Genomic DNA, 72,089 nt, shown 5'->3' with positions numbered 1-72,089 from the left:
TACAAAGGGAAGGCCATTGGAATAATAGCAGACATCTCAGCAAAAACACCAAAAGCCATAAGAGACTGGGGGCCAATATTCAACATTCTTAAGGAAAAGAATTTTCAACTGAGAATTTCATATCCAGCCAAACTAAGCTTCATAAGCAAAGGAGAAATAAAATCTTTTTTAGACAAGCAAATGCTGAGGGAATTTGTCACCACTAGGCCTGTCTTGCAAGAGCTCCTGAAGGAAGCACTAAATATGGAAAGGAAAAACTATTACTAGCCACTGCAAAAACACACAGAAGTACAAAGACCAATGACACTAAGAAGCAACTATATCAACAAATCTTCAAAGTAACTAGCTGACATCATTTGACAGGATCAAATTGACACATAACAATATTAGCCTTAAGTGTAAATGGGCTGAATGCTCCAATTAAAAGACACACAATGGCAAGCTGGATAGAGTCAATCAAGATCCATCAGTGGGCTGTATTCAAGACACCCATCTCACCTGCAAAGACACATATAGGCTCAAAATAAAGGGATGGAGGAAAATTTACCAAGCAAATGGAAAGCAGAAAAAAGCAGTGGTTACAATCCTAGTTTCTGACAAAACAGACCTCAAACCAACAAAGTATCAAAGAAGACAAAGAAGGACATTATATAATCATAAAGGAATCAATTCAGCAAGAAGAGCTAAGAATCTGAAATATATATGCACCCAATACAGGAGCACCCAGATTTATAAAACAAGCTCTTAGAGACTTACAAAGAGATGTAAACTCCCACACAATAATAGTTGGAGACTTTAGCACCCCACTGTCAATATTAGACAGATCAAGACAGAAAATTGACAAGAATATTCAGGACTTGAACTCAGCTTTGGATCAAGTGGACCTGATAGATACCTACAGAACTTTCCACCCCAAAACAATAGAATATACATTTTTCTCAGTGCCACATGGTACTTACTCTAAAATCAATTACATAATTGGAAGTAAAACAGTCCTCATCAAATGCAAAATAACTGAACTCACAACAAACAGTCTCTCAGACCACAGCACAACCAAATTAGAACTCAAGATTAAGAACCTCACTGAAAATCACACAACTATATGGAAATTGAACAACCTGCTCCTGAATGACTCCTGGGTAAATAATGAAGTTAAGGCAGAAATCAACAAGTTCTTTGAAACTAATGAGAAAAAAGAGGCAAGGTACAAGAATCTTTGGGACACAGCTAAAACAGTGTTAAAAGAAAATTTTATCGCACTAATTGCCCACATCAAAAAGCTAGAAAGATCTCAAATCGACACCTTAACATCACAAAAAAAGATCTAGAGATACAAGGGCAAACAAACCCAAAGCTAGCAGGAGACAAGAAATAACCAAGATCAGAGTGGATCTGAAGGAGATAGACACATGAAAAACTCTAAAAAATCAATGAATCCAGGAGCTGGTTTTTTGAAAAATAAAAATAAAATAGACAAAACACTAACTAGACTAATAAAGAAGAAAAGAGAGAAACGTCAAATAGACACAATAAAAAATGATAAAGTGGATATTACCACTGACCCCACAGAAATACAAACAACTATCAGAGAACGCTGTAAACACTTCTATGCAAATAAACTAGAAAATTTAGAAGAAATAAATAAATTCCTGGACACATATAGCTTCCCAAGACTGAACCTGGTAGAAGTTCAATTCCTGAATAGACCAATAACAAGTTCTGAAATCGAGGCAGTAATAAATAGCCTACCAACCAAAAAATGCCCAAAACCAGTTGGATTTACAGCTGAATTCTATCAGAGGTACAAAAAGGAGCTCATACCATTTCTCCTGAAAATATTCCAAAAACTTGAAAAGGATGGACTTTTATCTATCTCATGAGGCCAGCATCATCTGGATACCAAAACCTGGCAGAGATACAATGAAAAAAAAAAAAGAAAGAAACTTCAGGCCAATATCCCTGATGAATATTGATGCAAAATTCCATAATAAAATATGACAAACCGAATTCAGCCACACATCAAAAAGCTTATTCACCATGATCAAGTCAGCTTCATCCCTAGGATGCAAGGCTGGCTCAACATATGCAAATCAATAAATGTAACTCATCACATAAACAGAACTAAAGATAAAAACCACATGATTATCTCAATGGATGCAGAAAAGGCCTTTGATAACATTCAACATCTTTTCATGTTAAAAACTCTCAGTAAAGTAGGTATTGATGAAGCATACCTCAAAATAATAAGAGCCATTTATGACAAACATACACAGCTAAGATCATACTGAATGAGCAAAAGCTGGAAACATTCCACTTGAAAACCAGCACAAGACAAGGATGCCCTCTCTCACCACTCCTATTCAACATAGTATTGGAAGTTCTGGCCTGGGCAATCAGGCAAGATAAGGAAATAAAGTGTATTTGAATAAAAAGAGAGGAAGTCAAGCCATCTCTGTTTGCTGATGACATGATCCTATATCTAGAAAACCCCATCATCTCAGCCCAAAAGCTTCTTAAGCTGATAAGCAACTTCAGCAAAGTCTCAGGATACAAAATCAATGTGCAAAAATTACAAGCATTCCTATACACCAACAATAGACAAGCAGAGAGCCAAATCATGAATTAACTCCCATTCACAATTGCTACAAAGAGAATAAAATACTTGGGAATACAGCTAACAAGGGAAGTGAATGACCTCTTCAAGGAGAACTACAAAGCACTGCTCAAAGAAATCAGAGAGGACACAAGGAAATGGACAAACATTCTATGCTCATGGATAGAAAGAATCAGTACACATTTTCTTAATCCAATCTATTGTTGTTGGACATTTAGGTTGGTTCCAAGTCTTTGCTATTGTGAATAGTGCTGCTATAAACATATGTGTGCATGTGTCTTTATAGCAGCATGATTTATAATCCTTTGGGTATATACCCAGTAATGGAATGGCTGAGTCAAATGGTATTTCTAGTTCTAGATCCCTGAGGAATCACCACACTGACTTAAGAAAATGTGGCACATATACACCATGGAATACTATGCAGCCATAAAAAATGATGAGTTCATGTCCTTTGTAGGGACATGTATGAAACTGGAAACCATCATTCTCAGCAAACTATTGCAAGGAAAAAAAACCAAACACCACATGTTCTCACTCATAGGTGGGAATTGAACAATGAGAACACATGGACACAGGAAGGGGAACATCACACACCAGGGCCTGTTGTGGGGTGGGGGGACGGGGGGAGGGATAGCATTAGGAGATATACCTAATGCTAAATGACGAGTTAATGGGTGCAGCACACCAACATGGCACTTGTAGACATACGTAACAAACCTGCACGTTGTGCACATGTACCCTAAAACTTAAAGTATAATAATAATAAAATTTAAAAAAAATCAGTACCGTGAAAAAGGCCATTCCACCCAAAGTAATTTATAGATTCAATGCTATTCCCCTTAAACTACCATTGACATTCTTCACAGAATTAGAAAAAAAAAACTGCTTTAAAATTCACAGGGAAACTTGGTTAGGAGGGATGGCTCACGCCTGTAATCCCAGCACTTTGGGAGGTCAAGGCAGGTGGATCACGAGGTCGGGAGTTCAAGACCAGTCTGGCTAGCATAGTGAAGCCTTGTCTCTACTAAAAATACACAAAAATTTAGCTGGGTGTGGTGGTGTGTGCCTGTAATCACAGCTACTCAGGAGGCTGAGGCAGGAGAATCATGTGAACCCAGGAGGTGGAGGTTGTAGTGAGCCAGGATCATGCCACCGCACTCCAGCCTGGATGACAGAATGAGACTCCATCTCAAAAAAATAAAGTTTATATGGAACCAAAAAAGAGCCTATATAGCCAAGATGATCCTAAGCAAAAAGAACAAAGCTAGAGTCATGTTACCAGATTTAAAACTATACAACAAGGTTACAGAAACCAAAACAGCATGATAGTGATACAAAAACAGACATATAGACCAGTGGAATAGAATAGAGACCTTAGAAATTGACCCCACATCTACGACCATCTGATCTTTGACAAACCTGACAAAAACAAACACTGAGAATAGGATTCCCTATTTGTAGGGACCAGCCCCACAGAGTCAGTGGGTCTCTCCCCGTGTGTGGAGACAAGAGAGTGTAGAAATAAAGACACAAGACAGATGAAAGAAAAGACAGCTGGGCCCAGGGGACCACTACCACCAAGTCGCAGAGACCGGTAGTGGCCCCGAATGTCTGGCTGTGCTGTTATTTATTGGATACAAAGCAAAAGGGGCAGGGTAAAGAGTGCGAGTCATCTCCAACGATAGGTAAGGTCACGTGGGTCACGTGTCCACTGGACAGGGGGCCCTTCTCTGCCTGGCAGCTGAGGCAGAGAGGGAGAGGAGACAGGGAGAAAGACAGCTTACACCATTATTTCTGCATATCAGAGACTTTTAGTACTTTCACTAATTTACTACTGCTATCTAGAAGGCAGAGCCAAGTGTACAGGATGGAACATGAAGGCAGACTAGGAGCGTGACCACTGAAGCACAGCATCACAGGGAGATGGTTAGGCCTCCGGATAACTGCGGGTGAGCCTGACTAATGTCAGGCCCTCCACAAGAGGTGGAGGAGTAGAGTCTTCTCTAAACTCCCCCAGGGAAAGGGAAACTCCCTTTCCCAGTCTGTTAAGTAGTGGGTGTTTTCCCTTGACACTGAGGCTACCTCTAGACCATGGTCCGCTCAGCAATGGGCGTTACTGCTAGACCAAGGAGCCCTCTGGTGGCCCTGTCCGGGCATAACAGAAGGCTCACACTCTTGTCTTCTGGTCACTCCTCACTATGTCCCCTCAGCTCCTATCTCTGTATGGCCTGGTTTTTCCTAGATTATGATTATAGAGTGAGGATTATTATAACATTGGAATAGAGAGTAATTGCTACAAACTAATGATTAATGATATTCATATATAATCATATTTAAGATCTGTATCTGGTATAACTATTCTTATTTTATATTTTATTATACTGGAAGAGCTCATGTCCTCAGTCTCTTGCCTTGGCACCTAGGTGGCTTGCCGCCCACACTGTTTAATAAATAGTGCTGGGAAAACTGGCTAGCCACATGCAGAAAATTGAAACTGGACCTCTTCCTTAAACCTTTGTACAAAAATTAACTCAAGATGGATTAAAGACTTAAATATAAACCCAAAAGTATAAAAACCCTAGAAGAAAATCTAGGCAATACCATTCAGGACATAGGCACGGGCAAAGATTTTTTGATGAAAATATCAAAAGCAATTGCAACAAAAGCAAAACTTGACAAATGGGATCTCATTAAACTAAAGAGTTTATGCACAGCAAAAGAAACTATCATCAAAGTGAACAGACAACCTACAGAATGGGAGAAAATTTTTGCAATCTATCCATCTGACAAGGTCTAGTAGCCAGGATATACAAGGAAGTTAAACAAATTTAAAAGAAAAGAGCAATCCCGTTAAGAAGTAGGCAAAAGACATGAACAGATACTTCTCAAAAGATGACTTTTCAGCCAACAAACATTTTAAAAAGCTCAACATCACTGATCATTAGAGAAATGCAAATCAAAACCACAATGAGATACCCATGTCATGCCAGTCAGAATGGCAATTATTAAAAAGTCAAGAAACAACAGATGCTGGCAAGGCTGTCAAAAATAGGAATGCTTTTACACTGTTGGGCATGTAAATTAGTTCAACCATTATGGAAGACAGTGTGGCAATTCCTCAAAGACCTAGAACCAGAAATACCATTTCACCCAGCAATCCCATTACTGGGTATATGCCCAAAGGAATATAAATCATTCTATTATAAAGATACATCCATGTATATGTTCATTGCAGCACTATTCCCAATAGCAAAAACACAGAATCAACCCAAGTGCTCATCAATGATAGACTGGATAAAGAAAATGTGGTACATATACACCATGGAACACTATAAAAAAGAATGAGATTATATCGTTGGTAGGGACGTGGATGGAGCTGGAAGCCATTATGCATGTCTAGCAAACTAAAACAGGAACAGAAAACTAAACACCACTTGTTCTCACTTATAAGCAGGAGCTGAACAGTGGGAACACATGCACACAGGGAGGGGAACAACACACACTGGGGCCTGTTGAGGGGTGGGAGGAGGGAGAGCATTAGGATAAATAGCTAATGTATGTGGGGCTTAATATCTAGGTGATGGGTTGAGAGGTGCAGCAAACCACCATGGCACACATTTACCTGTGCAACAAACCTGCACACCCTGCACGTGTGTCCTGGAACTTAAATTTAATTTTTAAAAAATTATTCATAAATATTTATTTCTTTTTGATCTATTGTAAATGGAATCGTTTCCTTAATTCAATTTTCAGATTGTTGTTTGCTAGTATATAAAATACAATTCAATTTACGTGTTGATCTTGTATCTTGTGACATGGATGAATTTCTTAGTTCTAGTGAGTTTTTAGTAAATTCCTGACAATTTTTTATGTGGAAGATTATGTTGTGTGCAATGAAACACGGTTCTACTTTTTTTATTCATTCTGGACAATTTTATTTTACTTTCCAGTATAATTTCCCTAGCTGGAGTACAATGTTGGATAGAGTGTTAAAAGTGGAAATTATGATCCTGTTCCCAAAGTTATCAGTAAAGTACTCAAGTCTTTCACCATTAAGTATAATGCTAGTTGTAGGTTTTTATAGATGGCTTTTAGCAGAACTCACTTTTTTTCTATTAGTAGCGTTCTGGGTTTTTTTTTTTATCACAATGTATGTTGGATTTTTGTCAAATTTTTTTCTGTCTATCAAAATGTTCTTTTTGTCATGTATTCAAGTAATATTGTATATTATCTTAATTGACTTTTAGATGTTAAGCTAACATTGCATTTATAACAATAAGATCTCACTTGGCTATGATATATAATCATGTTTATTATGTTCCTGGAATAAGTTTCCTAGTATTTAATAAGGATTTCTGTGTCTGTAGTCATTAGGGATTTTTCTCTATAGTCTTCTTGCAATGCTTTTTTCCAGCTTTGGTATCATGGCACTCCTGGCCTCATAGAGTAAATTGGGAAGTGTTGCTTCTATTTTTGGAAGTTACTTTGAAGAATTAGCGTGAATATTTTATTAGATGTTGATAAGATTTATCATTTAAAGCTTTTGATTCAGAGATTTTCAACGTGGAAAGACTTTTAATATTTTGTTTTCTGATATGACTTTATATACAGTCATGTGTTATTTATCAATGGGGATATGTTCATAGATATGTGTTGTTAGGCATTTCATCATTTTGCAAACAGCACAGAGTGTACTTACACAAACCTAGATGGTAAACCCTATTGCACATCTAGGCTATATGGTATAGCTTGTTGCTCCTGTGCTACAAGTCTGTGCATCATGTTACTCTACTGAATGCTATAGGCAGTTGAAACACAATGGTAAATATTTATGTATCTGAAGATACCTAAACATAGAGAAGGTACAGCAAAAAATACAATATAAAGGATTAAAAATGGTACATCTGTAAAGGGCACTTACCATGAATGGAGTTTATGGGGCTGGAAGTTGTACAGTAAATACATAAATTAATAACATAATCATTTATTATCATTATCAAGTATTATATACTGCATAATTGTATGTGATATACATTTATGTGACTGACAGCACAGGGTTGTCTACCCCAACTGATACGGTTTGGCTCTATGTCTCCATCCAATCTCATCTTGTAGCTTCCATAATTCCTACGTGTTGTGGGAGGGACCCAGTGGGAGATAATCGAATCATGGGGGCAGGTCTTTCCTATACTATTTTTGTAATAGTGAATAAATCTCATGAGATCTGTTGATTTTAAAAATGGGAGTTTCCCTGCACATGCTCTCTCTCTTTGCCAGCCACCATCCATGTAAGATGTGACTTGCTCTCCCTTGCTTTCTGCCATGATTGTGAGGCCTCCTCAGCCATGTGGAACTGTAAGTCCATTAAACCTCATTCTCTTGTAAATTGCCAAGTCTCGAGTATGCCTTTATCAGCAGTGTGAAAATGGACTAATACAGTAAATTGGTACCAGGAGTGGGGCACTGCTGAAAAGACACCCAAAAATATAAAAGCGACTTTGGAACTGGGTAACAGGCAGCAGTTGGAACAATTCGGAGGGCTCAGAAGAAGACAGGAAAATGTGGGAAAGTTTGAAACTTCCTAGAGATATATTGAATGGCTTTGCCCAAAATGCTGGTAGTGATATGGATGAAAAAGTCCAGGCTGAGGTGGTCTCACATGGAAATAAGGAACTTTTTGGGAACTGGAGCAAAGGTGACTCTTGTTATGTTTTACCAAAGAGACTGGTGACATTTTGCTCCTGCTGTAGAGATCTCTGGAACTTTAGACTTGAGAGAGATGAGTTAGGGTATCTGGCGGAAGAAATTCCTAAGCAGCAAAGCATTCAAGATGTGACTTGGGTGCTGTTAAAGGCATTCAGTTTTATAAGGAAAGGAGACCATAAAAGCTTGGAAAATTGCAGCCTGACAATGCAACAGAAAAGAAAATCCCATTTTCTGAGGAGAAATTCAAGCCAGCTGCAGAAATTTTCATAAGTAACAAGGAGGTGAATGTTAATACCCAAGACAATGGAGAAAATGTCTCCAGAGCATTTCAGAGGTATTCACGGCAGCTCCTCCCATCACAGGCCTGAAGGCCTACGAGGAAAAAATGGTTTTGTAAGTTGGGCCCAGGGTCCCCCTATTGTGGGGAATCTAGAGACTTGGTGCCCTGAGTCCCAGCCACTTGGCTGACTAAAAGGGGCCAAGGTATAGCTCGGACCATGGCTTCAGAGGTTGCAAGCCCCAATCCATGGCAGCTTCCACTTGCTGTTGAGCTGCAGGTGCACAGAAGTCAAGAATTGAGGTTTGAGAACCTCTGCCTAGATTTCAGAGGATGTATAGAAATGCCTGGATGTCCAGGCAGAAGTTTGCTGCAGGGGTGTGGCCCTCATGGAGAACCTCTGCTATGTCAGTGCAGAAGGAGTCAGAGCCCCCACACCGAGTCCCTACTGGGGCCCACGTAGTGGAGCTGTGAGAAGAGGGCAACTGCCCTCCAGACCCCAGAATGGTAGAACCACTAACAGCTTGCACTCTTCACCTAGAAAAGCTGCAGACACTCAACACCAGCCTGTGAAAGCAGCTGGGAGGAAGGCTGTACCCTGCAAAGCCACAGGGGCAGAGCTGCCCAAGACCATGGAAACTCACCTCTTGCATCGGTATGACCTGAATGTGAGAATGGAGTCAAAAGAGATCATTTTCAAGCTTTAAGATTTGACTGCCCTGCTAGATTTTGAACTTGCCTGGGGCTGGCAGCCCCTTTGTGTTTGTCAATTTCTCCCATTTTGAATGACTGTATTTACCCAATGCCTGTACCCCCATTGTATCTAGGAAATAACTAACTGGCTTTTGATTTTACAGTTTCATGGGCAGAAGGCACTTGCCTTGTCTTGGATGAGACTTTGGGCATTTTAGTTAATGCTGAAATGAGTTAAGACCTTTGGGGACTGTTGGGAAGGCATGATTGGATTTGAAATGTGAAGACATGAGATTTGGGAGGGGCCGGGGTGGAATGATATGGTTTGGCTCTCTGTTCCTACCCAAATCTCATCTTGTAGCTCCCATAATCCCCAGAAGTTGTGGGAGGGACCCAATGGGAGATTATTGAATCATGGGGGCAGGTCTTTCCCCTGCTGTTTTTGTGATAGTGAATGAGTCTCATAAGATCTGATGGTTTGAAAAATGGGAGTTTTCCTGCACAAGTTCTCTCTGTTTGCCTGCTGTCATCCACGTAAGATGTGACTTGCTCCTCCTTGCCTTCTACCATGATTGTGAGGCCTCCCCAGCCATGTGGAACTGTAAGTCCATTAAATTTCTTTCTTTTGTGAATTTCCCAGTCACTGGTATGTCTTTATCTGCAGCATGAAAATGGGCTAATACACCAACATTACCAGAAATGTGTGAGTAATGCATTGTGCTACTATGTTAAAATGGCTATATTACTAGATGATAGGCATTTTTCAGCTCTATTATAATCTTATGGGACCATTGTCATATATGTGGTATATAGTTCACTAAAACATTGTTATGCAGCACATGACTGTATTCTAGTTTTCATTTATGTAACTTTATATCATCTACTTTTTAAGTTTACTTTCAAAATGTGTGCCTATCATAATATTTATTTCTAATTTGTTTTATTCCATGCCAATGGATTTTCTGAGAATAATAATAAAGAATGGAGCTTTATGCCCATCAATGAATGACCCAAAGTTTTCTCTGTTGTAGGATGGAGATTATTACTACAATTATCATACCTAAATAGTCGTATTTACTGTTTGTGACAAATAAGTAACTGAATATATAAGCTGTTTGTGAAATTTGACTTTGGATTTGATGAAGAGGGTTCTCATAGAGACTACCTTATATTTTTTCACCTATATTTAGATAGAACAGAAACATAATTTTTAATAAGAACAAACAAAATATTATTGTAATTGAAGAATAGCATGAAAAAAGATTACTTGATGACTCAAAGTGGTTAGCACTTACCACATACAGTGTTTTAGACACTGTACTAAGCTATGGCGCATTTATAGGCCTAACACCTAGAGTTTAAAAATAAATAATTGGTAGATTCATTGGAAATGACAAATTGGCACATTTTTAGTCATACCAGGTGACAGTAAGACAATCATAAAAATTGACTTTTGATATACAATTAATAAATGAATATAAAGAATGTTACATAATTTTGTTAGAAATTTGACTAAGTTGTCATAGAAATAAACAGGCAGCATTTCAACCAGTAAACAGAGGATGTGCATTTTTAAAAAGAAAATCTGACAAAGGTATGCTTTAGGCCGGAAATTGTTATTGAATTAATGATAGGAATGTAATGTCATATTTTCTGAACACTCTAAGTTACAATAGAAAGTATCTATTAAAATGTATTAGCCAATTCTCACGCTGCTATGAAGAAATACCCAAGACTGGGTAATTTATAAAGGAAAGATGTTTAATTGACTCAGTTCTACAGGACTGGGGAGGCCTCATGATACTTAAAATCATAGTGGAAGAGAAAGCAAACACGTCCTTCTACACATGATGGCAGGATAGAGAAGTACGGAATGAAGGCGGGAAAGCTCCTTACAAAACCATCAGATCTTGTGAGAACTCACTCTCTATCATGAGAAAAGCATGGAGGTAACCGACCCCATGATTCAATTACCTCCCACTGGGTTGCTCCCCTGACACATGGGGATTATGGGAAACTACAAACAAGATGAGATTTGGGTGTGGACACAGTCAAACCATATAATTATGCCCCTGGCCCCTCCCAAATCTCGTGTCCTCACATTTCAAAACACAATCTTGCCTTCCCAACAGTCCCCCAAATTCTTAACTCATTCCAGCATTAACTCAAAAGTTGAAGTCCAAAGTCTCATATGGGACAAGGCAAGTCCCTTTCACCCATGAGCCTGTAAATTCAAAAACAAGTTAGTTATTTCCTAGACACAGTGGGGGTACAGGCATTGGGTAAATACACCCATTTCAAGTGAATGAAATTGGCCAAAATGAAGGGGCTACAGGCCCCATGCATGTCTGAAATCCAGCAGGGCAGTGAAATCTTAAAGCTCCAAAATGATCTCCTTTTACAACATGTCACTCATCCAGGTCACACTAATGCAAGAGGTGAGTTCCCATGGCCTTGGGCAGCTCCACCCCTTTGGGTTTGCGGGGTATAGCCCCCCTCCTGACTGCTTTCACAAGCTGTCATTGAGTGCCTGCGGCTTTTCCAAGGTGCAGGGTGCAAGCTGTCCATGGATCTACCATTTCTGGGGTCTTGAGGATGGTGGCACTATTCTCACAGCTCCACTAGGCAATGCCCCAGTGGGGACTTTGTGTGAAGACTCTGACCCCACATTTTCCTCCCGTATTGCCCTAGCAGAGGTTTAGGGGTTTTTTTGTTTTTTGTTTTTGTTTTTGTTTTTGAGATGGAGTCTCACTCTGTCACCAAGGCTGGAGTGCAGTGGTGTGATCTCGGCTCACTGCAACCTCTGCCTCCTGGGTTCAAGCGATTCTCCTGTCTCAGCCTGGGACTACAGGCACACGTCACCATGCCTGGCTAATTTTTGTATTTTTAGTAGAGATGGGGTTTCATCATATTGGTCAGGCTGGTCTCAAACTCCTGACCTCAGTTGATCCACCCACCATGGCCTCCCAAAGGGCTGGGATTATAGGCATGAGCCACTGGGCCCAGCCACAAGTGCCAGTTTCTTACAGGCATACATTGCATAGTGGTGATGTCTGGGCTTTTAGCATACTCATCATCCGAATAGTGAAATTTTTGCTCAATCGTTTTTCACCCCTCACCCTTCTTCCACCCTCCAACCTTTCGTGGACTCCAGTGACTGTTATTTCACTCTGTAAGTCAATAAGTACCCATTGTTTAGCTCCTACTTATGAGATCAAACAGTATTGAATGTTCTCTTCCTGAGTTATTTCACTAAGGAAAATGGCTTCCAGTTTCATCCATGTTGTTGAAAAATACAAGATCTCTATTTTTTATTGCTGAGTATTTTGTGGTACATGTGTACCACATTTTAATTTTTTTATTTTTAATTTTTTGGGTAACATAGTAGGTGTTATATGTCTGTGAGGTATATGAAATATTTTGATACAGACACACAATGTGTAATAATCACATCAGGATAAATGGGGATTCATCACCTCAAGCATTTCTTCTTTGTGTTATAAACAATTCAATTATACTCTTGTAGTTACTTTTAAATGTACAATTACATTAATTTTGACTACAGTCACCCTCTTGTGCTAGCAAATACTGTATCTTAATTCTTTCTATTTTTTTTACGCATCAATTATTCCCACTCTCCTACCCTCTGGTAACCATCAGTGGATTATGGGCTGGGGGTGCATATCATTCTCAGCCTCTGGTAAACACCATTCTACTCTATCTCCATGAGTTCAATTGCTTTAATTTTTAGCTGCCACAAATAAGTGAGAACCTGCAAAGTTTGTCTTTTGACACGTGGCTTATTTTGCCTAATGTGATGACTTCTGGTTTCATACATGTTGTTGCAAATGGCAGAATCTTATTCTTTTTTACAGCTGAATAGTAGCCCATTGTGTACATGTCCCACATTATTTATACATTCATCTGTTGATGAACACAGGTTGCTTTCATATCTTGACTATTGTGAATAGTGTTGTAAATAAACATAAGAATGCAGATTTTGTTTTAATATAGTGATTTATCTCTCTTTGGGTATATACCTAATAGTGGGATTGCTGCAGATAATGGTAGTTCTATTTTTAGTTCTTTAAGAACTCTCCATACTGTTTTCCATAAAGGTACTAATTTAAATTCCCACCAACAGTGTATAAGCGTTCCCTTCTCCCTGTAGCCTCACCAACAACTGTTGCTTTTAGACATTTTGAAAATAGCCATTCTGACTCACAAAAGTTGGTATCTCATTGTGGTTTTCATTTGTATTTCTCTGATGATTAATGATGTTTAGGATCTTTCCATATGTTTATTGGCCACTGGCATATGTTGTTTTGGAAAATGTCTCTCTTTTATGTTCTTTGCCCACTTTTTAATGGGGTCACTTGTTTTCCTCTTGTTGAGTTGTTTGAGTTCCTTGCAAATTCTGGATGTCAGCCCTTTGTCATATGCATAGTTTGCAAATATTTTCTTCTGTTCTGTAGGTTGTCTGTTTACTCTGTCATTTCTTTTGCTGTACAGAAGCTTTTTAGTTTAATTGAGTCTACTTCTATTTTTCTTGTGTTTGCTTTTGAGGACTTTGTCATAAATTCTTTGCCTAGGCCAATGTCTTGAAGAGTTTTTCCTAAGTTTTCTTTCTTCCAGAATTTTTAAAGTTTCAGGTCTTACGTTTAGATCTTGAATCCATCCTGAGTTAATTTTTCTATATGGTCAGAGGTCTAGGTCCAGTTTTATTCTTCTGCATATGGCTATTCAATTTTCCCAGCACTATTATTGAATAGGGAGGGGGTCATTTCCCCAGTGTACATTTTTGTTGACTTTGTCAAAGATTGGTTGTTTGGATGGTTGATTGGATGTGACTTTGTTTTATGGCTCTTTCTTCCGTTCCATTGATCTCTGTTTATTTTTATACTAGTACTACATTGTTTTGATTACTATAGCCTCACAGCATAATTTGAAGTTGGATAATGTGAAGCCTCTGGCATGGTTCTTTTTGCTTAGAACTTCTTCGGCTATTTTGGTTCCATATCAGGATCTTTTTTTGGTTCCATGTGAATTTTAGGACTTCTTTTCTAATTCTGAAAAAAAGGACATTGGTAACTGGATAGGGATTGCATTAAATCTGTAGATTGTTTTGGCCAGTGTGGCCATTGTGAAAATATTGATTCTTCGAATTCATGAGCATATGCTATTTTTTCTTTGTTTATGGAATCTATGATTTTTTTCACTAGTGTTTTGTAGTTCTCTTTATAGAGACCTCTTACCTCCTCAGTTAAATATACTTCTGCGTATTTTATTTTTTGAAGCAATTGCAAATGGGATTGCCTTCTCGTTTTGTTCCTCAACTAGATCACTGTTGGTGTATAGAATCAGTATTGATTTCTGTACATTAATTTCATATCCTGAAACTTTACTGAATTTATTGATCAAATCTGAGAGTTTTGTGGTGGAGTCTTTAGGGTTTCCTTAATATAAGATCATATCATCAGTGAACAAGAATAATTTTACTTCCTCTTTTTCAATTTACATGCCTTTTATTTCTTTCTCTTGCCTGATTGTGCTGGCAAGGATTTCCAGTACTGTGTTGAATAACAGTGGTGACAGTGGGCATCTTTGTCATGTTCCAGTTCTTACGGGAAATGCTTTCAACTTTTCCCCAGTAAGTATGATGTTGACCTTGTGTTTGTTGTATATGGGCTTTATTATGTTGAGGTATGTTGCTTTTATAGCTGATTTGTTGTGGGTTTTCTAATGAAATGATGCTGAATTTTATCAAAGGCTTTTTCTGCATCTGTTGGGATAATCATATATTTTTGTCCTTAATTCTGTTTATGTGATGTATCACGTTTATTGATTTGTATATATCAAACTATCCTTGTATCTCTGGTATCAGTCCCACCTGATCACAATGCATTATCTTTTTTATGCTCTATTGGATTTAATTTTCCAGTATTTTGTTGAGGGTTTTTGCATCTGTTGAAGTATACTGGTCTGTAGTTCGTATGTCCTTGTCTGATGTTGGTATCAGGGTGACACTGGCCTTGTAGAATGAGTTGGGGAGAATTCCCCTTCTCCTTGATATTTTGGAATAGTTTCAGGAGGATTGGTATTAATTCTTCTTTGTGTGTTTGGTAGAATTCTGCTGTGAATCCATCTAGTCCTGAGCTTTTTGTTGTTGTTATTGGAAGTTTGGTTGGGAGGTTTTGTTTTTTTGGTTTTGGGGTTTTTCGTTTGTTTGTTTTTACTAATTCAGTCTTGCTACTCATTATTGGTTGTTCAGGAGTTGTACTTCTTTCTAGTTCAATCTTGATAGGTTGAGCATTTCCAGGAATTTATCAATTTCCTCTCGGTTTGTGCATGTACAGTTTTTCATGACAGTCTCTGAGGATCTCTTGCATTTCTGTGGTATCAATTGTAATGTCTCCTTTTTTCATTTCTTATTATGTTTATTTGGGTCTTTTCTGGTTAGTCTGGCTAGTGGCTTATCAATTTTCTTTTAAAAGAACCAACTTTTTGTTTCATTGGTCCTTTGCATTTTTTGGTCTCTATTTCCTTTAGTTCTGCCCCGATCTTTGTTATTTCTTTTCTTCTGCTAACTTTAGGTTTGGTTTATTCTTTTTCTATTAATAGTCACTGAGGTTGTAATGTTAGGATGTTAATTCGTGATCTTTCTCCTTTTTTGATGTGGATATTTAATGCTATAATCTTCCCTCTTAGCACTGTTTTTGCTATATCTCACAGGTTTGGGTGTGTTATTTTTTTTCATTCATTTCAGAAAAAAATAATTTCTGACTTAATTTTTATTATCAACCCAGTGATTAGTCAGGAGCATGCTCTTTAATTTTCATATATTTATGTAGCTTCCAAAGTTCCTCTTGACATTAATTTCTAGCTTTATTCCACTATGATCTGAAATAATTTGATTGTTTCAAAATGATATTATTTTGATTGTTTTAAATCTTTTAGGACTTGTTTTGTGGCCTAACATGTTGTCTATCTTGGAAAATGTTCCATGTGCTGATGAAAAGGATGTATATTTTATGGTTGTTGGATAGAATGTTCTGTAAGTCTGTGAATTTCCTTTGGTCTAAAGTCCAGTTTAAGTTCAATGTTTCTGTTAATTTTCTGTCTTGGTGATCTGTCTAGTGCTGTGAGTAAGGTGTTAAAATCCCTACTATTATTGTATTTCTGTCAAATTCTTCCTTTAGGTCTAGTAGTATTTGTTTTGGGTGCTCCAAAGTTGGGTGCATATATATTTAGAATTGTTATATTCTCTTGCTGACCACTGTTAATCTTCTGGCTCTCAAATGGTTCCTTTATCATTATATAATGACCTTCTTTGTCCTTTACTACCTTTTTTGATTTAAAGTCTATTTTATCTGATATAAATATATCTACATCTACTTGCTTTTGGTTTCTGTTTGCATGGAATATCTTTTTCCATCTCTTTGCAATCAATGTATGTGTCTTTACAGGTGAGTTTCTTATAGGCAGCATATAGTTGGATAATGTTTTTAATCAATTCTGCCAATCTGCATTTTTTAAGTGGGAGTTTTAATCCATTTACATTCAAGGTTAATATTGATACATGAATCTTTGTTCCTGTCATATTATTGATTGTTTTCAAGCTGTTTTATAAATTCTTTGTTTATTTGTCTTTTTCTGTCATTGTGGTTTGATGAAATTCTGTTGCATTGACTTTTGATTCCTTTCTCTTCCTGCTTTGTGTGATTGTTTTGTATAAACACACGAAGTGAGTTTTATATTTACCTGTGTTTTTGTTATGGTGAATATTGAGATTTCATTTCCATGTTTAAGACCACTTTGAGCATTTCCTGTTGTGCTGATTTAGTGTTGACAAATTCACTCAGCATTTGCTTGTCTGGGAAGAACTTTCCTCTTCATTTATGAAGCTTATTCTGGCAGGATACAAAATTTTTGGCTGACAAATAACATTTTAAGCATATAGAAAATACATCAGGTAATGTAATAAACCTGTCACCCAGCCTCCACAGGTACTAATCATGTGCCATTTTTATCTCATCTATATTTCAACTCACTCATCACTCCCCCAACTGTATTATTATTTTGGGTTTTTTTGTGAAACAATGTATATACATTAAAAAGTAGAATCTTAACTGTATCCTTTTGAGAAAACAATGTACCCATATAAACTTCCTCCTTCTAAGAATAAAATTCCCAGTCGGGTATGATGGCTTATGCCTGTAACCCCAGCAATTTGAGAGGCCGAGGTGGGCGGATCACCTGAGGTCAGGAATTAGAGACTAGCCTGGCCAACATGATGAAACCCTGTTGCCACTAAAAATACAAACGTTAGCCTGGTGTGGTGGTGCCTGCCTGTAGTCCCACCTACCTGGGAGGCTGAGGCAAGAGAATCGCTGGAACCCAGGAGGTGGAGGCTGCAGTGAGCTGAGATCATGCCACTGCACTCCAGCCTGGGTGACAGAGTGAGACTCTGTCTCAAAAACAGAAAAAAAAAAAAAAGAATAAAATTCCCCACTTCACAACCATTAATGTGCATATGAATCTCATGGGAATATGATGTGTCAGAGGTTGAAGAGGTGGCCACGAAAAGTATTTTGATGGCAGGCTGGAGAACATCATGAGAGTAAACTTCGGGCCTGTCGACTATCATCTTGGCAATAAGTATTGAATCCTAGCCAAAGTGCTTGGATGCAAAATGGAGCCAATCAGTAAATCCATCCCCCCTGCTTTTCCTGGCCATGAGGTAATTGGCAGCCTAGTTCATGTCTTGATGGGAAGCTCTGCCATGTGGAAGGATCACATCTCAGGTTTCTTGACAACTGGATGACTTTTGAGAACAGATCTAGGACAGATCTATTCTTGGATTGTGGACAGGCATCAGCCTACTAACGTCATATGGAACAGGTGACATCCAAATATGTTAAGAACCTCTGACAATGAAGAGTAAAACACAAACTCAATTTTAAAAGGCATGGGACCTATGAAAACATTTTATGGTAAAAGAAATACAAATGCTCATTTCCCATATAAAGAGGCATCCAACCTCAGTGGTGGTCACAGGAAAATAAATTACAAAAAAAAAGTTTTCTGTGACCATCAGTTAGGAAAATAGAATGCTTCCTACTAATCTTTTCATGGTAAGTAAAAACATACTAGCCAGGCATAGTGTCTCATGCCTGTAATCTCAGCACTTTGGGATGCTGAGGCATGAGGATCCCTTAAGTTCAGGAGTTTGAGGCTACAATGAGCTATGATCATGCCCTCTAGCATGGTTAACAGAGAGTGAGACCCCGTTTCTAACTAAATAAATAAGTGAGTGAATGAACATACATACATACATATATACACACTGTTTTTTACATGTGTATAAGGACTGTAAATGGCCTTTTAAGGCACAATTAATGAATATGTATTGAGTTGAAAGAAACATGTTCTTGCATGCAGGATTCTACCTCCTGGAATGCATCTGATGACACTACTTGAAAATGTGTGTAGAAATGCCCACGCTAGCATGTTGGTGGTGCACATATAAATAATAGAAAAACAAAACAAAACAAAAAGAAAAGTACATATATGTGAGGAATCTTATTGGTTATCCTGGGTTTCTAAGATAATGTTCATAGAAGCAAAGCAAGTCAAATGAAGAGCAACTGAGCAGGAAATGAGGGGGGAAAATACCCTCAGAGGCGTAAGATTATCTCATTACACTTAAGTTTTGCTGATGCTTCAAGTTTCCTGGGTAAATTATGCAGAAGCACCTCTCTCTGAAAACCTTCTTGCTGCAGAACAAACCATGTTTAGTGTCTGTATGTGTCTCAACTTCCCATCTGCACCTGGTGGATGGGAAAAAGGGCATGGTCCTTGCTTGTGTTTTGGAGTGAAAGAACCATTAAAGGTCTGGTAAACTTTACCAAGGATTCTCCTGGTCTCATTTCAGATCCAACTTCCAACTCCAGGCAGCCTCTGTGTTTTTTTTTTTTTTAATGTATAATCAAGATGTACTTTGATTTGGACTCTTGCTATTTGGCCTGTATATGCAGTTTGAAGATAGCCCCACACACCTGCCTGCAATGATCCTTCAGGAATAGAATGGGTTTCTGAGTTGAGGAACTTGGGAGCATACTGAGCGCTTTGTGTATTTTTATTAAGTTTCTCTATTCATGCCAGGAGAAGGCTGTGGACAAAAAGTAAAGGAGGAGACACTGGAATCCTGATGTCCAAAGATTCCAGTGTTCAAGGATTATTTCAACCCTTCAAATATCTCATTTTTGCTTTGTTCCCTCTGTCAGTCTTAGTAAAGGGTCCCGGAGTCAGAAGTTGCTGGAGATTTCTTGGTTTCAGCATCTGCTTCTTATTTAAGCCCATGGATTAGGGAACAAGGTCCCACCACAGCACTTCACTGGGCACCTCCTGATCCTGGCCATGTGTCCTAAAATCTGGCAGTTCTTACATGTTCTCTGTGGGTTGAGGAGCAGGGAGGTCAGTGAGTCAGCAGCAATCACAGGTGGCTTTCAGAGGTTCTTGTGAGGATATGTTTTCGGATTTCAGTATTGGTTTTTTAGGACAGAAACAGACAAGTGGCCAACTAGGTGTCTTGCAATTCATAATGCAAAGTCATATCTACAACTTATTGTAAAGAGAAACACAAAGCGAAAGAACCAAAGCATGCAAGGTTGATGATAATCCAGCTGAATGGATCAGCTTAGATCATGGATGCCGAGCAGACTCTACAGAGCATAGTGGGGCTCCCAGGATGACTAAAGGAGAATGAGGTAGAGGGAAAGTTTCCCTCTTCAGCTGGACTTTTTGCTGCCTCAAAAATTCAGTTGATTGGGTTAGCTTTACATGTGATCTAATCAGTCCAATGCAGTCACGTTTGATCTAATCATCTCCCCCATTTTCAAGCTAGGAAATGATATTTTATTTGATGTTTACTTTTTCTCTGCATTATTATGTTATCACATATGCATATATCTAATATAATGAACCATAATTTGATATTTGTCATTTCCAAGCATTTGAGAAATTATAACATCTGTGTGTACAATTTTAACACCACATATAATTTTCTTCATGTGCAAAATATATATACACATGTCAATATGTGATCTGTCTAATTCTGCATCTTGAAATCTGGGCAGGGTCTTAAATACTTCTAGGTGGGTATTGGGGCACAAATCAGATAAGCATAAGTTCCTTGCATTTCTGTTCCTGTGCCCCCAGCTTTGAATTCCTGCTTATTAACGTGATGATGGGGCTCTGCAAGTCTCCCCTTATCTGTATCTAGGTCCCCAGGGCATTCATGATGGAAAAATTTCTTACTGAGGTCATGATGAGTGGCAGGAGGGAGAAATCTCTTCAGCCAGTAGGACTGACCCATGTCCAGCTTAAGGGCTTAGAAAGGCAGGTTCACAAGAACAACCTGCACCTGATTCTGGGCATGTGCGAGAGAGTGAGCACCTTTCACTGGAGCTTCACTGTGGGATGGGAAATGAAGACCAGACTCCCACTGCCCCTCCATCTAATGCCCTATTGACCCACCTTCTTTCCAACAGATCTCCTTTACAGAAAGGGGTTTGGATAAGGAGGAGAGACCATCAGAAGAAAAGATAAGACACTCTCTTCTCATTCCAGTAAGAGCCACATGCAAGGCAAGGTAAGGCATTTGGCTGTTCCTATGTAGGTTGGCAAGAAGGGTAGAATTAGGGATACTGATCTGTGTCTTTGGTGGGGTTTCATTTTGAGATTAGAAATGGGAAATGACTTATAGTCATCAGAGAGATTTCAGAAATATGGTGATCACCCCCTGGAATTCTATGCTTCCCATTCACACATGACACTGGTGAACAGCCTTGATTGAGAGAATGACCCACAAATGTGGGTCAAGTATAGACTTTGCAGCTCTGTGCCTAGGAAGAGATGAGTCACCTAAACTTTCTTTTGCACTGAGACCACAGCCCAATTCAAATGAGGAAGAGAATTCCAAGGAAACTAAGCTCAAAGTCAGAAACAGCACTGCTAAATTATGTAAGATGGGATTCTTCCAAGGTGAGAAGAGATAGCGGATGGGTAAACACAGTCTCCTCTGGGAAGGGAACTGGGGGCTTTCTGGCATCCAGGGTCTTATAAATCTTGGACTCTGGAGAACAAAGAACCGAGTTTTGCTGGCGACCTCAGCTCTGGTGTGTCCAGGACGGACTAGAGCGCCTAAGGTGTTCAGTTGGAGGCAGTCACTCAAAATTCCATTTTATCCACAGAATCAGAGTCCAGCTCAGATGGGGGAACTCTAGGAAGAGAGAAATCCATTCCATGGATAGCTGCCAAGATAGAGCAAGTAGGATCTTGCTTTTTTGTTCCAAAAGGCAGATAAGCAGGTTATTTATACAGAGATTGAGCAGGAAAGGGGTTTCTCAGTGGCTGAGAGGATTTTAGAGATCCTGACATCCAGAAAGCATTTGGGGTCCCAGGAGGGGTTTAGTCTCCCTTTGTTAGGGAGACAGAGGGGGCAGGGAAGGAGGAGGAAAGACAAGTGGGGTTCACCTGAAGGTGCATGGGGACATTCTGGGAATGAGCATCCATGGGAGCTGTTGTGGTAAGTCACATGCTTCCTCTTCAGGACGGCATCAAGGACATGAGCCAAAACTGCAAAAGGACTGCTTGACTTTGGAAAAGAAACCAAAGGCCTCTGACACTGTACACATCAGTGAAATGAGAAGACCCATGATGCCTGCTGTGGGGGACCCCCAGAGGCCCACACCGAGCACAGCAAGTGGCCCAGATCTCAGTCTCAAGAGACCACCCACTGCCACTTCAGAAAAGCCTGGTGACCTCTCTGCACACTCCATCTGAAGCCATTTATCACAACACAGCCCAGGTGTGGGAACAGTAGGCCTATTCTCTGCTGACCTGGCAGCACCTATCTGAGCTCACCTGGCTCCAGGGGCCTCTGTGCTGTGGTACAAACCTGTGCCGTGGCCATCCAGATGGCCTATGTCTTCCCCTCTGAGGGCTGGCTCATCCCAGCCACACTCCCTGGTCCCTAGGGTGGAGAAGCTCAGAGCTCCTCCTAGGAAGAAAATGGACCCACCCTTTCCCTGAGAGGAGATAAAGGAGCCTGTTGGTGGATCAAATGAGGCTTTAGCTGGGGTCACCCAGACCCTATTCAACAGAGGACATGGCTGTGTGAGAGTGAGAACAAAGACCTGCTACTTCTCAGGCAATTTTAGACACATGGTGTTAATACATGACAAAACCAGGGCAGTCTTGGGAAAGGAGTTTGAACAATATCCTCAAAGTGGAAACTGTGTTTCATTTAAGTCTAAAACTACTGACAAATTTTGTATTTCATGTTAGACATTTGATGTTTTTGGATGTTTTATGACAGTCACGCATTTCTTTGTAATCAGAAAATATTAGGGCATAATCATTCATATGTGTTTGTGTATTGAAAAGTACAGCAAAATGAATATATATGTAGATCCTCCCCCTATAAGTCAGAAAAGACTGTAGCTCTTTTCTCTCCCACGCTGAGTCAATAAAGGACTAATGTCTACTAACCTTTAATAGCGTTCTCTATGGAGAAATGTTGGTATTTTTTCAATTTGATGAAATGATAAAATCACCATGCTATTCTTTCATTTTCTTTGTTCTAAAACTGTCAGAATGTATTAAGTTTTTGTTGATCATATTTTTGTTTATTCTTCAACCTGGATTATATTATTTGCCTAATTTTAATCTTCCATTTTACAGGTTTCAATTGAGCTTATTTTTTAAAACAGGTTGATTAAAGTCTAATTAACTTTCAATAAGCTGCACATATTTAAAGTGTTCATTTTGTTTTGATGTATGTGTATACCTGGGGAATCATCAACACAGTCAAGACAATGAACATATCAATTCCCCCCACACATTTTATCATGATTACCCCCATTGTGATTCTTCCTTTGCATTCCTTCCAACCCATCTCTAAGCAACCACTGCTTCCAGTAACAACAGACTGATTTTCACTTTCCGGAATTCTATATAAATAGAATCACATAGCATAAGATCCATTCCCACTGTAGCAGGTATCAACAGTTCATCGCCTTTCAATGCCATTCTAGAGCTTTATGCATTCACTAGTTGAAGACCATGTAAATTGTTTGTAGTTTTTGTCTATTACAAATAAAACTGGCATGAATATTCATGTACAAGTTGCTGAATAGGCATACATTACAATTTCTCTTAAGTAAATACTTCAGAGTTTAATGTTTAAAAAGGGAAACAACCACCAAACTGTTTTGGGAAGGGTGGCATCATTACACATTCCCATGAAGACTGTACGAGGGTTCCATTTCCCCTACATTCTCATCACATTTGGTGTAGTCCCTCTTTTTAATTTTTCTTTTTTTTTAACTTTTATTTTAGGTTTGGGGGTACATGTGAAGGTTTTTACATAGGTTTAAGGTTTCTTACTTAGGTAGATATTTGTCACGGGGATTTGTTGTACAGATTATTACATTACCCAGGTATTAAGCCTAGTACTGAATGGTTATTTTTTCTGCTCCTCTCCCTCCTCCCAATCTCCACCCTCAAGTAGACCCCAGTGTCTCTTGTTCCCTTTTTTGTGTCCATGTGTTCTCATCATTTAGCTTTCACTTATAAGTGAGAACACATGGTATTTGGTTTTCTGTTCCTATATTAGTTTGCTAAGGATAATAGCTGCTAGCTCCATCCATGTTTCTGTGAAAGACATGATCTTGTTGTTTCTTATGACTGCATAGCATTCCATGTATATGTACCACATTTTCTTTATCCAGTCTGTCACTCATTTAGGTTGATTCTGTGTCTTTGCTATTGTGAATAGTGCTGCAATGAACATTCACATGTATGTATCTTTATGGCAGAATGATTTATATTCCTCTGGGTATATATCCAGTAATGGGATTACTAGGTCTAATGGTATTTCTGTTTTTCAGTCTTTGAGGAATCACCATACTACTTTCCACAATCATTGAACTAATTTACACTCTCAACAACAGTGTATAAATGTTCCCTTTTCTTCGCAACCTCACCAGCATCTGTTATGTTTTGACTTTTTAATAGCCATTTGGACTGGTGTGAGGTGGCATCTCATTGTGTCTTGATTTGCATTTCTCTAGTGATCAGTAATATTGAGCTTTTTTTCAGATACTTGTTGCCCACATGTATGTCTTATTTTGAAAAGTGTGTGTTCATGTCATTTGCTCACTTTTTAATGAGGTTGTTTTTCTCTTGTAAATTTAAGTTCCTTGTGGATAGGAGACCTTTGTCAGACGCATAGTTTGAAAAAACTTTCTCTCATTCTGTAGGTTGTCTGTTTACTCTGTTGATAGCTGTGCAGAAACTCTTAAGTTTAATTAGATACCATTTGTCAATTTTTGCTTTTGTTGTAATTGCTTTTGGTGTCTGTCATGAAATATTTGCCCATTCTCATGTCTAGGATGGTATCGTTCCAGGGTATTTTATAGTTTTTGGTTTTACATTTAAGTCTTTAGTCTATTGTGAATTGATTTTTGTATATGGTGTAATAAACGGGTCCAGCTTCAATCTTCTGCATATGGCTAGCCAGTTATCCCAGCACAATTTATTGAATAGGGATTCTTTTCCCCATTGCTTGTTTTTGTCAGCTTTATCAAAGATCAGATGGTTGTAGCTGTGTGGCCTTGTTTCTGGCCTCCCTATTATGTTCCACTGGACTATGTGCCTGTTTTTTACCAGTACCATGCTGTTTTGGTTACTGTAGCCCTGTAGTATAGTTTGAAGTCAGGTAGCATGATGCCTCCAGCTTTGTTCTTTTTGCTTAGGGTCACCTTGGCTATTCAGGCTCTCTTTTGGTTCCATATGAATTTTTAAATAGTTTTTTCTAGTTCTATGAAGAATTTCATTGGTATTTTGATAGGAATAGCATTGAATCTGTACATTGCTTTGGGCAGTATAGCCATTTTAATGATATTGATTTTTCCTGTCCATGAACATGGAATGTTTTTCCATTTGTTTGTGTCATCACTGATTTACTTGAGCAGTGTTTTGTAATTCTCATTGTAGGGGTCTTTCACCTTCCTGGTGAGCTGTATTCCTAGGTATTCTGTTCTTTTTGTGGTGATTGTAAACGGGATTGCCTTCCTGATTTGGCTCTCAGCTTGGCTGTTGTTGGTGTACAGAAATGCTAGTGATTTTTATACATTGATTTTGTATCCTGAAACTTTGCTGAAGTTGTCTATCAGCTGAAGGAGCTTTTGGGCTGAGAGCATGGAGTTATCTAGGTATAGAATTATGTCTTCTGCACATTTATGCAGCCAAAAAACACATGAAGAAATGCTCATCATCACTGGCCATCAGAGAAATGCAAATCAAAACCACAGTGAGATACCATCTCACACCAGTTAGAATGGCCATCATTAAAAAATCAGGAAACAACAGGTGCTGGAGAGGATGTGGAGAAATAGGAACACTTTTACACTGTTGGTGGAACTGTAAACTAGTTCAACCATTGTGGAAGTCAGTGTGGTGATTCCTCAGGGATCTAGAACTAGAAATACCATTTGACCCAGCCATCCCATTACTGGGTATATACCCAAAGGACTATAAATCATGCTGCTATAAAGACACATGCACACGTATGTTTATTGCGGCACTATTCACAATAGCAAAGAGTTGGAACCAACCCAAATGTCCAACAATGATAGACTTGATTAAGAAAATGTGGCACATATACACCATGGAATACTATGCAGCCATAAAAAATGATGAGTTCATGTCCTTTGTAGGGACATGGATGAAACTGGAAAACATCATTCTCAGTAAACCATCGCAAGGACAAAAAACCAAACACCGCATGTTCTCACTCATAGGTAGGAATTGAACAATGAGAACTCATGGACACAGGAAGGGGAACATCACACTCCGGGGACTGTTGTGGGGTGGGGGGAGGGGGGAGGGACAGCATTAGGAGATATACCTAATGCTAAATGACGAGTTAATGGGTGCAGCAAATCAACATGGCACATGGATACGTATGTAACAAACCTGCACATTGTGCACGTGTACCCTAAAACCTAAAGTATAATAATAAAAATAAATAAATAAATAAATAATTAAAAATAAATAAATAAATAAATAAATAAATAAATAAAAGAATTATGTCTTCTGCAAACTGGGATAGTTTGACTTCCTCTCTTCCTATTTGAATGCCTTTGTTTCTTTCTCTTGCCTGATTGCTCTGTCTAGGACTTTCAATACTATGTTGTGGTGAAAGTGGGCATCTTTGTTTCATGCTTGTTTTCCAGGGGAATGCTTCCAGCATTTGCCCATTGACTATGATGTTGGCTGTGGGTTTTTCATGGATGGCTCTTATTGTTTTGAGGCATGTTCCTTTGATACCTAGTTTATGGAGAGTTTTTAACATGAAGCAGTGTTGAATTTTATCAAACGCCTTTTCTGCGTCTATTGAGATAATAATGTGATTTTTGTCTTTAGTTATGTTTATTTGATGAATCACATTTATTAATTTATGTATGCTGAATCAACCTTGCATTCCAGAGATGGTGCCTACTTCATCCTGGTGGATTAGCTGTTTGATGTGTTGCTGGATTTGGTTTGCAAGTATTTGTTGAGGATTTTTGCATTGATATTTATCAAAGATATTGGTCCTAAAGTTTTCTTTTTTGCTGTGTCTCTGCCAGGTTTTGGCATGAGGATAATGATGACCTCATAGAGTAAGTTGGGGAGGCCTCCCTCCTCAATTTTTTGGAATAGTTTCAGTAGGAATAGAACCAACTCTCCTTTGTACATCTGGTAGAATTTGGCTGTGAATCCATCTGGTCCTGGGCATTTTTTGGTTGGTAGGCTATTTATTACACACTCAATTTTGGAGCTCATTATAGGTCTGTTCAGGGAATCCATTTCTTCCTGGTTCTGTCTTGGGAGGGTGTATATGTCCAGGAACTGATCCTTCTTTTTTAGGTTTTCTAGTTTGTGTGCATAGAGGTATTTATAGTCATTTCTGATGTTTATTTTTATTTCTGTAGGGTCAGTGGTAACATCTCTTTCATTATTTCTAATGTATGTTTATTTGGATCTTCTCTCTTTTCTTCTTTATTAATCTAGCTAGTGACCTATCTATCTTATTAATTTTTTCAACAAAGCAACTCCTAGATTTGTTGATCTTTTGAATGGCTTTTTATGTCTTGATTTCCTTCAATTCAGCTCTGATTTTGGTTATTTCTTGTCTTCGGCTAGCTTTAGGGCTGATTTGTTCTTGCTTCTCTAATTCTTTCAGTTGTGATGTTAGGTTATTAACTTGAAATCTTTCTAACTTTTTGATGTGGCCATTTAATGCTGTGAATTTTCCTCTTAACACTGCCTTAGCTGTGTCCCAGAGATTCTGGTATGTTGCATCTTTGTTCTTATTAGTTTCAAAGAACTTCTTGATTTCTGCCTTAATTTCATTATTCACCCAAAAGTCATTCAGCAGCATATAAGAAAAACCATAGAAAGTACCTAAAATATATAAATACAGACATAAGCAAATGCAAAATTGCATCACATTTTAGGTAGAAAAAAATTATCAACATCAGTTGTGCTTAAGGTAATTTATTAATTTAATTTTGCCTCAATACAGATACAATTAGGTATTAGAGGTAGGTATGTTATTGGGGGAAAAAACCTGATAGATGCAAACACAAATAAGCCAAGAAATTTCTAAGGAAAAAAATAATATTGGCCATCCCTGTGAGACATCTTGATTGACGAAAACACTGATAGAACATTGGAGCAAAAAATTCAGACACAGACCAACCTTAAATGACAGAAATTTATTGCTCACCATTGTTGAGGCTGGAAAGTTCAAGATCAATGCATCAGCAAATTTGGTTTCTGACGAGAGCCCTATTTCTCATAGATGGTAGCTTCTAGGTGTGTCCTCACATGGCAGAAGGGGCAAGGGCACTCCCTTCAACCTCCTTCACAAGGACACTAATTCCATTAATGAAGACGGTGCCCTCCTGGCTTATTCTCTTCCCCAAAGATCCCATACCTGATACTATTACATGGGGGGTTAAGTTTCCATATATGAATTTGGAGAGTTGGGAACACAAATATTCAGACCACAGCAAAGAGTTAATAAGCAATAAAAATTACCGTGGAGATGACATTCATTAATACTTGGAGTTTGGGAATTTGATATTCCTGTCACAAAGATTAAAACAACAACGTATTCCTTACAACCTGTAACAAAATAAAGCTCCAATAAAAGGTAAATCTGTATAGCAAAAAAAGAAAGTATCAGTTTTGATAAGGTTAATGCTAACGGGTTGTACCAGGAATTTGAGGTTTCTGAGGATAGGCAGGGCCCCAGAGTTCCCTCCTATGACATTTTTCCTGAAGTTTCTCATACTCTTCCTCAAACTGAAAGTGAATAAAAATATTTTCTGTTTTATTATTTGAGAAATTAAACATAAAGAAGGCCAGTTATGCATGATCCTCAAACAATTATTCGGTCAATAGTGCTCTGTTGAGGAAGGGCACAGAACCTCACACCCACAGACGCCTGATGTTTTACGAGACAGGAGACATCTCCCTGAGCCAGAGCCCCACCTTTTACGGCTGACCAGAGGCTTCCACAAGCTTGCACTGCTCTGCAGCCCTGCCACAGAGGCTTAACCCTGAGAATCTGACCTCAGAAGGTAACTGATTACCATGTGCCACAACACGGTGCTCTACAGAGATTCTGCCCTCTCTTTATTTTTATATTTTTAGTTTTTGTGGGTACACAGTAGGTGTATATATTTATGGGTTACGTGAGAGATTTTGATACAGGCATGCAATGTGTAATAATCACATCAGGGTAAATGAGGTATCCATCCCCTCAAGCATTTATCCTTCCTGTTACCGGCAATCCAATTATACTCTTTTAGTTGTTTTTAAATGTACAATTAAACTTTTTTTACTATAGTCACCCTGTGGTGCTAGCAAATAAGATTAGGTCTTATTCATTCTGTGTTTTGTACACATTAAGCCTCCCCACTTCCACCCCCATCCCTCCACTACTCTCCCCAGCTTCTGGTAACCATCATTCTACTCTCTGTCTCCATGAGTTCAATTGTTTTAATTTTTAGCTGCCACAAATAAGTGAGAAAATGTAGTTTGTCTTTCTGTGCCTGGCTTATTTCACTTAACATAATGACCTCCAGTTCCATCCATTTTGTTGCAAATGGCAGGATCTCATATTTCGTGGCTGAATAGTATTCCAATGTGTATATGTACCACATTTTCTTTATCCATTTATCTGTTGATGGACATTTAGGTTGTTTCCAAATCTTGACTATTGTGAATAGTGTTGCAATAAACGTGGCAGTGCAAATATCTCTTCAATAAACTGATTTCCTTTCTTTGGGATATATTCCTAGGAGTAGGGTTGCTGGATCATAATGTAGCTCTATTTTTAGTTTTTTGAGGATCCTCCAAACTGTTCTCCATAGTGGCTGTACTAATCTACATTTCCACCAACAGTGTACAAGGATTCCCTTTTCTCCACATCCTCACCAGCATTTGGATTCTGTCTTTTTTTTTTTTTTTTTTTTTTTTTTTGAGATGGATTCTCATGCTGTCATCCAGGCTGGAGTGTAATGGCGCTATCTCTGCTCACTGCAACCACTGCCTCCTGAATTCCAGTGATTGTTTTCAGTTTGCAGCCCCAAAGATGATGTCCTCATTCAAATAGTCTGTAGTTTTCAATATGGAAGACCAAACAGCTAGAAAGTAGTCAATGACACAAAACTCTTGAGTTCTGACCACTGAGTGGAGTGACCACTCCTGCTTCAAGTTCCACATGGCTGGCACTGAGGTTAAACACCCACAGCAGCCCAGTGGAACCATGAAGTGTCATTTTTCCCCGACTCATTAGAAAACTAGGACTAGGCATTTAGTAAATACTCAGTGAATTGTGTGTTGTTGGGGAGGGTCCCATAGAGCCAGCAGCATTGCTGTGGACAATGGAGGGGGGCAAAAAATTCCCACCAAAGATGAATCCTAATTTTTCCTTTAGAGCTGTTTCTGTTCCAGTCCAATTTCCTTCTAGATTATGTTATTTCTATTTACCAAGTGGCATTCTGAGATCATTTATAGAGTCCAAATTGACCCATCTCAAAATTGAAATATAAAGCTATATTTCAGGAAATATAGTACCTTTCAGGAAAGGTCCCAGCCCTAAGTTTGGCAGGAGCCACTGACTTTAAGCAAGCTCAAAGTGATGTAGAAATCAGTGTAACTAGTAGTGTTATGGTTGCTATGAGTTCAAAATCCCAAAGAATTAAAATAGAAAAATTAGCTGGGTATGGTGGTGTGTGCCTGTAATCCCAACTACTCAGGAGGCTGAGGCAGGAGAATCGCTTGAATCCAGGATGCGGAGGTTGCAGTGAGCCGAGATCATGCCACTGCACTCCAGCCTGGGTGACAGAGTGAGACTCTGTCTCACAAAAAAAAAAAAGAAAAGAACAGAAGAAAGAAAGGGAAGGGAAGGGAAAGAAAGAAAGAAAAGAAAAAGAAAAGAAAGGAAAGAAAAAATATCTGTGCCCAGGAAGGGAGGGGCAGCTCAGGCTCCTAACCTAGGCAAGAGGGTGCACCAAATGCCTGGAAATTTGCCTGGGCAAGGAGCAGAGAAACCAACACTGCAACAAGGCCTTTGCACAGGAAGGGAGAGGTGGCTCAAGCTCCTAACCTGGGGGAGTGAGTATGCCAGAAGCCAAGAGACAAGTCCGTGTATGAGCGGAGAGAGTGCCGCTGCATTATGTTCTCTGCATGGGAACGGACAGGCAGCCCAGAACTCACAATCCAGGTGAGAGGGTGCACCAAATGCCTGCAGACGTGCCTCGGCCAAGAGCAGAGAAGATGCCTCTGCACCAAGCTCTTCGCACAGGAAGGGAGTGGTGGCCCATGCTCCCGATCCAGGTGAGCAGGAGTGGGATCTGTCTCCCTCTCCCTCCTCAGAACCAGTTGGGCTCACTCCCCTGACTGACCAAGGGGGCAGGCTGGGGCGCCCAGAAATGCCATACATAGACTGGTCCCAGGTTGCAAAGCCACCTCTGGCCATAAATATCACCACCTGAGAGCAACCATGGCTTCAGCAAATCTCCTCCCTTTCCAGTCCTGTAATGAAAGAAAGCCCGATTCCAGGGCCTATAGCGGAAGTACACGCCACACTTGCTGCTCAATTCTGCCTATGGGGGTCCTTCTGCTCCAGAACAAGTGCTTTAATCTTTCTCACCAGAGATCTAAATACCTGTGGCAGCTGCTGCTGCCCAGCCACCAATGACTGCCTTGACATGAGCCAGAACTGAAAATGGCATCTCCTCTTGGTCCTGGGTCTGGGAAAATGCCTGCAGCTTTTCCCAGTGCCTTTCCCTCTCAGAGTCTCCCAGCCTCTCCCCAGATTCGCTCCAGGGCTTGGGAGAAACAAGATGCTCTTCCATGTCCTGAGTTCCACATCTCCCCAGTGAAAAAGTGAGTTACTGACACTCTCTGTCCCTTTCACATACTAGGGATTCACCCACTTTTCTCAGATGAATGCCACCACCCAAGCTGCTTGCCCGCCCTTCCCTTCCCCAGGATCTGAAGTTATCTATGCTTCTCTGGTGAACTCTCATGTTCCTGCTCAAATAAAAGCTCAGTGTTCATCTCTATGAACTATTTTGCTATTTCCGACAGGGAAGACAAAAAAACAGCTAGTGTTCCTAATAGCCCCATCATGAATACTACTCATATTTACAGTGGCACGATTAAATTCATTGCTTGATGTTCAGATGATGCCATTACTTTAGAGGGCAAAAACCTCAATCAACCTAATAATTCCATCACCTACCTAATGAATGAACCACAATAACATATAGATAAGTTTCCAAACATGTGGAATTCAAAATCTACATACAAAATAAGTTACACTATATGATTTCGTATATATAAGCTACAAAACAGGTGAAAGTACAGGTAAGCTATACTGTTAGGGGTCAGAGTTGTGGTTACTCCTGGGGTAGTGACTGGGAAGGGCACAAGGAGGTGGCTGGGATCTGACGATGTTCTGTTTTGCAACCTAAGACATGCATACAGAGTTGGGTTCAGTTTGTTAAAATTTCATTTAGTTGTGCACTAATGGCCTGTGCAAGTATTCCAACTTTAAAAAAAAAATACATATCAATTAAAACACAAAGAGAGAACATAAATGGATTAGTGATTTTTGTTGTTGTTGTTTGAGACAGAGTGAAACACACAGAGAGAACACACAGCCTTGGCCTCCTGGGCTCAAGTGATCCTCCTACCTCAGCCTCCTGAGTAGCTGGGACTTCAGGCATGTGGCACCATGCCTGGCTAAGTTTTTAATTTTTTTGTAGATACTAGGTCTCGCTGTGTTGCCCAGGCTGGTCTCAAACTCCCTAGCTCAAGCAATCTTGCTGCCTCGGCCTCCCAAAGTGCTGGGATTACAAGCGTGAGCCACCTCACCTGGCTTGATTAGTAAATTAATGCCTTAATGTTGTCAAAGTGGAGGTTGAAAGTATTAAATAACTTTATACCATGATTAATATTTTAAAGTCTGCTGTAACCTCTGTGTTAAAAACTAAGATATGCTTGCATATAACTCCTAAATAACAGATGTTAACTGTGATTTTTAAAAATCTATATATAACATAGAAGACATTAAAATTGGAAGAATCAGAAAAGATGATGGGTATTCAGAAGAATACAGAAAGTTGGTATATCCAATGCCAAATATAGCCTTGAAAATATTAAACAAAAATAGCTAAATTATTCCTGTCAAAGTCAAATATTAATTGACTATATTCAATTGGATATTCCTTCAAGAGATACAACTAAAACATAAACATAATCTTTATATATATTTATGCTTTAGTTATATCTCTTGAAGGAGTAGAAAAATTAGAAGATATATGTAATTTTAACCAATTAAAATTAAAGTAGAAAAAGTAAAGATACATTATATATGATTTTAACCAATTAATCAGTGAGGATGGTGATATATCAGATAAAAAAGACAATACAGTTAAAGTAGTTTAACATTGTTATAATTAATATTATTTTTACATTTCTTAAAGCATAATTGTCCAATATTATTGCTTGACGAATAACAAACATAGTCTGATTATCCCCACACAGTTAGACATATGTAGGTGTTTTTCTGTATGTATCACCAATCCCTTGTAATGTCACTTTCACAACTGTGCTTATAATTCTGTGGGGGATGAGTAAACAACTGAACATTGTGCAAAAATACACAACATACATATATATGATAAAATTAGCGGATTTTGTATTCTGTGTCAGGCAAATCAGAACCTGGAGACACCAGAGTCACAGCTGATGGAAACAAAGAGGCTGAGAGTTGGGGAACACACAGCACTCAGGGCAGAAATGTTCACCAGCCACTGCCCAAGAGGATTAAAAAGAGCCAAAAATTGACAAAAGGAAAAGAGGATGTAAAAGCGTACACAGATGCTCCCCAGGACCAGGATGGCTTAGGTGACTCTGGACTCAGGGGAGGACCTCAACAGCCAGTGGGTCCCATGAATGTGTTGAACCTGCAGCTTGTGCCGGCGCAAGATGAAAACCATGGAGCCTCTGGCCCAAGCCGTGATTCCCAAATCCAAAACATCAAGGAATCAGAATGAATCACAGCATAACAGTAGCCATTATCTGTTTTCCTTGTGATGGCTGCATTGAGTTATAGCCAGACACATAAAGAGGAAAATTATTTCTTAGTGTGTTTAGGATCCAGCATGAGGGAATCAAATGTCCAATGAGCTTGGGAACTATTATTCTAAGCTCTGCCCTACTGGAGTCCCTGGGGAAACAGCGATGGCCTGGAAGACACTCAGGAGACAAGTGCTGCCAGGAGGAACACCCCTGCCCAGTCTCTGAAGGAAGAATAGAAGTTCACATGAAAAATCGTTGAAGTTGTTCAAACCAAAGATGTCATTGTCTGCCAGATTTCTTTAGAGGGAATGACCAAAGAGTTGGGTATAATCAGGTGTGTGAGAATCAAATCTGTGCACCTTAACCTGCACCCAGTGAGGAAAAGGGAGACATAATGATAAAGAAGAGAGTTTACCAGACTTTGTAGAGTCAAATGTGTCAGTCTGTCTTCTGCTAAACAATCCATCATGGTTGAGTATCGCTGAACAAAGTGATTCCTGCACCTGCAGATTATTCAGGTGATTATGACATGACCTCTAGGACAGAGTGTTCCAGAGAAACAAAACCAATTTAAATTGCTTAAATTTAAATAACTCAAATCATTAAATAAATTATTTTAACTTACTTTAAATACATACATGCAATTTAGTTAAGTATAGATATTAATACTTAATAAATGTTTATTCATTTTAAGAAATTGGCTCATGTAACTATGGAAGCTGAGAATTCCCATTATCTGCTGCCTTCAAGTCAGAAACCCAGGACACCCAGCGGTGTCACTTGAAGATTTGAGAACCAGGAGTGCTGAGAGCAATAGAAGATCCCTTCAGGAGTAGCCCCAGGTAAGGGACCCCAAAGAGTGACCTCACTTCCTTGACAATAGACCCCAACAGAACTTGGAACATTGGAAACCAGGCAGCCACATTCTAGAAACAGTCTCTCCCCAGCTCACTTGGCTGAAGATACTAAAGAGAACTAGATGTTACCTAGTGTTATCCTGCTGATCCCAATTTCCTATAGTTCTGGCACCAGAAAATCTTGAATGATAGGTTTTTCTGAAGCTGCTGACATCGGGTCAGCCCTCAACACCATCACCTTTGGCCGTGTTCAGGAGGTACTCAAAGGTAACACTGGCAGCCAAGAGCAAGCCAATCAATGTCTGGCCACCACCCTAATCCCACCTGGACAGTCACACCACACCTCCCTATGTGTGTTCGTGCAGTGGGTGTGATGTCATGTGGTTCTGGCCTGTCCTGAGCAGAACCAGGTGTTGGGTTGTCAGAAACCCAGTGACCCATCACATTCACACCTCAGATCATGGCTCAAAAGTCTGCAGAGCAGAGACAAGAGATTGACAAAGAGGTGTTGATGAGGTAATGTATTCCATTTCCCTAGGTGAAAGGCAGGCACACCACACTGTGAACAAGGATGAGTGCTGGACTGGTGGACTGGAGTGAGTGCAGGAGCAAAAGGTTCTCTAAGCTGGGTGCAGTGGCTCACGCCTGTAATCCCAGCACTTTGGGAGGCCGAGGTGGGCGGGTCACCTGAGGTCAGGAGCTCAAGACCAGCCTGGTTAATGTGGTGAAACCCTGTCTCTACTAAAAATAAAAAAAAAAATTAGCCAGGCATGGTGGCGGGTGCCTGTAATCCCAGCTACTTGGGACGCTGAAGCAGGAGAATTGCTTGAACTCGGGAAGCGGAAGTTGCAGTGAGCCGAGACCGTGCCATTGCACTCCAGCCTGGGCAACAAGAAAGAAAATCCATCTCAAAAAAAAGGTTCTCTAATCCAGAGCCTGGAGGGGGCTAGGGAAGGCCTTCTGCTAAGACACTACTGTAAATAGCTTTATTCCATACACGCACACACTCACACCCACGCACACGTGGGTGAAAAAATATGTAAACCTTGACATATAGATGTAGATGTAGATATTCATTCTATTAGTTCTGTTTCTCTGTTTTCTTGAGTATGGCCATCCTAGTGGGTGTGAACTAACACTTCATTGTGGTTTTTATTTGAATTTCCCTAATGAACAAGAATTCTGAATATCTTTTCATGTGCTCACTGGCCATTTATGTTTTATTCTTATATCCTCATGTGTTCTTATCACCAATAATTAAAACATTCTCTGGTAAAATATTTTTCTAAGTTAATTTACTTATAAAAATTACAAAGGCATGAAGTGATTTACTCAATGAATGCTGTTATCTCATTTAATTTTTCATGTCATAATATGAGCTGATTCTCTCATTGGCATGTCCTGTATTTCTGAAATGAATCCTTCTCAATCATTCTGTGTACCTGTATATTAATTATACATGCAAATCCATGACTTACACTTCCTTAGTTTTAAGTTTTGACATAATGTATGTATTAGGTATCTTATTATTTAACAGAAATCACTTTTTCCTCTAAGTTTTCTAATTTATTAGCGTAAAGTTGTTTGTCTTGGAATGTAGACTTTTTAAAAATCTCCATGAAGTTTTAAATACTGCTTATTTTTTAATATTAAGTATATGTTTACACATTTTTATTTACATTGCAGTAAGCTCTATTTCATCATTAATTTTATTTTATTATATTCCATGTAATACTTATTCTAAATTTTTTACTTACATTATACTTTATGATAACACATTATTTAGGCTAAGCGTCTAATTTATTTTTTTGAGATAGTGTCTTTCTCTGTCAGCCAGGCTGGAGAGCAGTGGTGCGATCTGGGCTCACTGCAGCCTCCGCTTCCCAGGTTCAAGCAATTCTCCTGTCTCAGCCTCCCAAGTGGCTGGGATTACAGACCCTACCACCACGCCTGGCTAATTTTTGTATTTTTAGTAGAGATGGCATTTTACCCTGTTGGCCAGGCTGGTCTCAAACTCCTGACCTCAGGTAATCCGCCCAACTCAGCCTCCAAAAGTGCTAGGATTACAGGCATGAGCCACCTCTCCTGACCAAGGTGAAGCTTCTTTTTTTAATTTAATTTCAAAAACACATACTGTCAGGCATCTTCTATTGTCGTATTTGAATTTGCAGCCATCTAATTTTCTCTGCTTTTGAACAAATACAGTGCACAACTTGAATATGAAGAATTTTTATTCTTTTCATCTGAAAAGTTCTAAATATTAATTAGGAATATTGCTCAGTTTTTAGGTTCAGTATTTTAAATTGCTTCATAAACTATTTCAAAATATTATTATTTAATAGTAGTAAGGTTAATCTCTATGATTAAAATATTTTACATTCGTTAAGGCTCCCTCTGTGATTACATTATTTCAGTCATTCCATACTGCTGAGTGATGTGATACGTAGCCCAGTTTCGATATATGTCCATTGGACCAAACTTCTGCATTGTATTTTTCAAATATTTGAATTTTCAAGACATTTTACCTGCTTTACCTAACAATAATAAGAAAATATCTGTGGAAATTCTTCGCTTCAGCCACATGATTAGCCCGTTTGTATTATGATTGCTTCAAATTGGCTCCCTTGAATATTTCAAGGCAGCAATTGCCACCAACTCCCCAGAAAAAGGGAAGCATAAGCCTCCCCAGAGTCCCTGGCGTCGGCTCCTCCACGGACGGTGACTGGTTCCGCCAGATTCACTTCCCAGAGGTCACCCTGATGGCTATTTCTTCTGAACAGGCTAATTGGGATTATTGCTAATACAGCATATTCTACCCTCACAGGGTCCCAAAAATTAGGCAGTTTTCTTGATGAGTCTCATATTCATCAGCTGTGAGTCGAATTCTAATGAGAATCTCTTTCTACAGTCCTGTGGTCATTTCGCTCCACCCAGACCACTGCGTCCATTTTTACCTTAAAATATTTGAAATGGACGACTCTCTTCCCACAAAAAATTCACAGATTTCACAGAACTTTCTTTTTAGAATTTAAGGTAAAATGCCACCCGCCACGCAAGCCTGGGTGGCGAGCGCAGCTGCAGGCCTGGGGGGCAGGAGCGCAGAGCCAGGCAGAGAGGGGCTGCAGCCAAGCGGGAGGCCCACACAAGGCGACCAGAGGGCCAGTTTTCAGTGAATTTTTGAGTGAAGCCTCAGCCCAAATGAGAAGAAATCTACAAACAATAACTACTGACAGTGAGTCTGCAGAGTCATCTGAATACATAACATGGAATGTTCTCAAACCAGAAGTAGCAAAATGTGTGACTCCATTGATGAGGAGTGACTACCAGGATAGGCCCTGAGTCAAGACAATTTTTATACCTTCCTGGTGGTTCAGAAAGGAGTCTCTGTAAAACCAGAAGCAAAGAAAGGAAACAATCTGAATTTTCTTTTCTTTTTTTTTTTTTTGAGACGGAGTCTTGCTCTGTCACCCGGGCTGGAGTGCAGTGGTATGATCTTGACTCACTGCAACCTCCACTTCCCAGGTTCAAGCAATTGTTCTGTCTCAGCCTTCCCAGTAGCTGGGATTACAGATGCCCACCACCTCACCTGACTAATTTTTGTATTTTAGTAGAAACAGGTTTTCACCATGTTGGCCAGGCTGGTCTCAAACTCCTGACCTCAAGTGATCTGCCCGCCTCGGCCTCCTAAAGTGCTGGGATTACAGGTGTGAGCCACCACACCCAGCCGTTATTGCGAATTTCTATATTTTCTCTGTCCAATCTTCTGTAATTTATTTTGTCCTGTTATTACAGGAAAGGGGTCCTGATCCAGACCCCAAGAGAGGTTTCTTGGATATCACACAAAAAAGAATTCAGGGTGAGTCCACAGTGTAAAGCAAAAGCAAGTTTATTAAGAAAGCAAGTTTATTAAGGAAGTTTATTATGGTAAAAGGACAGCTACTCCTTAGACCGAGCAGGGCGTTCCTGAGAGTAAGAGGAGGAAGGCATCAGCCCTAGGTACAATGTTTGTACAATGTTTGTACAGGATAAAAAAAGATCTTGGGGAGATGTGCCCTGCTACAAGGACTTATGATAAAGGATTAATTTTCTTAATTACTATATTTTGCAAGAATCAATATTATTATCTTTAAAGCAAAATTAGGAATGCCTTTGTTCTCCAGATATCAGCATATCTGGACACTCCCAAGTCTGGATCTGTTTAGTAAACATTATTTGTTCCCTTAACCATAAACTTGTAGAGGCCAGCCTCATTTTCCTAGCCCTCACTCAAAATGGAGTCACTCTGGTTTGAACGCCTCTGACACTGTGATTGTGTTTCTTTTATTTTGAATTACAAAAAAGAAGTATGATGGCAGCTCATTCACCCTTTCGCGATTATTCCAGTGAAACATTACTGTTCTGCTCTGGAGAAGATACCGTCGGAGTCCCTCATTTCCATCAGCTGCCTTTGGACTCAGACAGGGTTCTTTGGATTGTAGCTGAATTTTCAATGTTTAGTCAATATGGATCTGATCTCCGCATGATCTTTTCTGTGAATGCCAACACCATTTTGTAACTTTTTTCCAATCTAAACATTTTTCTTTTCACTGCCAACCCTCTGCCTTGTGATTTTATTGGAAATCAAGGACCTGCTATTATTTGTTAATTTGCCATCATTTATGTATATATTGAAAGGTACGAAACCCACAAGCACAATGATCATTTTTATTTGTTTGAAACTTCAGCAGAATAGATATCTGCATGCTTTATGAAGTTGCTTCAATAGCAGCCCCTGGGATGCCAGAAATTAGCATTTCTTTGCTGCCATGGGCTGATGATACTGCTGCTATTAGAGAAAGTTTAGCTGTGGCACCAAGTCACAGCATTTTCATAGAAAAAGATTACTTGTAGCTTATTTTAGAAGTAGGAACATTTGGTCTATTCGACTAGACTTGCAATTTAAAAAAAAAAAAAGGTTGCATTCATTAAAGGAAAAAATGAATTTAAGGTAAAATGACAAAACCTGGTCTTTAACATCCTGAGGGATCTGATAACATTATTTTCCCTCCAACTGCATCCCAGGCCTGGTGGTAGAACTTCTATTTTTCCTTCTCACCTTTTAGAAAAGTATGCATCTAGATTTTATTCAAAAATAGAAGAAACAACAGTAGAATCATATAAATAGCAAAAATTTGAAACTCAAAATATTAAGCATAAATTACAAAAACATATAAACAACAGAATATGTTGGATAAATACCAAGTTTTATACAATTACTCTGGATTAAAAGGCTGAACATTCAGGTGAAGGAGCAGAGAATGCTCCTTCAAAACCAAAAGAGAGAAAATCTTCGTATAAGAAGCATGAACATAGGATCTACACATCAGAAAAATTACAGAAGGACAGAATTATTTTTAAATAATCAAAAACTAGTCTCATTAAAATAAAGTATAATCATCAAGGACAAAAAGAAAATTCTACAACTTGAAAATGTGAAAAAAAATGAAGATTAATTCAAAACAAAAAAGGGCGTGAACTATGACTTTCTTCTCACTTTCTTCATTGATCATCACTTAAAGCTTATTTCATTAAACTTTTCTTACACTGCTGTGCCCAGTTAATTCCATGACATTTTTTATTAATTGGTTTAAAGTTGCATTGTTACAAATTATTAGAGGCCCACATTTAATGAATAATTTGCCTCTAAACTTCTCCATTGCAACATTAACAAAATGAAAATTATGAAAGCACTTTGCAAAACATTTCATCTGTAACTGTCGTTTATGATACATGAAAAATCCTTGAAGGGCAAAGACAGATTCTGAGCCTTACACACACTTTGCAATTGACTGCCAATTGTGGTGCTTAACCTTCTGCAGGAAGAAATCAACAAATGGCCATTCATTGTACAGAAAGAAAACAATCCACATAAATCGAAGAACTATCTGATCAGCTTAGGAAACTGTGGATTCCTTCCACAGCAAGTAGAGCCCAGCCTGGGTATCCTGGGATGGCGGCTCAGGAGCACAAAGGGGCTGACCATGGGAAAACAGGCAGTGATCAGTGCCGAGGTGTTCAACAGCCACCAACTGGGATTAGGAAAAAGATGTGTAAAGATGGAGGAGAGCGAGTAAAATAACATAAGGTGCTCACCAGGACCAGGACGCTTTGGGTGACTCTGGACTCAGGGGAGGATCTGGGGGAGAGGTTGGTCCCATGAATGTGTTGGACCTGCTGCTTGCGCCTGTGCAGGATAAAAACCGTGGAGCCACTGGCCAAGGCCATGAACTCCAAACACAAAACATCAAGGGATGATACCAAGACAATACGTAATGACTGTAGAATTCTGCTCCTACCTCCTCCAGAACAATACTTATAATCATTTGTCTTTGTGCTATTTATGCTGTTCCACTTGCCAGTCACATGTAGAGGAACGGTAATATTTACCAGCGTGTTCAGAATCCAGCACAGGACCAGGATGTTGAAGGACCTAATGTATCCGGGAGCATGTAGTTTAAGCTGTGCCCACCTGAATTCGCAGGGGCTGATGGTGATGACCTGGAAGACACTCAGGAGGCAGGCGTTGCCAATGCACACAGCCCTGCCCACTCTGTGAACATAAAACACAAGTTTGCATCCAATATCACTAAGGGAATCTTTCAACCCAAAAGCAGCCATTGTTTGTGGGATTCCTTTAGAGTGTATAACCAAGGAGTTGGCTACGGTCAGAGGCTTGAGAATCAGATCTGTGGACCATAACATACCTCTGGTGAAACAAAGGAAACTATAGTGGTAAAGAAGAAAGAAATTCCCCAGGAATCCGAGATAAGAAGATCTGAGTTAAGAAGATCATGCCTATTGCAAAATCTGTGGAGGCCATTTGTCATTTTTCAGTGTCTGATAATTACAAAGTGAGAGAACCCTGTGTGGAAACATAAAGGCTGTTTCACTTTTGCAAATAAAATCCACTATTGTCCACTTACCATTGTTTCCAACTTAGACATTTTCTTATTAGACCCTTTTTTTATTTTTTTATTTTTAATACTTACTTTTTTTTTTTTTTTTTAGACAGAGTCTCTCTCTGTCGCCAGGCTGGAGTGCAGTGGCATGAGCTCAGCTCACTGCACGCTCCGCCTTCTGGTTCAAGGAATTCCCCTGCCTCAGCCTCCCGAGTAGCTGGGACTACAGGCACATGCCACCACACCCTGCTAAATTTTTTTGTATTTTAGTAGAGACAGGGTTTCACCATGTTGGCCAGGATGATCTCGATCTCCTGACCTCGCGATCTGCCCACCTCGGACTCCCAAAGTGTTGGGATTACAGGCGTAAGCCACAATCCCCGACCAGACCTTGTTTTTTAAATAAGATTTTTGCTCTAAAAAGAAAAACATATACATCCCCACGAGAAGAGTACTATATTAATGTTTTACATATAACTTTTACAATAATTCTGTGGTATAAGTGCTTTATTATTTCCATTTTACAGGTAAGGAGCTCTTACACAGGGAAGCTTAATGACTTTTCTTTGTAAGAGGCAGAATCAAAATTGGACAATGTGTTTAATTACTGTGTGTCTTACCCTTGGACATAGCTATGCTTTTCTAATGTTTCACACATTTTATGTTGTATATCTTGACACTTTCTTTAAACCTGGTTATAGTTTTTTCTTAATTTTTGATTGTGGCAATTTCTCATTTAAATCTAATTGCTTATTTCATGAGCAAATATCACCTATAATGATTCAGAAATCCAAGTAGAATATAGATGCACTGATTTAGTATAATCCTAAAAGAATAATCATACAAGACCAAATGAAATTTATTGAATGCTTAAATGATTTCATGTTGAAATTAAAAAAGAAGATTCTTTCTCATCTTAACCAAGAAGGATACAGAAATGACTGCTGCTAAGCAAGGGGACAAGGGACATGGGTAGGATATAAAACACTGTAAAGGAGAACCAGGTTGTCATTAATTACAGAGAAATTTAGTATTTGTTTATGAATACAAAAATATCAAATGAAATTATTTCAGGCCAGGCATCGTGGCTTTCACCTGTAATCCCAGCACTTTGGGAGGCTGAGACAGGCAGATCACTTGAGGTCAGGGGTTCGAGACCAGCCTGGCCAACACGGTGAAACTCCGTCTCTACTAAAAATACAAAAATTAGCCAGGCATGGTGGTGCATGCACCTGTGATCCCAGCTACTTGGGATGCAGAGGCAGGAGACTTGCTTGAACCCCGGAGGCGGAGGCTGCAGTGAACCAAGATCCCACCACTGTCCTCCAGCCTGGGTGACAGAGAAAGACTCCACCTAAAAAAAAAGAAAAATTATTTTAATGTCAGAATTGTTACACATATCAAAATATAAGCCTATTATTTAAAAGGAAAACTCGAGGTAGGGAAAATTATTCACTGAATTAAGTGTTACTAAGATGAGTATTGAGCCTAAGAATGGCTTTATAACATTTTTGAAGACAGAGTAAATATTACCAAATAATTTACTTCAGAAAACTACTGAAGTCCATGGCTTTTGTTCTAATATGAAAACCTCATATTAGAGGTTTTCTGCAAGCTCCGCCTTCCGGTTCAAGGAATTCCCCTGCCTCAGCCTCCCGAGTAGCTGGGACTACAGGCACATGCCACCACACCCTGCTAAATTTTTTTGCATTTTAGTAGAGACAGGGTTTCACCATGTTGAGTGAGACCAGATGTTTCCTGTCACCACCCGTCACAGTCTCCATTAGGTACTTTATATGTCCAGAGTAGGTTAAAGCCCTACGTTTAATACTTTTGAGAAGAATAAGTTAATTTAATCAGCTACATCTTATACATTTTCACAGGCATGAAGGAACTGTATAAATGCTTCCACACATCTTGAAATCTCTCTGACTCTTGTGGAAATGATAGAACAACTAGCGGATTAATTTCCAAATTATTCTAGTAAACTTTAAAATAAATGCATTATTCCCATTTAACAGGTAAGGAGATCTTAGACAAGAAGGATCAACAAAAACAGATTTTGGGAGCCACGGTGGCTCAGGCCTGTAATCCCCGCACTTTGGGAGGCCGAGGCTGACGGATCATCTGAGATCAGGACTTTGAGACTATCTTGGCCAACATGGCGAAACCCCATCTCTACTAAAAAAGCAAAAAATCAGCCGGGCATGGTGGCAGGCACCTGTAATCCCAGCTATTCAGGAGACTGAGGCAGAAGAATCACTTGAACTCGGGAGGCAGAGGTTGCAGTGAGCTGAGATCGCGCCATTGGACTCCAGCCTGGGCGACAGTACAAAACTCCACCTCAAACGATAAAAGAAAAATAAAATGAAAAAAAAAACTCAAAAACAGATTTTTGGCTTCTTGTATCAAAAGCCAACAATGACAAGCACGATGATTTTGTTAAGTTAAATGAGCCACACACAGTTGGGGACTGGCTCATGTTATTAAAACTTTGTTCCCCCTCCACAACTTAGCCCATGACCCAGCAATTATTTCCTTTCCCCACTGGTCAGTTTTTGGCTCAGTGAAGTTCCCTTTCCACACCAGAGCATTTACCCCACCTCCTGACAACTTCCTCCCCTTGCAGGTGCTCTCTCATAGATCAAAATGTAACACACCCATCAGGCGCCTCCCTGCTGCCGGGCTCTGGAACCCAGTGACTGTCAGGACAGCCAGCAAGTGTGTGGAGGGTGGTGGCCAGGTCTGAGATACGGGCTCGGGATCCTGTGACCTCACCGCCCCACAGAACTGCAATTATACATTATCTGTGGCAACAATGACAGTACACACTTGGGGAATTGAAAATATTTTTGAAAAACTTTGTCCCAGTTACAATTACCTGTTTGGGGTAATTGACAACTTCCCTGCAGCACCTCCAGAGAGATGGCAGTGCCTGGAGAGGCTCTGCTTTTCCATGATCCTTTGAGGCAGACAGGGGCTCTCCTGGAGGAAGCAGAAAATGTGGAGTCTGTGACAGAAGGGGATGACAGTGAAGCACGGTGGGTGCTGGATTCTGTGCCTCCTGGGATGTGTTTTTGCTGAAACTCTAATTTTCTGTTACTCCCCAAATTCTTTAGATGAACAATCATTCAATTATGAATAGAAAGATAGGATCACACAAGTAACTTGAGAAGGATTTGTCAACAGATTACAGTGCCAGGAAGAACGTGAGGTTCAACACTGACAAAAGAGAGACATCTGTGTAATTCAGTGCAAATTGATATGCACATGTAGATTGCATATATACATATGTGTGTTTGTGTGTGTGTGTTTGGAATATATGTTTTATCAAAATGTGACTCAATAGAGATAGACTCTAAACTGAGCAATATTCATAGAAGAAACAAAGACATTTAATAAGGAATTTCCTCTCACACACACAAGCACCAAGTTTATGTAGTTGAGAGGGAAATTCTACTGAAAAAGTAATCAATAAACCAATGCTACTTAAACTACTCAAGAGTTATAGAGAGGTCAGTGTTTCCTGAAATCGTTTTTTGGAAGGGTATATAAAGGTGACACCAGAACCTTGCCTAGATTCAGCCATATAGAATACTATAGACAAGGCCAGGTGTGGTGGCTCATGCCTGTAATCCCAGCACTTTGGGAGGCCAAGGCGGACAGATCATGAGGTCAGGAAATTGAGACCATCCTGGCTAACATGGTGAAACCCCGTCTCTACTAAAAATACAAAAAATTATCCGGTTGTGGTGGCGGGCACCTGTAATCCCAGCTACTGGGGAGGCTGAGGCAGGAGAATGGCATGAACTCAGGAGGCGGAGCTTGCAGTGAGCTGAGATGGCACCACTGCACTCCAGCCTGGGCGACAGAGCGAGATTCTGTCTCAAAAAAAAAAAGAATACTATAGACAAGAAGGACACATACATTTAAGGGTAAAAATATTAAATATTAGAAACCATTGCATCAGTATATTAATGCATAATTAATCACCTTTTATGTTTTAAAGGGAAGTATGACTCAATATTAAGAAATTCATTGATGAAATTAATCACATTAATAGAATGAATGAGAATGTCATGTGACTATGTTCATCAATGCAAAAAAAATTGGCAGAATTCTACAGAAAATTATGTTTAATAAATTTAGTAAGAAATTGGTGTAAAAGATTTCTGAAAAACATGAAAATAGACTTATACAAATGAAAAATAATGACACCAAATGTTTGGGTAAGAAAATTCAATAATATTGAGAAGCCAATAATCTTTCAAGAAATGTGTATGTTGAGTTTGACCCAAATATAATACGATGGGCTTGTGTTCTGAAGATCTTAAAAATGTATTGCTATGAAAAATAAACAAAAAACTCCATGGACAATTTGAAATTAAAAAAAAAAAAAGGCCAGGCACGATGGCTCACACCTGTAATCCCAACACTCTGGGAGGCTGAAGTGGGCAGATCACCTGAGGTCAGGAGCTCAAGACCAGCCTGTCCAACATGGTGAAACCCCATCTCTACTAAAAATAAAAAATTAGCCAGGTATGGTGGCACGTGACTGTAGTCCCAGCTACTTGGGAGGCTGAGGCAGGAGAATCGCTTGAACCCCGGAGGTGAAGGTTGCAGCTAGCCAAGATCACACCACTGCACTCCAGCCTGGGTGACAGAGAGAGACTCCGTCTCGAAAATAAAAAAAAGGAAAAAAAAAGAATGAATTCACCCTATTATAAATTATTAAAATGTGGGAATTAAAATAGTGCCCTGTTGATTCATGAATAGAAATAGAAATGAGCGGAATAGAAATTTTAAGACAGAATAAAATATGTGAAAATGTCACTGATAAGACAGCAGTGACAAAAGTAGAAATGTGGATTTGGGGTGTCTGAGCCTTTGTCTCCCCATGTGTTTTGCTGCACAAACAGAGATGGTGTTTCCACAAGTGGAGGGAGGATATTCAACCTTTGAATAGAGCAGCTTTGGCTATTGTCTGATGAATAACATTTTTACTGGCTCAGTACACATTGTAACCTGTTCTAAGAGCCCACAGCCTGTTTTCTGGTGAGCTAAGATGCGGCTGCCTTCAGTAACACTTTATCACCTACATCTGACCCACTTTCCCTGGGTCCCTTAAAAACAGTCACATACTGTTTTAGTAATTCCTTCAGTTGGTGATGTGTGTGGCCTGAGACTATCTGAGGACCCCTCCTATCCAGGCCCACAGGGGATAACAGTCTGTGAACAGTCCAGGGAAAGACCTACTGCTTGGAGATGCTGGAACAGGCTACCCCAACGTGTGTTACTCTTCACCTATACTCCAAATTGGCACAAGGAGAAGTTGCCACAGTCCATTAGAAGGGAAAAAACAAATTTGGAAAGAATAAATATCCTTGGTTATGAGACACGAAGATGATCTTCAGAAGATATGCTAAAATGAAACGAATAGATGGTCTATGCCTTGAGTGAAACTTTATTTGTGAGAAATTTTCTCCAAATGAAGAAATTTATGGAACACACCAAAAGGCAGAACCAGAAGAAAGGCCAAGGATGACCAGAAGTACCAGCAACCTTGGAATGTGCTGCCAGTTGTCAGCTAGGTAGCTAATATATGTAATTAAAACTGCTAGATATAAGAAAAACAATTATGTATCTAGAGTGTATAAAAAGCAAAGTATGTTTTGGGTGAATATAGTTGTAAAGCCATGAAATGTGTGTTTTTGGAGAAAAAGCAATTCTGTCTAGTTAAATGTTACTTAAAGATTGTTTCAAATTGAAGAAATAAAAAAAGATAAAACAGTGAATATAAAAAGTTGTAAAGAAAAAGAGAATAGCTGGGCACGGTAGTTCATGACTGTAATCCCAGCACTTTGGGAGGCCAAGGCGGGTGGATCACCTGAGGTCAAGAGTTGGAGACCAGCCTGACCAACATGGTGAAACCCTGTATCTACTAAAAATACAAAATTAGCCAGGGGTGGTGGCACATGCCTGTAATCCCAGCTGCTTGGGAGGCTGAGGCAGGAGAATCGCTTGAACCCAGGAGGCAGAGCTTGCAGTGAGCCGAGATCGTGCCATTGCACTCCAACCTAGGCGACAAGAGCAAAACTCCATCTCACAAAAGAAAAAGAGAATAGAAAAAATTGTGAGAGATTGTAAAAGGTTATGAAAAACTGTAGTCAAAAGCTGACTGATTGGATGAATTTGTTATATGTTTGTTTATTATTTATTTGTATATTATTACTTGTTTATATGTTATTTGTTTATTATTAAAGTTAGCTTTGTATTGGTAACACGCTAATGTAAAAGTTTTTTTCTTTTGAACAAGACTTTCATGTAGCATTAGTAAGAGACGATAAAATATTTTTGCATACTCTTCTAATAATCTGCAAAAAAAAAAAAAAGGAAGGAAGAAAGAAGAGAGACAGATTCTGTCTCATGCTGTCTTTATTAGGTCTTTCAAGTGTTCAGAAAACTGAGTCTCCTCTCTATTAAAAACAGGTTTCTGCTTTTTAAAACCTTTTAATTATCACTTTGTCTAAATGGAATGACTATTATTTTACAGTGACCTGTGATTCTATTTTGACCTAATGTTTTAAACCTTTAATATATTTCACATCCTTCCCAAAAATCACATTTTAAATTTAAAATTAAGTCTTTTGGACCCCAAATTAATTCTGGGATGTTACAGAAGTTCCTTGAAGCATCCAAAAGAGAGATAATAAACAGGTTTATTTGCTATTTTAAATTATGTGGGAAGCATTATCTAATAAGATGTAATGTTTAACCTTATTCTAGTTATATTTTATGGATATGTTATTAATATATGTCCCAAATTTGTATGAGATTTCTAAACTTCTGATTCCTAACATATGTTTTGGTAGCTTATAAGTCATAATTGTGGTTACTATGTAAAATAATTGTAGGCCACAGAAATAATCAAATTTTCTTATCTATTGTGTCTTTAAGACTATTTTAAGTCATTTTGACAGCTAATTGCTTAAGTCTTACGAACTTTCTGAAAAGTCTTCACAAGCCAGTAAAATCCTAGAATATTGTGTCTTCAAGGAGGTTCGTGGGAGGATGGAAAGGACCCTGATAAGCACTCTTGAATACAAATTTCTGATAATTTTAGAGTCATTTCATTTGGACCAGATGAGTACCAGAACTCTAATGAAGAGATTTGACTATTTTATGAAACTGCTAACCCAAGCAGGACAAGAATTAATTGAATATCAAGGACATACTCTGCCAGATTTTCATATTAAATCAGCCAGTATTGAAATCATTTACTTACGCAATTTGAATGAACTTCATTATCTAAGTCTAATGGTAACCTACTTAATAAACGGTGCAATATACTTGATTTGGGGAAACAAAACTGGCATTTAAGAGAATATGAATTCAGTGTTAAGTGTGGACTCGTGGAAAGTGTGGACAGCTGCCCAGTCTTCCCTGAGTCCTTAAAGCTTCTCTTATTATAGCTCTACACTCCAGGGCTCTTCCATGGAAGAAATAAAATAATCCAAAACAAATATATATGTCCAATGTTTGGTGCATTAAACCCATAATCCTGAGAAGACAATCAAAACTTTAGATACATTTCTGCTACCTTTGGGCCATTTGAACACTTATAGAGGAATGTCATTCAATTGTCATTTCCAATGCGTGTTTTCTGGCTGTATAAAGGGTTTTCCGTGCAAGAAGGCTGATGCTACAACAGTAGCGAAAAGGTCCTTAGGAAATGTGTTTCTCTCATGGGACATTTCTGGAGAAATCTCCAGTGATAGAAGTACTCGTTTCACTGGACAAGTTGTAGAGCAGATAAGTTATTACAGAGCCAATAGCACTAGTCAGGGCTAACTGAATTAATTGGATTGCCTTGGTCAAAGATATTGCAGATTAATGACAATCAGATCCACTTCCAATGGAAAACATAAGTTGACCGCTTATGAAATACTCACTGGAAGGCCTGTGCCCTAATAATAGAACCTCATATATCTTTCATTCCTAAACTCCGATATGACTAAATGCTGCAAAACTTTAATGTATTATGCCAGAATGTTTTCACCAGGCAAAGGAAGCTTTCATGAGCCACTGGCCGAGGACAATCAAACCCTTCACAATCTAAAACCTAGACATTGGGTCTTCAGAAAACAACATCAGAGAAAGGCTGTCTTTGCCACCACTCTGTAACAAAACTTGAGACCTTGAATCTTGGGTCCATAATCTCACAACTCAGAAGAACACTTCTTGGAGCTGCACACCCAGTAGAGAACTAAGGTAAAGCTAACCAGGGAAGTTTCTCTCCAGAAGCAGACGATATTGTAGATGTGGACAGCTTTCTCAAGATCACAGATCAAGACTTCTCTGCTATCAGAAGACTCATGCTTCTCTTAATTTTTTCCTTCCTTATGCTTCTATGAACATTAGGATTGTAAAAGGGGCTTTGTGTAAACTCATATGGCATACTGTTATTTGTGGGATTTTTTTTTTTTTTTTTTGAGACAGAGTCTCGCTCTGTCGCCCAGGCTGGAGTGCGGTGGCACAATCTTGGCTCACTGCAACCTCCGCCTCCTGAGTTCACGCCATTCTCCTGCTTCAGCCTCCTGAGTAGCTGGGACTACAGGTGCCCGCCACCACACCCAGCTAATTTTTTGTATTTTTTTAGTAGAGATGGGGTTTTGCCGTGTTAGCCAGGATGGTCTTGATCTCCTGACCTCGTGATCTGCCCGCCTTAGCCTCCCAAAGTTCTGGGATTACAAGCATGAGCCACCGCGCCCAGCTACTTGTGGGATATTTTGTTTTCTGTTGTGTTTTCTCTTTTTTTGAGAAAGAGTCCCACTCTGTCACCCAGGGTGGAGTGCAGTGGCGCGATCTTGGCTCACTGCAACCTCTACCTCCCAGTTTCAAGCAATTCTCTGGCCTCAGCCTTCCAAGCAGCTGGGATTACAGGGGCACACCACCATACCCAGCTAATTTTTGTATTTTTAGTAGAGACGGGGTTTTGCCATGTTGGTCAGGCTGGTCTGGAACTCCTGACCTTGCTATCCGACCGTCTCGGCCTCCCAAAGTGCTGGGATTACAGGCCTGAGCCACCACACCCAGCCTATTTGTGGAGTATTTTGAAGCCAATTTTATACATGGCCAACCTTATGCCTTGAAGGATAAAAGATGAAGGGCCAATGTGGATGAAGAATTTTAATGGTAGCTTTGTTGCTCTGTAATCAGTCAGAGACAGAACATTGGTTCACTCCTGTTAACCTACAGCATAGGGTGAAGAGAATATTGCCAGGAGGCCTTCATCCTTGTCGATGGGCATCATTTCTTAGGTCTCTTTTTCTATGATTTGGAGTAAATATAAATGAGGCAATGATTAGACATTTGTCCCTCATAGTGGGCTCTGTATCAGCTTCTACTGCGAAGGCTTTGGTTGTACAGCAGTCTTCTTCAAGTTCTCTTGCTATAGTTGTGCTAGATAATAGAATAACTCTAGATGACCTAATGGCTGAATGCGGAAGAATCTGCACGTGGTTGAATACATAGGTACAAGAGAGATTTAGTTGCAGAGAATTAACAGACAGCCTGCTGGGTTAAAACAAGTACCCTATCTAGCTCACTCCTTGATCTATTTTATTTTAATTGGTTTGGTTTGAACCCTGGCTAAGGAGCATACTCCAAACTCTTGGTATTATCCTCCGGATACTCACAACAGTAGTCTCCCAAGTATTCTGTATTCTCTCAAAAGTATTAAATGTTTGTGTGCACTCATCTATGGAATGGCAAATGATCTCTTTGACTGGAATGACAAAAACTCAAAGAAATGTATGATCATTGTTTGAAATGCTTGTTCCCTGGTGCTATAAAGAAATAGCACTTGAACATAAATTTAGTTTACTCAGCAAGGCTATTTTTACTTCCTGCAGAAAGGGTACACTTGCCAGCAGTTTTCCCATGAGAGTACACTGAACAAAGGAGACAGGGTTATTTATAAGCTGACATGTCCACACTACCACTGTGTCCGGTTTCCATTGGCTGGAATGGGGCCTTACATTCTGTATTTGTCCCAATTGGCTAGCAACTTAGAACTTTTTAAAGGAGGCAAAGGCAGAGGAGAACAAAGGAAGGAGGAAGTAACTTGTGGAATACTGAGAAAGGTAAAAACACCTTCAAATAAGGAAGAGGAACAGGCTATGACCTAATGCTTGCTTGAACCACTATAAGCATGCCAGGGCAAATATTTAGGCTAAATTGTGGGAGCTAAGAACATAAAGTACATTGATTTCTTTATCATGGCTAGCAGATATTTAAGAACGTTAGCACAGGTCTTTGAATAAATTTTGCTTCTAAGAGAAGTTACTATTTATTCCTAATTAAATGGGGAGGAAAATCTTTGAAGAGGAACCTCTACTTTACTTTTCACAGTCATGAAAACAACACAATCTATGAATGATTTGCTGAGACCAGAAGCCCAACATGATAGTGACTCAGAGTAGCACTAAAGCCCTAAGTTTTGGTCACACACAAAATTGAGAGTTTGACCAAAAGAAGAGATTGTTAAATTAAGTTTAGCCTAAAGCTGTCTTCTTACATATTTTAAGTTTGGCCTAAAAGGTTCTCTCTACCTAGTTAACTGTAACTTACCTTGATGTATAGATAGACTATGGCCTGCTCTTGTACCAATCATTGAGCCTTGGCTGATCAAAGACGGCCAATTGTTCACATCATGTTCAAATAAGATAAATGCCAAGATATACCCAATGCAGCTGTTACTGCACCTCACTTCTGTACTTTTTTCTGTATGTCACTTTCTTGATTCTGTCCATAAATCCTCTTCAACCACACAGTAGCATGGAGTTTTTCGGAACCTATTCTGGTTAAGGGAGCTGCCTGGTTTGCAAGTCATTCTTTGCTCAATTAAATCGTGTTCAACTTAATTTGCCTAAAATTTTTTTTTAAATCATGACCACAATGAACATGAGCTTAGAATACCTTAGGTGGGAAGAACATGGTAGGTGATGTTGTTGGGAGGATGAGGTGAGGCCAGAATGGGGTTTGAGGGCCAGAGAGGGACCCATCTGTGAGGCTCATGAGGTTACTATTAGTAACTGTGCCTGTTATATGGGGACAGGGTTATTACCCCTACCAAACATAAGGTAAGAGGAAAAGCAGGAGGTATTTCCCTCACATTTTTTACATTTCCACAAGAGCCAATAGCCAAGTACATGGCTTCTATCCTTCATTCTCACAGTGTCCAGAATAACCAGCAATGTCCAGTGAAGAAGGGGCTCAAGTGCTCATAGCAGTCTTCTAAATACGGACCAAAACAAATTAGGTTTAAAAATCATCTACATCTTTCTCCATCACAAAATTTTTATCAAGTTAATTTTTTAAATTGTGTTTGATTTAAAAAAACTTTTTAAATAAACATTACTTTCAAAATTCTGGTTGGTTAAATGCCAAGACCAGCTTGGTCGGGGAGACCCTAACCCCGTGGTGTTAGAGGAATTAAAGACAAACATACAGAAATATAGCATGTGGAGTGGGAAATCAGGGGACTCACAGCCTTCAGAGCTGAGAGCCCTGAACAGAGATTTACCCACATATTTATTGACAGCAAGCCAGTGATAAACATTGTTTCTGTAGATTATAGATTAATTGAAAGTATTCCTTATGGGAAACAAAGGGATGGGCTGAAACAAAGGGATAAGCTCTGGCTAGTTATCTGCAGCAGGAACATGTCCTTAAGGCACAGATCACTCATACCATTGTTTGTGGTTTAGGAATGCCTTTAAGCGATTTTCCACCTTGGATGGGCCAGGTGTTCCTTGCCCTTATTCCAGTGAACCCACAACCTTCAGCATGGGTGTCATGGCCATCACAAACAAATCACAGTGCTGCAGATTTTGTTTATGGCCACTTTTGGGGCCAGTTTATGGCCAGATTTGGGGGATATCCCCAGCATGTCCCCCTTCTTGTTTTTGCAGGGCAATAAAAGCAAAGGTGGCTTTATCACAGTGAGCTACTTCTCGCAGGAGTCAGGATCCACATCTGCAGACTACACAAAGACAAACAACACAGATTAAAAGCACAATCACCATTGAAATCACAGAGCCTCCAGGTGTCTTTATCTATTTTAATGGGTTAATAGCTACTAATCCGTCTGCAGCTCCTTCGAGCACTCCAGTTCCTGGCATTAAGGTCAGGTGTGCCTGGGATGCTTTAAATATTTGTTCTTTTAATTTTGCAATATCCAAAGACAAATTTGTAGAGTGTCCTTCTAGATGCTTTTTTATTCTTTCCCAAATTTTGATCTTACTAAGAACCATTAATAGTTTCCACAAATCCTTATGTTTAGCTCCTATAGCAGGCCATATCATTTGAGGTTGAGGTGCTGCTATACTGCCATTGGGAACTCTTGATGTACTTCTTACCATTTCTACCATCTGACCGTTTTGTTTAGACCAGTTGAACATAGTGTGGCCATGGCACACTATGCTCCAACACTATGCTCCAATCCAGTGATCATAACATTGGAGTAATATTTCTAGAGTGGGGGCAACACAAAGTATATCATCCATATAATGAATAATGTAACACTGTGAAAATTTTTTACAAGTAGGTTCAGTTGCTTGCCCTACATAAGTCTGACAAATTGTTGGACTGTTTAACATGCCTTGTGACAACACTTTCCAATGAAAATGCTTAGCAGGCTGCAGGTTGTTTACTGCAGGAATAGTAAATGCAAACCATTCAGTCTTGCTCAGCTAAGGGAATAGTAAAGAAACAGCCTTTTAAATCTATGACTATTAAAGGCCAATTTTTTGGAATCATGGTAGAAGAAGGCAATCCTGGCTGTAATGCCCCCATAGGTTGTACAGCTGAATTAATGGCTCTTAAGTGAGTTAACATTCTCCATTTACCTGATTTTTTCTTAATTACAAAAACTGGAGAATTCCAAGGGGAAAACATTGGAGTTATGTGTCCTTTTTCTAATTGTTCAGTAACTAAGTCCTCTAAAGCCTCCAGTTTCTCTTAGCAGTCGTTGTTCTATCCAAATTGGCTTATCTGTTAACCATTTTAAAGGTATAGGTTCTGGAGGCTTAACAATGGCCGCCATCAAAAATGATACCCTAAACCTTGGTGGGAACTTTATCTTTCTGCTTAAAGCGGTTCCTTCAAATCTTGCAAATTTTTTACTAGTCCCATACCAGGGACATACCCCATTTCATGCATCATATGTTGACTTTGAGGGCTGTATAATTGCTCTGGAATTAGAACTTGTGCTCCCCATTGTTGTAATAAATCCCCACCTCATAAATTTATAGGTACAGAAGTTATAATTGGTTGAATAGTCCCAGGTAGTCCATCAGGCCCCTCACAATGCAAAATATAACTACTTTGATAGACTTCAGGGGCTTTACCAAATCCAACTATGTTAAATTTAGTGAGTTGAATTGGCCACATGGACGGCCAGTGCTGGAGAGAAATGATTGAAATGTCCACTCCTGTATCTATCAAACCTTTAAATTTCTTTCCCTGGATAGTTATTTCACAGGTAGGATGTTTATCAGTAATTCGATCCACCTAATAAGCTGCTTTGCCTTGTTTATTTGTGCTTCCAAATCCTCCTGCTCATTTAATTTCAGTTTTCCCCATTTCTACATATGGCACAATCCGGAGTTGTGCTATACACTCTCCTGGTTCTGCTTTCCAGGGAACAGAAGTAGATGTAACAATTTGAATTTCCCCACTGTAATCTGAATCAATGACTCCTGTTTGTACTTGCACTCCTTTTAAATTTAAACTAGACCTGCCTAGAAGTAATCCTATCATCCCTGCTCCAGTTGGAACTTTTTGTGGGGGTTCCCCAGGCAGAAGGCTCACAGATTTTGTGCAGCATAAATCTACTACAGCACTCCCGGCTGTGGCAGGTGACAGACATTGTACAGGGGTTAGGGAATGGCCTGAGCCGGAAATGCCCCAGTTTGGAACAGGGCCCAGGACTGGCCCCTCATGCCTTTTTCCGAATTTAAAAGGAAAAGGCTCAAATGTAGCTGTAATATCTCCCTGTTGATCTGGGGGGTGTATTCTTTTTTTAGGGTAAATTTTTTTTTTTTTCTTTTTTATTATACTTTAGGGTTTTAGGGTACATGTGCACAATGTGACAATGTGCAGGTTTGTTACATACGTATCCATGTGCCATGTTGATTTCCTGCACCCATTAACTCGTCCTTTAGCATTAGGTGTATCTCCTAATGCTGTCCCTCCCCCCTCCCCCCACCCCACAACAGTCCCCGGAGTGTGATGTTCCCCTTCCTGTGTCCATGAGTTCTCATTGTTCAATTCCCACCTATGAGTGAGAACATGCGGTGTTTGGTTTTTTGTCCTTGCGATAGTTTACTGAGAATGATGTTTTCCAGTTTCATCCATGTCCCTACAAAGGACACGAACTCATCATTTTTTATGGCTGCATAGTATTCCATGGTGTATATGTGCCACATTTTCTTAATCCAGTCTATCGTTGTTGGACATTTGGGTTGGTTCCAACTCTTTGCTATTGTGAATAGTGCCGCAATAAACATACGTGTGCATGTGTCTTTATAGCAGCATGATTTATAGTCCTTTGGGTATATACCCAGTAATGGGATGGCTGGGTCAAATGGTATTTCTAGTTCGAGATCCCTGAGGAATCGCCACACTGACTTCCACAATGGTTGAACTAGTTTACAGTCCCACCAACAGTGTAAAAGTGTTCCTATTTCTCCACATCCTCTCCAGCACCTGTTGTTTCCTGATTTTTTAATGATGGCCATTCTAACTGGTGTGAGATGGTATCTCACTGTGGTTTTGATTTGCATTTCTCTGATGGCCAGTGATGATGAGCATTTCTTCATGTGTTTTTTGGCTGCATAAATGTCTTCTTTTGAGAAGTGTCTGTTCATGTCCTTTGCCCACTTTTTGATGGGGTTGTTTGTTTTTTTCTTGTAAATTTGTTTGAGTTCATTGTAGATTCTGGATATTAGCCCTTTGTCAGATGAGTAGGTTGCAAAAATTTTCTCCCATTCTGTAGGTTGCCTGTTCACTCTGATGATAGTTTCTTTTGCTGTGCAGAAGCTCTTTAGTTTAATGAGATCCCATTTGTCGATTTTGGCTTTTGTTGCCATTGCTTTTGGTGTTTTAGACATGAAGTCCTTGCCCACGCCTATGTCCTGAATGGTATTGCCTAGGTTTTCTTGTAGGATTTTAATGGTTTTAGGTCTAACATTTAAGTCTTTAATCCATCTTGAATTAATTTTTGTATAAGGTGTAAGGAAGGGATCCAGTTGCAGCTTTCTACATATGGCTAGCCAGTTTTCCCAGCACCATTTATTAAATAGGGAATCCTTTCCCCATTTCTTGTTTTTGTCAGGTTTGTCAAAGATCAGATAGTTGTAGCTATGCGGCATCATTTCTGAGGGCTCTGTTCTGTTCCATTGATCTATGTCTCTGTTGTGGTACCAGTACCATGCTGTTTTGGTTACTGTAGCCTTGTAGTATAGTTTAAAGTCAGGTAGCGTGATGCCTCCAGCTTTGTTCTTTTGGCTTAGGATTGACTTGGCGATGCGGGCTCTTTTTTGGTTCCATATGAACTTTAAAGTAGTTTTTTCCAATTCTGTGAAGAAAGTCATTGGTAGCTTGATGGGGATGGCATTGAATCTATAAATGACCTTGGGCAGTATGGCCATTTTCACGATATTGATTCTTCCAACCCATGAGCATGGAATGTTCTTCCATTTGTTTGTATCCTCTTTTATTTCATTGAGCAGTGGTTTGTAGTTCTCCTTGAAGAGGTCCTTCACATCCCTTGTAAGTTGGATTCCTAGGTATTTTATTCTCTTTGAAGCAATTGTGAATGGGAGTTCACTCATGATTTGGCTCTCTGTTTGTCTGTGATTGGTGTACAAGAATGCTTGTGATTTTTGTACATTGATTTTGTATCCTGAGACTTTGCTGAAGTTGCTAATCAGCTTAAGGAGATTTTGGGCTGAGACAATGGGGTTTTCTAGATATACAATCATGTCATCTGCAAACAGGGACAATTTGACTTCCTCTTTTCCTAATTGAATACCCTTTATTTCCTTCTCCTGCCTGATTGCCCTGGCCAGAACTTCCAACACTATGTTGAATAGGAGTGGTGAGAGAGGGCATCCCTGTCTTGTGCCAGTTTTCAAAGGGAATGCTTCCAGTTTTTGCCCATTCAGTATGATATTGGCTGTGGGTTTGTCATAGATAGCTCTTATTATTTTGAGATACGTCCCATCAATACCTAATTTATTGAGAGTTTTTAGCATGAAGAGATGTTGAATTTTGTCAAAGGCCTTTTCTGCATCTATTGAGATAATCATGTGGTTTTTGTCTTTGGTTCTGTTTATATGCTGGATTACATTTATTGATTTGCGTATGTTGAACCAGCCTTGCATCCCAGGGATGAAGCCCACTTGATCATGGTGGATAAGCTTTTTGATGTGCTGCTGGATTCGGTTTGCCAGTATTTTATTGAGGATTTTTGCATCAATGTTCATCAAGGATATTGGTCTGAAATTCTCTTTTTTGGTTATGTCTCTGCCAGGTTTTGGTATCAGGATGATGCTGGCTTCATAAAATGTGTTAGGGAGGATTCCCTCTTTTTCTATTGATTGGAATACTTTCAGAAGGAATGGTACCAGTTCCTCCTTGTACCTCTGGTAGAATTCAGCTGTGAATCCATCAGGTCCTGGACTCTTTTTGGTTGGTAAGCTATTGATTATTGCCACAATTTCAGAAGCTGTTATTGGTCTATTCAGAGATTCAACTTCTTCCTGGTTTAGTCTTGGGAGGGTGTATTTGTCGAGGAATTTATCCATTTCTTCTAGATTTTCTAGCTTATTTGCATAGAGGTGTTTGTAGTATTCTCTGATGGTAGATTGTATTTCTGTGGGATCGGTGGTGATATCCCCTTTTTCGTTTTTTATTGCATCTATTTGATTCTTCTCTCTTTTCTTCTTTATTAGTCTTGCTAGCGGTCCATCAATTTTGTTGATCTTTTCAAAAAACCAGCTCCTGGATTCATTAATTTTTTGAAGGGTTTTTTGTGTCTCTACTTCCTTCAGTTCTGCTCTGATTTTAGTTATTTCTAGCCTTCTGCTAGCTTTTGAATGTGTTTGCTCTTGCTTTTCTAATTCTTTTAATTGTGATGTTAGGGTGTCAATTTTGGATCTTTCCTGCTTTCTCTTGTGGGCATTTAGTGCTATAAATTTCCCTCTACACACTGCTTTGAATGTGTCCCAGAGATTCTGGTATGTTGTGTCTTTGTTCTCGTTGGTTTCAAAGAACATCTTTATTTCTGCCTTCATTTCATTATGTACCCAATAGTCATTCAGGAGCAGGTTGTTCAGTTTCCATGTAGTTGAGCGGTTTTGAGTGAGTTTCTTAATCCTGAGTTCTAGTTTGATTGCACTGTGGTCTGAGAGACAGTTTGTTATAATTTCTGTTGTTTTACATTTGCTGAGGAGAGCTTTACTTCCAACTATGTGGTCAATTTTGGAATAGGTGTGGTGTGGTGCTGAAAAAAATGTATATTCTGTTGACTTGGGGTGGAGAGTTCTGTAGATGTCTATTAGGTCTGCTTGGTGCAGAGCTGAGTTCAATTCCTGGATATCCTTGTTAACTTTCTGTCTCGTTGATCTGTCTAATGCTGACAGTGGGGTGTTAAAGTCTCCCATTATTATTGTGTGGGAGTTTAAGTCCCTTTGTAGGTCACTGAGGACTTGCTTTATGAATCTGGGTGCTCCTGTGTTGGGTGCATATATATTTAGGATATTTAGCTCTTCTTGTTGAATTGATCCCTTTACCATTATGTAATGGCCTTCTTTGTCTCTTATGATCTTTGTTGGTTTAAAGTCTATTTTATCAGAGACTAGGATTGCAACCCCCGCCTTTTTTTGTTTTCCAGTTGCTTGATAGATCTTCCTCCATCCCTTTATTTTGAGTCTATGTGTGTCTCTGCACGTGAGATGGGTTTCCTGAATACAGCACACTGATGGGTCCTGACTCCTTATCCAGTTTGCCAGTCTGTGTCTTTTGATTGGAGCATTTAGCCCATTTACATTTAACGTTAATATTGTTATGTGTGAATCTGATCCTGTCATTATGATGTTAGTTGGTTATTTTGCTCGTTAGTTGCTATAGTTTCTTCCTAGCCTCGATGGTCTTTACAATTTGGCATGTTTTTGCAGTGGCTGGAACCGGTTGTTCCTTTCCATGTTTAGTGCTTCCTTCAGGAGCTCTTTTAGGGCAGGCCTGGTGGTGACAAAATCACTCAGCGTTTGCTTGTCTGTAAAGTATTTTATTTCTCCTTCACTTATGAAGCTTAGTTTGGCGGGATAGCAAATTCTGGGTTGAAAATTCTTTTCTTTAAGAATGTTGAATATCGGCCCCCACTCTCTTCTGGCTTGTAGAGTTTCTGCTGAGAGATCAGCTGTTAGTCTGATGGGCTTCCCTTTGTGGGTAACCCGACCTTTCTCTCTGGCTGCCCTTAACATTTTTTCCTTCATTTCAACTTTGGTGAATCTGACAATTATGTGTCTTGGAGTTGCCCTTCTCGAGGAGTATCTTTGTGGCGTTCTCTGTATTTCCTGAATCTGAATGCTGGCCTGCCTTGCTAGATTGGGGAAGTTCTCCTGGATAATATCTTGCAGAGTGTTTTCCAACTTGGTTCCATTCTCCCCATCATTTTCAGGTACACCAATCAGACGTAGGTTTGGTCTTTTCACATAGTCCCAAATTTCTTGGAGGCTTTGTTCATTTCTTTTTATTCTTTTTTCTCTAAACTTCCCTTCTCTCTTCATTTCATTCATTTCATCTTCCATCAGCGATACCCTTTCTTCCAGTTGATCGCATCTGCTACTGAGGCTTCTGCAATCTTCGCGTAGTTCTCGAAACTTGGCTTTCAGCTCCATCAGCTCCTTTAAGCCCTTCTCTCCATTGGTTATTCTAGTTATCCATCCTTCTAATTTTTTTTCAAAGTTTTTAACTTCTTTGCTATTGTTTTGAATTTCCTCTCGTAGCTCAGAGTAGTTTGATCGTCTGAAGCCTTCTTCTCTCAACTCATCAAAGTCATCCTCCATCCAGCTTTGTTCCGTTGCTGGTGAGGAACTGCGTTCCTTTGGAGGAGGAGAGGTGCTCTGTTGTTTAGAGTTTCCAGTTTTTCTGCTCTGTTTTTTCCCCATCTTTGTGGTTTTATCTACTTTTTGTCTTTGGTGATGGTGATGTACAGATGGGTTTTTGGTGTTGAAGTCCTTTCTGTTTGTTAGTTTTCCTTCTACCAGAAAGGACCCTCAGCTGCAGGTCTGTTGGAGTTTACTAGAGGTCCACTCCAGACCCTGTTTGGCTGGGTGTCAGCAGCGGTGGCTGCAGAACAGCAGATTTTCGTGAGACCACAAATTCAGCTGTCTGATAGTTCCTCTGAAAGTTTTGTCTCAGGGGAGTACCCGGTTGAATGAGGTGTCAGTCTGACCCTACTGGGGGGGGTGCCTCCCAGTTAGGCTGCTCAGGGGTGAGGGACCCACTTTAGGAGGCAGTCTGTCTGTTCTCAGATCTCCAGCTGCGTGCTGGGAGAACCACTACTCTCTTCAAAGCTGTCAGTCAGACAGGGGCATTTAAGTCTGTGGAGGTTCTTTGCTGAGTTTTTGTTTGTCTGTGCCCTGCCCCCAGAGGTGGAGCCTACAGAGGCAGGCAGGCCTCCTTGAGCTGTGGTGGGCTCCACCCAGTTCGAGCTTCCTGGCTGCTTTGTTTACCTAAGCAAGCCTGGGCAATGGCGGGCGCCCCTCCCCCAGCCTCGCTGCCGCCTTGCAGCTTGATCTCAGACTGCTGTGCTAGCAATCAGCGAGACTCCGTGGGCATAGGACCCTCCGAGCCAGGTGCGGGACACAATCTCCTAGTGTGCCGTTTTCCAGGCCCGTTGGAGAAGCGCAGTATTAGGATGGGACTGACCCGATATTCCAGGTGCCGTCTGTTTCCCCTTTCTTTGACTAGGAAAGGGAACTCCCTGACCCCTTGCACTTCCCGAGTGAGGCAATGCCTCGCCCTGCTTCGGCTCGCGCACAGTGCGCTTCACCGTCTGTCCTGCACCCACTGTTAGGCACTCCCTAGTGAGATGAAACCGGTACCTCAAGCAGAAATGCAGAAATCACCAGTCTTCTGTGTCGCTGGGGCTGGGAGCTGGAGACCGGAGCTGTTCCTATTCGGCCATCTTGGCTCCACCCTCTGTATTCTAACAGGGAACTGCCAAGCCTCTGTATCACCCTCTCGTCTAGCTTTCTGAATTCCTGCCTGAATAGAACTGAGAGCAGTCGCTCAAGGTGCCGCTCGAACAGTCACTGGGGCAACTACTTTTCGCCCAGTGTCCACCAGAAAAGAAAGATCTGGGGGGTCAGGCCACTCTTTTTCTCCAAAATAATGAGGGGGTGCAGAAGGGCAAGGATGAACCTCTCCCTCCTTTGCTGCTTTAGCTTTAGCTGGCAAACAAACCTGCTCTGTCATCTCTTCTGTTACTTTGTTATACTTTCCTTCCTCCTCATCATGAGTGTTCCAAGGTGGAACAAACCAGAGCCCACACTTGTCCCATTGTTACCCTGATGCTTCCAAGCTCCCCTTCTTACTCACCATGGGGATTGCTTAAGAGTACTCAAGTGTCTTCCAACTTAGTTCCACGTTCTCCAACCCTTGCTCTGGTGATCCTTCGACCTGGGTTCGAGTCCCCACATTGGGTGCCACTTGCCAAGACCAGCTTGGTCAGGAAGACCCTAACCCAGCAGTACTAGAGGAATTAAAGACACATACACACACAGAAATATAGCATGTGGAGTGGGAAATCAGGGGACTCACAGCCTTCAGAGCTGAGAGCCCTGAGCAGAGAGTTACCCAAATATTTATTGACAGCAAGCCAGTGATAAGCATTGTTTCTACAGATTATAGATTAACTAAAAGTATTCCATACGGGAAATAAAGGGATGGGCTGAAACAAAGGGATGGGCTCTGGCTAGTTATCTGCAGCATGAACATGTACCTAAGGTACAGATCGCTCATGCCATTGTTTGTGGTTTAGGAATGCCTTTAAGCAGTTTTCCACCCTGGGTGGACCAGGTGTTCCTTGCCCTTATTCCGGTAAGCCCACAACCTTCAGCATGGGTGTCATGGCCATCACGAACTTGTCACAGTGTTGCAGAAATTTTGTTTTTGGTCAGTTTTGGGGCCAGTTTATGGCCAGATTTGGGGGCCTATTCTCAGCAGTTAAACAATTATGTGAAGTTCACAAAGTATAGGGGAAGTTCCAAGAAAGTGCCAGAGCCAGAGCTACTCCTAGAGTGTGCTTTGGGGCTGCTGTCTCATCCTCAGGGTGTCCCCAAATCCTCCAGCCTGGACGCTGCCTCCAGGGTCCACCCTTGTGGGAGTTCCTACCAAGACCTCCCTCACCAGAGCCCAGAAAGAGCCAAGCCAAGCACAGCTGGCAGTGGTTGCTCACCCCAGATGATCTGTCTGCTCTGCCATCAGTTACACCACTGCTGCCTACTCTCAACCAAGTCCACCCTACAAAGAAACATGGGCGGCACATGCCCGATCATGCCTTTGGTAACAACCCCCCTGCATCTCACCTGTCTCCAGCTCCCCACATCCCTTGAAGCTTGGTTTCCTTGATCAGGATTAGGGGTTTTCAGTGTGTCAGGGACTCCTGATAGTCGCAGAATGGCATCTATGGGGCCAAACCATGTCTGAATTGACACTCCATATACCTACGTACTGGCCATGTGGTTTGGCAATTTTGTGAGCTTCAGTTTCCAAGTGAGTAATATCCCTCTAATTAAAAGTTCTCACAACTTAAATTTCTTGTTAATTGTCCATGTCAAGATTACAGGCTAAATTATGGTTCTGTTCAGCTGACCATGAGATGAGGAGATCATCTTTGACTATCCTGGTAGGTGCAGCAAAATCACAAGGGTCCTTAGAAGTGAAAGGATGCAGGAGAGAGTTGGCCTGATGTGATGTGAGAAAGACTGGACCTGGTGGTCATTGCTGGCTTTGGAGCTGCAAAGGGACCAGGAGTGAAAGAATGTGGGTTCTTCCAATAGACTAGAAGAGGAAAGAAAAAGAACTCTTTTCCAGAGACTCCAAGGGGAACATAGCCTAGAGGACAACTTAATTTTAGCCTATTGAGTCTAATTTCAGATTTCTGATCTCTAAGTTCATAAGATCATAAATTTGTTTGTTTATTTATTTATTTTGAGAAAAGGTCTTGCTCTATCGCCCAGGCTGGAGTGCAGTGGTGTGATCTCAGCTAACTGCAACCTCCACCTCCCAAGTTCAAGCGACTTTCCCACCTCCGCCTCCCGAGTAGGTAGGACTACAGGTGCCCACCACCACACCTAACTAATTTTTGTAATTTTAGTAGAGATGGGGTTTCACCATGTTGGTCAGGCTGGTCTTGAACTCCTGGCCTCAGGTGATCTGCCTGCTGCAGCCTCCCAAAGTGCTGGGATTACAGGCATGAGCCATCCGTCTAGACCATAAGATAATAAATTGATGATGTTTTAAGCCACCAAGTTTGTGGTTATTTGTAATGATAGTCATGGGAAACCACCTCACAGATATGGAAAGATGTTCACCTTCACTGACCATGAAAGTCATGGAAAAAAACAGATCATCTTTTTTTTTTCTTTTTTGCCTACTAGGTTAGCATTAATTAAAGAATTTTAAAAGCGAATTAAAAAAAAACTTAATATCCTTGAGCCAGTCAGTGGAAAAAAATGATGCCATGGTTCCTTACTGGAAAAAGAAAAAAAAATTAGCTCAAACACTTAAGGTGGTAATTTGGAAATACACACAACTATTTTACATGGACTTGTCCTCTGACCCAATATACTAATGGCTAAAAATGTACAGTCCTCTATTTCCCAAAGTCTGCCAAACAACATGTGCAGAATTTTTTTAAAGCAGCTTTATTGAGGTAAAATGGAATACCAATAACCGCATATATTCAACTTGCAAAATGTGATGAAGTTGAATACCTCTTGAAGCCATCACCAGAATCAACAGCAGTCTGACCTTCCCATGACCCCCAGAGGTGTCCTCAGCCTCCGGAATAGGAATCTCCTTAATTTGCATCGGGCAGTTGGGGGTGTGCTGCCCTCCGGGGAAGCGCAGCCCCGGGCACCCAGGAAGGGAGGACAGCGCGCCGGGATCCCCGCGGGGCGGCGGTGGAGGAGCGGGAGTCTGGGCGGGTCCGATCCAGCGCGGCCCCGGCCCCGGGGCGCGTCCCAGTCTGTGCGGCGCCGGTGCGCCCGGCGACTGCGGGCTGGAAGTGTCTGTTGCCAGTTCCTCCTGCGGGAACTTGGGGGCGGCTGGGTGAGGGGTGGCTCCACGGGCGGCTGGTCCCAGGTGAGCTGCGGCCGGAGCTCCTGAGGCACCCGGGGCTGTCCAGGGACGGGGCCTGGGCCGTGGGGACCTCATGACCTCCGCGGGGACACGCGGGGGCGCGGCCTGTGCCCGGCTGCTCCTGGTCTCTGGCCAGGGAGTCACAGAGTGGGAACTCCCGAGAGGCGCCGGCCCTGGTGACAGCGTCCTGGCTACAGGACTTTGGGGAGATGGGCTCTGGGGGCGCCCTGGGGCACGGCCCGGGGCATGCCGGAGTTCTCACAGATCAGTTAAAAGGCGGCCGGGAGGCATTGAGGACGGTGAATTGTACAGTTCACTTAAATTGTCACATAACGTCGCGTCTTCGCTCCTTTGCTCTCAAATGGATACACACACACACACACACACACACACACACACACACACCCTTGTTTTTCTTATACAGGGGTGTGCTTCTGAGGTGGAAGTGTTTGCAGCTTTGCTTTGGCAAACCTTTTGAACCTGACCTTCATAGTGGGATTGGACTCACATCTAGCAACAGAAAAAGAGGCCTAGGCAGGCCGCGCTTCCGTCCAGGAGCGGCCCCGCAGCCCCCACCTTGCCTTGGGATGGCAGCCTTTGCGCAGCCTTGGGAGCCCGGAAAGGCCACAGCCAGAGGACAGGACCGCAGCCCAGGAATGCGCTCGTCCTGCTCTCAAATCCCAGGACTTCGCCTACCCATTGCAATCTTGACATCGTTGTATTTTACCAACTAGATTTTTGAAACTTGTTTTTGGACTTCAAAAGGTTTTTTTAATCAAACCAAAAATTTTTAAATAGATTTGATAAAAATCTTGTGATGGAAAATGACGTGATAATTCTCAACCCTAATGGACTTCTGGCTGTGTTTAGAAGAGGATGTGGGCACCTGAGTCCTTCCTGGCCAGGCTCACTAACTGCTCAGGACCGTGGGCAACAAGGGAAGGAAGCCATACACTTGGCTCCCGGCTCCCTTTAGAAAAATGACACTGAGAAGCAAAGTCCTCCTCCTTGACTTTGAGGCTCAGCTATTATTATTATTATTATTATTATTATTATTATTATCATTATTATTGAGATGGAGCCTCTCTCTGGGCTCACTGCAACCTCTGCCTCCTGTGCTCAAGCAATACTTTTGCCTCAGCCTCCTGAGTAACTGGGATTATAGGCACAAGCCACCACACCCAGCTAATTTTTGTAGTTTTAGTAGAGACAGGGTTTCACCATGTTGATCAGGCTGGTCTCGAATTCCTGACCTCAAATGATCCACACGCCTCGACTTCCCAAAGTGCTGGGATTACAGGTGTGAGCTACTATGCCCGGCAAGGCTCAGATTTCAGTAACAGAATTTCCATGGCTGGATGATGTCACACAGGACTTACTTTTAAACTTTGTTGGAAAAAAATTAATATGAGTCCTATAAGTAAAACAGAGCCCTAGAAGAGCAGGTCCACACTCTTGGTGTTTTGGCTCTGGAGTATGACGGTTCCTACCAATGATAGCTACACAGACATTTGAAGGTTTTCTCTTCTTTTAGGTAAACTCAAGGAAGATGATCTGTAAATGATCAGTGTCACATTTCTACTTCTTTAGTGGAACTTAGGCAGATAGCGGTGGGAGCTCCAGGAGAGAATTCCACATGATTATTTATACTCCTGTTGTCTAAATCACCCCAATACCTTCTGGAGGCACCACAACAGCCTCTCTACTGGTTCCCTGATGCTATCTTCATCTACAATCTGTTTCCTTATTGTAGCCAGAGCAGTTTTTTTTTAATATGATATTTCATTGTTTAGAACTGTTCCGCAGTTTATTTATTCATCAACAGATGAATAAATTCCAACATACCCTGGCATTAGAATAGCTTAACAGTTAGGAGTGGGGAGTGGGGGGCTCAGAAATCAGAGCATCTGAGCAGATCCCATGTTCACTGAGCTGTGTGAGAAGTCATCTTACTTCTCGTTGTTTGCCTCTTCAGTTTGCCTAACTAAAAAGAAAAGAAAAAGAAAAAGAAAAAAAAACCCAGGAAAATCACAAATTTCCCGATACATTTCTTTCGTTTTTTCTTTACTTTTCTTTTGTTTTGTTTTGTTTTGTTTTGTTTTGAGATGCCCAAGCTGAAGTGCAGTGACGCTTGGTCACCCAGGCTGGAGTGTAGTGGTGCAATCTCAGCTCACTGCTCCAACATCCGCCTCAGGGGTTCCAGCTATTCTCCTGCCTCAGTCTCCTGAGTAGCTGGGATTAAAAACACCCACCAATATACCCAGCTAATTTTTGTATTTTTAGTAGACATGGGGTTTCACCATGTTTGCCAGGCTGGTCTTGAACTCCTGACCTCAGGTGATTCCCCCGCCTCGTTCTCTCAAAGTGCTGGGATAACAGGCGGAGCAACCATGCCAGGCTATTAATACATTTCTTAATACAAGCTCCTTGTTCTACTATTTTGATATATTAAATATCTGGCAATAAATTTCTAGGTTCATAAATCTACAAAAATAAAATTAAACCTATTGCTGAAGACAAATTTTGTATTGCAGTTTTATGAGCTTTCATTCCTTCACTTGCAGGTAAATGCTATTTAGCAGCATGAAGACATTTCGCTTCTGTAAAAGGTATTAGAAACAATACAGCAGTAATAGAATTTATAACTACAAAACTGTGCACTCTTAAGATTGAAAATGCAAGCACATCTCTCCCAAAACATTTGTAATGAATATGTGTCAACAAAAAATATACAGTCATTATAGTCAACTCAATTTATACACTAAAGTCTTTTTTTGTTTGTTTTTGGGGATTTTTTTGAGATGGAGTTTCGCTCTAGTTGCCCAGCCTGGACTGCAATGACACAATCTCAGCTCACTGCAACCTGGGTTCAAGCGATTCTCCTGCCTCAGCCTCCCAAGTAGCTGGGATTACAGGTGCCTGCCACCAAGCGTGGCTAATTTTTTGTATTTTTTTTTTTTAATAGAGACAGGGTTTCACCATGTTAGCCAGGCTGGTCTTGAACTCCTGATCTCAGATGATCCGCCTGCCTCGGCCTTCCAAAGTGCTGGGATTACAGGTGTGAGCCACCGTGCCCAGCCTAATTTATACACTAAAGTCTTTTATATTTTAATTTTGGCCACTAACTCCATTATGTGACACTCCTGTTTGGTTTGGTTTGTTTATGGTATCAGCAAAAACTCTTAAGTTGTAAGAGGGAAGAAAGTGTAAAAAAAAAATATTCATGAAAAATGTAATTAATTATCATGAGTGCACAAACTCTGGAGGTTACAATAGAAGTTTTATATGGAAAATCCAATCAATACAGTAATTTTCAAGGTTGGGAGAGGGGATGCTCATGGACAGATGGGCCTCTGACATCTGTAGAATCTTTAATTTGGTTCATCTACCTTCAAAAAACCTTTCACAAAAGCATGACATTTGCTATAGAAAGATCAAGTAGTTTATTCTCTCACACATACAAAAATAGGAAACTGAGGCTTACAGAAGCTAGATTACTTACCTTGAAAAATATATATATACATATATATATATATTTTTTTTTTTTTTTTTTTTTGAGCTGGAGTCTCGCTCCATTTCCCAGGCCGGAGTGCAGTGGCAGGATCACGGCTCACCGCAACTTCCGCCTCCCAGGTTCAAGCAATTCTCCTGCCTCAGCCTCCAGAGTAGCTGGGACTACAGGTGTGTGCCACCATACCCAGCTAATTTTTTTTGTATTTTTACTAGAGATGGGGTTTCACTATGTTGGCCAGGATGGTCTCCATCTCCTGAACTTGTGATCCACCCACCTTGGCCTCCCAAAGTGCTGGGATTACAGGTGTGAGCCACTGCGCCCGGCCAATTTTTTGTATTTTTTGTAGAGATGGAGTTTCCCTGTGTTGCCCAGGCTGGTCTCTTAGAACTCCTGGACTCTTTAGCCCAGCATAGTGGTACACACCTGTAGTCCCAGCCACTTGGGAGGCTGAGGCAGGAGAATCACTTGAGCCTGGGAGGCGGAGGCTGCAGTGAGCTGAGATTGCACCACTGCACTCCAGCCTGGGCAACAGAGCAAGACTCCATCTAAAAAAAAAAAAAAAAAACTTCTGGGTTCAAGTGATCCTCCCACCTCAGCCTCCCACGTCGCTGGGACCGCAGGCACGCACCACCACACCTGGCTAATTTTTGTATTTTTTGTAGAGACAGGATTTCTCTATGTTGCCCAGGCTGGTCTCTTAGGACTCTTGGACTCAAGTGATCCTCCCACCTTGGCCTCCCAGTGTACTGGAATTACAGGTATGAGCTACTGCATTATTAATATATAAATGCATCAAACAAATGTATCAGGGATTCCAGTGGATTCTAAGTGGAGTTGGGTATGTTGGGATGTGCCCGGAATACTGGTGGGCATGGGCCGCCCATCTGCATTTGCAGGAGAACTGAAAAATATCCAGAGGGCAAAACCCTTTAGGAGCTACAAGAAGCAGGCCCTAGAGGAGAGTAAGGCAAGGAGGCATCCAGGGCACAACATTTAAGGAGGCCCCACTCTCAGGAGCTGACGCTGCACTTTCACGAGCCTGTGAGAGAGGGCTTCCTTAAATTTCCCACTGATTCCTCTTTTGTCTCACCAAGTCACAGCCCTGGTAAGAAGCCAGAAGTGGTTGGGCTTGGTGGCTTATGCCTGTAATCCCAACACTTTGGGAGGCTGAAGCAGGCACATCACCTGAGGTCAGGAATTTGAGACCAGCCTGGCCAACATGGTGAAACTCTTGTCTCTACTAAAAATACCAAAATTAGCCAGGTGTGGTGGTGGGTGCCTGTAATCTCAGCTACTTGGGATGCTGAGGCAGGAGAATCACTTGAATCTGGGAGGCGGAGGCTGCAGTGAGCCGAGATCGCACCACTGCACTCCAGCCTAGATGACAGAGCAAGACTCCGTCTCAAAAAAAAAAAAAAAAAAGAAGCCAGATGTGTCCAGCTTGTTCCAGTGGTCAGAACTGGGGCACAGAGTTTTACCGTAAGACCACATTGCAGCTACTAATAGGAGTAAAAAAAAGAATTTGCTACAACGATGTAGCAGACATTTGTAATGCGATGTGAGTATTTTGTTGTATAGATGGGGGTGGGGCATCTTGCTATATTGCTCAGGCTGGTCTCAAATGCCTGACCTCAAGTGATCCTCTCAACTCAGCCTCCCAAAGTGCTGGGACTATAGGTGTGAGCAAATTGCTGAGTCTTGATGAGGGTAAGAGTCATGTTCCAGGGTCAAAGTCCAGCTGAGAGTCATCGTGAGGATCAGAGTGGGGGTCAGTGTCAGAGTGAGAATAAGGAGTGTGTGGCAAACATTCAAAGCCTGGGTCAGGGCAAGGGTCAGAGTCAGTTTCAGGGTCAGAGTTCATCACAGAGTGAGAAAGACTCAGTGCCAGGGTCAGGCTGAGTGTGTAGTTCAGGCTCAGCATAAGTTTCAGATTCACAGCAGGTTCAAGGACATGGTGAAGGTATGGACAATAGTCCTTATAGAGTCAGGGTGAGGTCAGGATCAAGGAGACCCTAAGGGTCAAGTCAGGGTCAGTGGAAAGTAAGCAGCAGAGTCAGGGTCAGGTAAGGGTCAGATTTATGGTCATGATGAGGGCTGTGGTGACGTTAAGATTCCAGGCCAGGGGAGGGTCAAGTTGAGTGCCACTGTAGGGTTAGCTTCAATGTTCGGGTTGGGATTAAGGGTGAGGCTAAAACTGAAGGCAAAAGTGAGGGTCCGGGTCAAGTACAGAATCAGGGTCAGGGTGAGAACCAGATAGAGTGTGTAAGTGACAGTCAGGATCAGGGTCGGGTGAGTGTCACAGTCAGGTGCAAGGTGAGAGTGAGCACTAGGGTAAGGCTCAGGTGTGAAGGAGGGGGTGGTGTCAGAACAAGAGGAAGGTCAGAGTCAAGGTGAGAGTGTATGCTTCAGGGTCAAGAGTCATGGTTAAAGGCCAGGCGCAGTGGCTCACACCTGTAGTCCTAGTGCTTTGGGAGGCTAAGGTGGGAGGCTTGCTTGAGGCCAGGGGTTCAAGACCAGCCTGGACAACATAATGAGACCCCCATCTCTACAAAAAATACAAAAAAAAAAAAAATAGCCAGGCATAGTGGCATGCACCTGTGATCCCAGCTACTCAGGAGGCTGAGGTAGGAGGGTCGCTTGAGCTCTGGAGGTCAAAGCTGCTGTGAGCCATGCTGGCACCACTGCACTACGGCCTGAGCGACAGAGCAAGACCCTGCTTCTTTAAAAAAAAAAAAAAGTCATAATTATTATCACTGTCTAGGTCAAGTTGAGGATCAAGGGTCAGGGTCATAGTGAGGGTCCAAATCAACATCATGCTTAGGGAAGGGTCAGTGAAGGTCAATTTCAGGGTAAGGGTCAGGGTAGGATTCAGGTTGAGGTTCAGAGACAGGGTGAAAGTTAGGATCAGGTGAAGTTTAGGGTCCAATTCAGCATCAGGATCAGTATAAGAATGAGAATGAGAGGCAATGTCAGTGTGAGAGTCAGGGTCATTGTGAGGGCAAGGTGTCCATTATGATCAGGGGCAAGGTGAGGCTAGAGATGAGGCTCAAGTTCAGGGTCAGCTCTAGGTCAGGTTCAATATGAGGGTGAAGATAAGGGCAGGGTTATGCCTATAATGTTTTACCATTTATTTACAATCTTATTTCTGGTATTAATTCAGATACTGCTAAGCAAAGGAAGGTTATTCTTGCTAATTCTAATTTATTTTCCTTCAGGAACAGTAATGGATTTGGGGCACTCACTGCTTTAGTAATTTTATTTTTATTTTTTTTATTTTTTTTTTTTTTTTTGAGACGTGGCGCAATCTCGGCTCACTGCAAGCTCCGCCTCC

At 40.6% G+C, this 72,089-nt stretch overlaps 2 protein-coding genes across 2 annotated transcripts; one reads left to right on the top strand and one right to left on the bottom strand.

Moving 5' to 3' along the window:
• The first annotated feature begins 17,857 nt into the window (after positions 1 to 17,857).
• Positions 17,858 to 23,098, top strand: LOC116471204 (uncharacterized). Its single transcript, XM_032157246.2, has 4 exons — positions 17,858 to 18,194; positions 20,846 to 20,946; positions 21,548 to 21,624; positions 21,907 to 23,098. The coding sequence occupies exons 1-4, from the start codon at positions 18,186 to 18,188 to the stop codon at positions 22,137 to 22,139; spliced, it is 420 nt and encodes a 139-aa protein (XP_032013137.1). The 5' UTR covers positions 17,858 to 18,185; the 3' UTR covers positions 22,140 to 23,098.
• Positions 23,099 to 40,787: 17,689 nt separating this feature from the next.
• On the bottom strand, positions 40,788 to 41,726 carry LOC116470413 (vomeronasal type-1 receptor 3). The gene is given in 3 exon segments (XM_032155935.1): positions 40,788 to 40,954; positions 40,957 to 41,674; positions 41,676 to 41,726. Coding segments are annotated over 3 exon segments (936 nt in total).
• Positions 41,727 to 72,089: the final 30,363 nt, after the last annotated feature.

This window comes from Hylobates moloch, unplaced genomic scaffold (assembly GCF_009828535.3).
Source record: "Hylobates moloch isolate HMO894 unplaced genomic scaffold, HMol_V3 SCAFFOLD_6, whole genome shotgun sequence".
In the NCBI taxonomy this organism is placed as follows: Eukaryota; Metazoa; Chordata; class Mammalia; order Primates; family Hylobatidae; genus Hylobates; species Hylobates moloch.
Note: the sequence above shows the minus strand (reverse complement) of the source record. Positions and strands in the feature narration are given on the sequence as shown.

What these genes read in the sequence shown, in the direction of transcription:
- LOC116471204 (XM_032157246.2), top strand. An exon ending in AGAGCCACATGCAAGGCAAG is followed by an intron (nt 20,947 to 21,547) that starts GTAAGGCATTTG and finishes TTTTATCCACAG; the next exon opens with AATCAGAGTCCAGCTCAGAT. An exon ending in TAGCTGCCAAGATAGAGCAA is followed by an intron (nt 21,625 to 21,906) that starts GTAGGATCTTGC and finishes CTTCCTCTTCAG; the next exon opens with GACGGCATCAAGGACATGAG.